The sequence below is a fragment of the Notolepis coatsorum genome (genome assembly GCF_963971535.1).
Source record: "Notolepis coatsorum genome assembly, chromosome: 11".
Classification (NCBI taxonomy): domain Eukaryota; kingdom Metazoa; phylum Chordata; class Actinopteri; order Aulopiformes; family Paralepididae; genus Notolepis; species Notolepis coatsorum.
This window is the reverse complement of record NC_140175.1, coordinates 98,194,362-98,257,136: the sequence shown is the minus strand read 5'-3', so window position 1 is coordinate 98,257,136 and position 62,775 is coordinate 98,194,362. Positions and strand designations below refer to the sequence as shown.

General features: G+C 44.1%; 2 protein-coding genes across 3 annotated transcripts; both read right to left on the bottom strand.

The window, feature by feature from the left end:
* Nucleotides 1–11,619: 11,619 nt before the first annotated feature.
* LOC311236870 (cytoplasmic dynein 1 heavy chain 1-like) lies at nucleotides 11,620–42,394 on the bottom strand. Of its 2 annotated transcripts, none has more exons than XM_084324659.1 (5): nucleotides 42,272–42,394; nucleotides 39,375–39,548; nucleotides 31,082–31,294; nucleotides 12,539–12,694; nucleotides 11,620–11,743 (listed from the first exon to the last, which is right to left on the bottom strand). In XM_084324659.1, the coding sequence occupies exons 3-5, from the start codon at nucleotides 31,277–31,279 to the stop codon at nucleotides 11,696–11,698; spliced, it is 402 nt and encodes a 133-aa protein (XP_084180785.1). In that variant the 5' UTR covers nucleotides 31,280–31,294; nucleotides 39,375–39,548; nucleotides 42,272–42,394; the 3' UTR covers nucleotides 11,620–11,695. The 2 variants fall into 2 exon arrangements, with proteins under 2 accessions (XP_084180785.1, XP_084180786.1); XM_084324660.1 differs by lacking the exon at nucleotides 42,272–42,394 and adding an exon at nucleotides 41,103–41,209.
* A 12,255-nt stretch (nucleotides 42,395–54,649) lies between these two features.
* Nucleotides 54,650–56,243, bottom strand: LOC311237567 (growth arrest and DNA damage-inducible protein GADD45 beta-like; the record flags this gene model as incomplete). The annotated part of the gene is made up of 4 exons (XM_084325518.1): nucleotides 54,650–54,763; nucleotides 55,108–55,342; nucleotides 55,886–55,987; nucleotides 56,200–56,243. The coding sequence occupies 4 exons, from the start codon at nucleotides 56,241–56,243 to the stop codon at nucleotides 54,650–54,652; spliced, it is 495 nt and encodes a 164-aa protein (XP_084181644.1).
* Between the last annotated feature and the right edge of the window lie 6,532 nt (nucleotides 56,244–62,775).

The following is a 62,775-nucleotide window of genomic DNA, read 5'->3' as shown; positions in this document are numbered from 1 at the left end:
GGATCTAGGGGTAACAGTACTGTATATTTGAATACCGCCTATGTCACAAATGTATCAGTACTAAATACCTATATGTCCCTATGCCATAAATGTCATGTATGTTATGTATGTCATAAATGTCTATATGAATTGAAAATGGGGGACCCTGATGGAAACAAGACAAACGTCTTTCTCAGGTCTGCATCCCCTTAACAATTGTATGTATTGAGCCGTACTGTATTGTACCCATTCTGCAATCTGCTCGTGGCTGCTGCGCCGTAGCTGCGTTGGTAACGGTTAGAAGATGTCAACTGAACTGATGACGTTAACTTTGTTTGCAAACGTTAACGGCCGTTAGCATAGTGACGTTAGCTCTTAGGCTAGCTCGTTATTAGCTATCTATAACATTAAACATTATCCAACATGTTTAAAATACCGCGACAGCCCTAAATTATAACGTATATTGTATTTAGCTCCCAAATGTAAAATAAATGTAACTCACTTTTCCACAGATAAACGACATCTTGCTTCAGAAATAATCCAATCTGTTCAGTTCTGTTGCCAAAAGCTGGTGTAATTCAGTTCCGTTAAGTTCTGAATACTAGATGAGTTAACGTTGACACTTTTATATGAGACACTTCGCAAAGCCACGCCCCTAAATCCCCGTCATATTCGATCACGTGACGTCATCCCTTACGTAAAGCATTTCATAGGAGGGCATCCGAACAGCCAATCACGACACGGCGTTCATGAAAATCCCCCTAACCTCGTTCACAGCTTTATCTCATCCGCGACGTCATCCCTTACGTAAAGCATTTTAAATTGGCATCCGAACAGCCAATCACGACACGGCGTTCATGAAAATTCCCCCAGAAACAATCTCGTTATCGTCGCCTCGCGATACAATTGCTGCAAGAAATCTGCTATTTCTGAATTAATAAAGCATCCTATATGACAAGCATGTTCTTGAATAATTTGTGTTTTTTAAACTCAATGCCTCTTAACACCTCTCTGTGGGGGGTGAGTGGGCTAATCAATTATATTGTGGTACAGGTATTATGCTAGCTAAACAAAACAGCGATAATGACACGTTTGAATGGTGTGAATTGAGTCATTGTTAGTATAAATAAGAAAATAATACATTTTGTAATGTTGGGCAATAAGGCATAACGATAGAGCCTCTTGAGAGATATTTAGCTAAATAGCTCTAGAGAAATAATATAGATTGGGGGGGGGGAAGTAAGTTAATTCTACTTAAACTTAATGCAACATCTATAAAGAGTTCTATTCTATTCCCTTTATTACCCTGCCCATACCTGTAGCTCCCCTCCCCCATGCTGCTATGACGCCTGCATTTCTCCAAGGGGATCAATAAAGGAATATCTTAGCATGTCCATCAGAATATGCAGGTAAACTGGGGAAGTAAAAGTGTCAGTCAGCAGTGAAGTCAGACGAGGGAGACTTCTGCCCCCAGTTCTTTGAAAGCCTGTAATACTGGGTCTAGTGAACCATAGAATGTAGCAGATGATCTTGTGCTCTTTAGTCCAAGTAGCCACAGTGGCTCAGGAGGTAGAGCAGTCGTCTGGTAGTCGGAAGGGTTACCGGTTTGATTCCCGCTCCTCCCAGGCAGCATGTCGAAGTGTCCCTGAGCAAGACACTTAACTCCTAACGGCTCCTGATGAGCAGGTTGGCACCTTGCGTGGTCGCCTCCGCCATCGGTGTGTAAATGTGTGATTGAATGGGTGAATGTGAGGAACAGAAATTGTAAAGCGCTTTGGAGAAGAGATATATAAAATTTACCAGCAGCTCCTTACTATAATGTTCTGTGTCTGGTGTAGAACATGACATCAAATACAGTGTTCTGTGTCTGGTGTAGAACATGACATCAAATACAGTGTTCTGTGTCTGGTGTAGAACATGACATCAAATACAGTGTTCTGTGTCTGGTGTAGAACATGACATCAAATACAATGTTCTGTGTCTGGTGTAGAACATGACATCAAATAGTGTTCTGTGTAGAACATGACATCAAATACAGTGTTCTGTGTAGAACATGACATCAAATACAGTGTTCTGTGTCTGGTGTAGAACATGACATCAAATTAGGGCTGACCCCTATTAGTCGACTAATCGGTCGAAAGGAGCCGTAGTCGACTGCCAACCTCTTAGTTGAATAAAAAAAAAAATTATAATATATATATTTTTAAATCATTCTTTCCAAAAGAAAAGAGGCCTGAAAAGTGGCTAACACTAATGGCACGCATACCAGAGGCTAACTGCCTAAGAGAACATTCACAGAGGCACTGAAAGCGGATTTCACCCATCTACATTTACATTTAGTCATTTAGCTGACGCTTTTATCCAAAGCGACTTACAAGTTCTGTACGCCAAGACAGCAAGAAGGGTACAACTCTATCAGCTGAGCAACAATGTTCATCAAAGTGTTGAGTGCTACAGTGTAGGTTAGTTTATTAGGACAAGTGCACGACAGTACGGTTAGTTAGGGTTCGATTTTTTTTTTTTTTTTTTAATTCAGATAATGGTTGAAGAAGTGCATCTTTAGTCGACGGCGAAAGATTGGACGGGTTTCGGCTGTCCTAACTGGGGTGGGTAGTTCATTCCACCATTGTGGGGCAAGGACTGAGAATAGGCGACTTCTCTTTGATGACCCTCCCGGAGCTTGGATAGGAGTAGGTCTGAGGCGGCCAGAAGATGCAGAGCGTAGGGGTCTTGAGGGTGTGTAGTTAGAGACCATTGACCGGAGGTAGGCGGGAGCGGTTCCCTTTGCGGTATGCCAGGTCAAGGGCCTTGAAGCGGATTCGTGCAGCAATGGGGAGCCAGTGTAATGAACACACTAGACTAGACAAATATCAAGATGTATCCATCAGTGGACCAATTGCATGCTTTTGCAGAGGACAAGAAGCCTTCAGTCGACTCCTTCAGACATTAAGCACCCCCCATAGCCCAAATGGAATGATTAAAAAAACAACAAAAAAAACAACATTATATATATATATATATACATTTTTTTTGGGTCGACTAACAGCAAATTTTGGCCAATCATAGTCGATCATCCAAATCCTTAGTCGGGGACAGCCCTACATCAAATACAGTGTTCTGTGTCTGGTGTAGAACATGACATCAAATACAGTGTTCTGTGTCTGGTGTAGAACATGACATCAAATACAGTGTTCTGTGTCTGGTGTAGAACATGACATCAAATACAGTGTTCTGTGTCTGGTGTAGAACATGACATCAAATACAGTGTTCTGTGTCTGGTGTAGAACATGACATCAAATACAGTGTTCTGTGTCTGGTGTAGAACATGACATCAAATACAGTGTTCTGTGTCTGGTGTAGAACATGACATCAAATACAGTGTTCTGTGTCTGGTGTAGAACATGACATCAAATACAGTGTTCTGTGTCTGGTGTAGAACATGACATCAAATACAGTGTTCTGTGTCTGGTGTAGAACATGACATCAAATACAGTGTTCTGTGTCTGGTGTAGAACATGACATCAAATACAGTGTTCTGTGTCTGGTGTAGAACATGACATCAAATACAATGTTCTGCAAGTGTCGGCATGACCTGTAGAACCAAAGAGGACAAATGTCTGCTTGGAAAGACGGCTGAGAGGAGGGAATAGACCCCATCGGGGATGGCATGGTTAGCGCCCCATTACAGTGGTGGGTTAGCACCTCATTACAGCGTGCAGACGGTAAACACTTTCGCTGCACCCAAAAAGAGCTACGACAAATACAGGAACAATTCCCCTAGAGTCTGCGAGAGCAGGGGTGGAAGAGGACTCGAGTCCCAGACAAATCAGAAGATTTATTTCACCACCTATTTGTCTTATATTGTTTTCATGTCTTGGATATAAAACTGAAAATACAATATAAATCAGAAGATTTATTTCACCACCTATTTGTCTTATATTGTTTTCATGTCTTGGATATAAAACTGAAAATACAATATATTAAAAAAAAAACATGGAATCATACAGAGTAGCCTCCTCCTTCAATACATTTTAAATGATAAATCAGATCTATGAATCCAGCAGGGGAAATTATTAAATGTCTTGTGTTTTGGAGTGCGGAGTCTAAACTCTAAACTCATATTTCTATTAACAAAAGAAACCATGAGGGCGGTCAGGTGGCGTAACGGAGATTGCGTTCGTCACCAACCCCTACAAAACCTTCCGTTTAATCATCTTCCATTTATTAATTTGCTTAGATTTTTCAGGTCTGGTCAATTTGAGCATGGTGTTATTCACAGTCAAAGATAAAAAAAAAATATTGATATTCTCATTTGGTTCATTACAATTTACTCAAGCCTAGTAACAGACACAGTATTTCTGACACTGGGAACATGCAAATAGACCATATAAAAAAAAAAAAAAACTGTAAATGTGTATTCTACGTTCTTATGGAATGAATGAGATAAAAAATTAAAATAAAATAAAAATTAAATGTTTTTCTTTTAAAATAAATGTTGAGTTAATTTTTCATAACGCGATCATTTGCTGTGTAATTAATTAATCTAATTAACGCGATAAACTGACAGCCCTATTCTTTTGATTAGCAACTCAGGGGGAAATGTTGCCCCATCACCACCCAATGTCCACGGAGTTGCCCCGTGTGTAATAACTCTGAGGCAGGTCAGCAGCCGCTGACCGGATCCCATCAGGCAGCTTGGTGTCCTTGTGTCCGTCCACCTCGAGGGCCAGCTTGGTGTCCTTGTATCCGTCCACCTCGAGGGCCAGCTTGGTGTCCTTGTGTCCGTCCACCTTGAGGGCCAGCTTGGTGTCCTCGTGTCCGTCCACCTCGAGGGCCAGCTTGGTGTCCTTGTGTCCGTCCACCTCGAGGGCCAGCTTGGTGTCCTTGTGTCCGTCCACCTCGAGGGCCAGCTTGGTGTCCTTGTGTCCGTCCACCTTGAGGGCCAGCTTGGTGTCCTCGTGTCCGTCCACCTCGAGGGCCAGCTTGGTGTCCTCGTGTCCGTCCACCTCGAGGGCCAGCTTGGTGTCCTCGTGTCCGTCCACCTCGAGGGCCAGCTTGGTGTCCTCGTGTCCGTCCACCTCGAGGGCCAGCTTGGTGTCCTTGTGTCCGTCCACCTCGAGGGCCAGCTTGGTGTCCTTGTGTCCGTCCACCTCGAGGGCCAGCTTGGTGTCCTTGTGTCCGTCCACCTCGAGGGCCAGCTTGGTGTCCTTGTGTCCGTCCACCTCGAGGGCCAGCTTGGTGTCCTTGTGTCCGTCCACCTCAAGGGCCAGTTTGAACTCGCTGTGGAAGCTGCCGCGGGGGAACAGGCGCTCCAGGAAGGTGACGAGCAGCCGGTGGTCGAACTCGTTGTCGAAGCTGCCGCCGTAGATGGACTGAGCCATCAGGGTCTTCAGGGCCCCGCCCGGGGGATCTTGTCTGGGGAGGTGTTCTGACGGCCCTGCGAGGGAGAAGGTGTGAAGAAGGTCAGTACCACACTGGGGCAGGTAGTAGGGCTGGGCGATATGGCCAAAAATGATATCACGATATGGATAACGATATCATATCACTCGATATCTATAATTATCGATATTGTTAAAAAAAGTATTATTATATATATATTTTTTTAAACAACAGATGTATGTTTGTTTTGGAGCAATTCTTTGTCGTTGCCGTCATCTTTAGTGTTACATCCTCTCACACTCCAGTTCTCAGGCTGCAGCTGGTTTGAAAGCGAAAGTAAACCGGCTTCTCTGCTGGCTGTGGCTCCAGGGGAGTTGAACAGTTCTGGCTCTGCTCGTTTCTTTTCTATCTTTTGGCACTTTTTTGGTGGACAAACCACCGCACATGTGCACCGTGACTCACGACTGGAGACTAGCTCTGCTAGCTCACATAGCCTACTGTGTACAGACAGTTTCAAACTGTATTTTAAATTAGAAAGCAAACAAAATAAATGGACAAGAGAAAAATAAATCTCAATTTGGTCAGTATTGTCATTTTGGACAAGCAAGACAAGTCTGTCCACCGTCTCTTGGTTTTAAAACTGTCCTGTTGCAGGTCACACAAAAAGAAAAAAAAATTGTATTGATATTTTTTTTTATTATCAATCGATGTCGATTATTAAAATATATCGCGATAATTATCGTTATCGTTTTATCGCCCAGCCCTAGCAGGTAGGGTCAGTACCACACTTCGGTTGTAGGGAGGATAGAAGCCCCTCACATGTCCCCTCCGATACACAAGGAGGCAGCCTGTTACATCTTTTCACCTGCCAGCTCGGACTCTCATTGGCGAGGAGTAACGTGCGGGAGGCTCACACTGCCCTCGCCATTTCCTGTCTTTTGCTGTGCAGGCGTCCCCAACCGAAATGTAGGAGTCGCTGTCCACAACACCAGATTACCACCCATCGACTTCCCTCCCCGCTGACTCTGCCAATCGAGTTAGTATGATGGCCGGACCAAGCCGGAGGCAACGCTGACACCCGGATTCGAGACCGGAGTCTCTTGTGTTGGTGACGAGCACTATGTCCGCTGCGCCACCCAGCCGCCCTGTAGTGTACATGTTCTTAAGTGGTGAGGCATGATGTCATTAATCTGGACATCTACCCTGATTACAACTACACTGCAAAAACATGTGATCTTATCAAGTGAAAATATCTTGTATTTGGTACAATATTGAGTAGAATTATCTTGAATTCTCTTATCCCACTGGCAGATCATTTTGATAATTCCCCCCCCCCCCCCCCCCGCCCCAATGTAATCTTGTTTTAAGAAAACAAGATTAACCTTTTCTTAAAACAAGATTAAATTGACCAAAAATCAAGAAAAAAATAAGCAAAATGATCCGCCAGCAGTTTGCATATCAGCAGAACATCGGTGTGGAGGATGCCATAATCTACATGGTCCACAAGGCCCATCTACATCTGGAGAAGACGGGCAGCTCAGTGAGGGTAACATTCTTTGACTTTTCTAGTGCCGTCAACACTATTCAGCCTCCACTACTAGCTGAGAAGCTGTCAGTGATGGGGGTGGAGGACGACTTGGTGGCCTGGATCTTCAACTACCTCACTGGCAGACCACAGTCTGTCAAACTGCAGGGGTGCCACTCCGACGTGCTGATCTGCAACACTGGAGCCCCCCAGGGAACTGTATTGGCACCAATGTTCCCCCTAAGGTGCGCCCGTACACAAACATGGCAAAACGCTCCCGCGCACATCTGAAATCTGTCGCGCACAGAAACGTTTGTGTAAAATATGCATGTAGTTAAATTGACTGGCGCGTTGCACCGAATACTACGGTAACCTGTTGCGTGTGACGTTACCAAGAGAAGCCTCGCTTTCAGTGCTTTGTGGGCGGCGCTACTGCGCGCTCACACAGACACACACAACAGAGCAGGAAGCACAGATCCGACCAGCATCGCTGGCTCCTCACAATGCCAATGCGAAAATGTACATTACAGATTAACTGCAGAGAAAATTCCCAATTTATCGTCCCGGTTGAGACTAATTGGAAGCGGAGTGCAACGCATGCAAAGCTTGACCATATGTTTCTGTGTCTAATAAAAGTGGTGGCGATCTCAAAGCTCGCATGGACACAGAAAGACATTACAAGGCGAGGCGAGAGTTTGATGGCAAAGTTGACCGAATTGATTAAAGTATGCAGCTATACAGAGAGAGAAAGAAAATAATTGAAAACTATTTTGATGCCTCAAAATGATGTTTTGGTTTGATAAGATGCTTGTTATGATACAATCATTCTAAGGATTATGTGTGTAATAAATTAGTTTAGTACACTAATTGCAACAAATCTGAAACTGCATAGTGCACTTTTAAATTAGTATCTTTGTGAGGTTACTGTTTTATAATTTACATTACATTGAAAAGATAAAGATATATTTTTTAAGCTGGATTTTCTAATACAGAAGAGGTATTATTTAGAACATTACTTCATATTTTTCTTGTTATTTATTTTGTCCAGTAAGACTTGAAAATATATATTATTTTGTCATAGGTTGATTTAGTTATTTTCTTGAGATTTGTCAGATAGATTACTTTAGGCATAATACAGCATGTTGAGTAACTTTGGTTATAGAGAGATATTATTTTGTTATATAAAATAATATAAACAATTGTATATCCATACAGAGGAGGCATACTTTAAATATATTATAATGATAAGGCATCTTTGAGTAAACTTTGAGTATCATTAAGTATCTTGAGGCTGAAGGCAGTACTGTCCTTTTAAAAAAAAATCACAATATGGTCACCCTTGAAGTCGCATTATAATTCACTTAATAAAATAATGACGAGTCAGCCTCCTAAAAAGACAAAAGTTAGTTACACGACTCACACTGCCGCCGCCAAAGTAAGGACTTTGCTCTGTATCGTCAATCAATGGTTAAATAAATATTTGATTAAGGAATATAATATGCCTTTTTGTATTATTTCTCGGTGTATCAGCAAAATGTATATATTTTTATGTTAGACATTGAGGGAAATTAAGATCCTCAGATTTTTTACAAACCGCCGCTTATCAACTAACCGGTTAATCGGCAGGTGACGTATGTTGCTCAGTAGTTGCTGATGTCTGCTCAGGAGGTTTGAGTGTTTGCTCAGACAGAAAAAAAATTAGAAGGAACATTGATTGGCACCCTTTTTATTCACCCTGTACACTAGAGGATGACATCTTTTCGGGATTCCCACGGGATGGGAGTCAATTTCACTTTGAATCCCGTGATTGGGCAGGACCGGGAGTAAAAGTCAACGGGAGCAGAAGGGAGTGGGAACTATGACAACAAAATCAACAGGATTTGGACGGGAGTGATACATCGGTGCATCACTAATGTAAATGTTTGGTGGTTTTATATTTAACTAAGGCAGACATCAGGGCTGTACAGCGTGCTATGAAAAAATCGGTCTGTGCGATGAATGAATTTACTGCACTAGCACCGGTGCGATAGGCATTCGGTTCATATCGATACTCTTATTTTGAAAATCCTGTGGCAAGTCTCATTTCCGCCCAAGCGCAGCTCCAGCCATAATATCTATGGCTCCGGCAGCTAGCAACGTTCGGTTCATATCGATACTCTTATTTTGAAAATCCTGTGGCATTTCCTCCCAAGCGCAGCTCCGCCAGCCCAACAACAACAGCGTGCTATGTTATGTTAGAGTGCACATTTTGCGACCAGGAAATAAGTCCCTGCCTGTTTTTCCCTGCAACGCTTCCAATGCATCTTACATGCTTTGCATCCTCACCAAAACTAACTAGTTAGCTGCTACTGGTAACTAAACTAAGCTAACCCGGGTCAGAGGCAGGGAAGACAGTGAGGAAAGGGAGGGGGCGGGGGAGCCTCAGCCTCTCTCTGTCCCTCTCTCTACATCAATGATTTTAAGTAGGTGAGGTCAAAGGAGTTGGATAGTATTTACTGAGGATGGCCAGATAATGTTGATATTTAAACATAACAAATACAATACATAATAAATGTATACATGATCATGCAACATAAAAAGAAATTAGGAACTGTTTGGGAGAGGGAGGTAGGAAGGGGTTTTAGGTTGTGTGTTGTGAGTTCCAAAAAGTTATTTCAAGTTTAAAAGCTCAATATATCAAAACGTGGCACTTTACAGTAAACAGGTCTATTTGTATTAAAACAATAGATTGTTTTTGTTTTTCATTGTTTTTTGTTTTTCATTTAAATGTCTGAAAGAGCTAAATTTATTTATTTCAAATTATATTTTCGTTACCTTTTTTGAGTTGATCTAAATGTTACTGATTGTGTTGAATGGGCTTATGATATCGTCTCATATCGATTGCAGGCACCTACATCGTATCGTGGCAGACTGTGATATTAGCAAATATCGTATCGTTGTCCAAAGAATCGATATCGTATTGTATCGTGATGAAACTGGTGATTCCCACCCCTAGTAGAGTCCATACATCCAACACCAAATCCCATAATTCCTTACACGTAACGTGTCTGGCTGTGTGACGTCAACTTGTCAGCATGAAAATGACAGCCAAACATGGCACTGCAACTAAATAACACAAAACAATAGGCACATTTGTGACTGTTACAAATATAACACGTTTTATACTTGTGCTACAAGATTTTGGCCTGTGCTACAAAACTATCAACCTCTGTAGCACCAGTGCTATGTGCAAAAAAAGTTAACATACAGCCCTACAGACATGATGTGACCCATGTACTGCATATTTTATACTGAGGAAGAAAAACGGAGCAGGATTGGTAAACGGGAGTGGGATTCTATAAAAGTTTGACTCGGGATTGGGATCAGTCCTCTGTGGGAGTGGGAGGGAGTGGGATTTTTTCGAAACTCACTTTCTGTGGGAGTGAGAAGGAGCGGGAGTCAAAATCCACTCACATGTCAGCCTCTACTGTACACCTCAGACTTCCGCTTCAGCTCCGGGAACTGCCATCTCCAAAAGTTTTCTGATGACTCCTCCATCGTTGGATACATCACCAACGACAACGAGGAGGAGTACAGAGCTGTGGTGGAGAGCTTCACAGAGTGGAGCAAGGAAAACCACCTACAGCTCAACATCAGCAAGACGAAGGAGATGGTGGTGGACCATCGGCGGAGCAAGAGGAAGCCCCCAACTCCCATCATCATCCAGGGGGTGGAGGTGGAAAGGGTGGAGAACTACAAATTCCTGGGTGTTCTCATGAACAACAAACTGGACTGGACGGACAACACGAGGCCCTCTACAGGAAGGGACAGAGCAGACTGTTCTTCCTGAGAGGGCTCACGTCTTTTAATGTCTGCAGCAAACTGCTGCAGATGTTCTACCAGTCTGTGGAGGTGGGTGCCCTCTTTTTCGCTGTGGTATGCTGGGGGGGCAACACCAACACAGACAAAATAAACAAACTGGTAAAAAAAAGCAAGCTCTGTGGTGGGAGCGGACCTGGACAGTCTGGAGGTGGTGGCAGAGGGGAGGACGAGGAGGAAGCTGCATGCTATCCTTGAGAACCCCTGCCACCCCCTCTATGATGAGCTGACCGCAATGCGGTCCACGTTTAGCCACAGACTCATCCCCCCCCGACATACCACAAAGAGCTTTGGGCAGTCCTTTGTGCCGGTGGCAATCAGGCTCCACAACCAGGCAGTGCCAGGACGGGCCAACTGCTGTGAACTGGAGGAGCTGGGTTGTGGACTGTAACAAATTAATTTAATTATTTAACAACACATTCATGATTGGACTTGTTTCTTTTTCACCACTTTTTTTAGCTCTTTCTAGTCCTATTTTTGCTATTTGTATCCCTGTGTACTTGTCCATCTTGTTTTTAACACATATAAGTAGGTATATAGAGGGTTAGATACAGGTGTATAAGTAGGTATATAGAGGGTTAGATGCAGGTGTATAAGTAGGTATATAGAGGGTTAGATGCAGGTGTATAAGTAGGTATATAGAGGGTTATATGCAGGTGTATAAGTAGGTATATAGAGGGTTAGATGCAGGTGTATAAGTAGGTATATAGAGGGTTATATGCAGGTGTATAAGTAGGTATATAGAGGGTTATATGCAGGTGTATAAGTAGGTATATAGAGGGTTATATGCAGGTGTATAAGTAGGTATATAGAGGGTTATATGCAGGTGTATTTATAAGGGTATCCTTATGATCAGATGGCAGCCATACTGACCTGTTGCATCTGTTCAGCATGATGGCGTTCTCAGTACAGAGGTCGTCAGCTGGGAGGCAGTTGGCCTGCCAGCGCAGCCTCTCATCCGCGTTGGAGAGGTACTCGGTCCTGGCAATATCTGTTTCGGAACTGCGGGAGAAATTCAGGCAGAAGGGTGTAAGATGCCAGCATCACATTTAATTTTTTTTATCCACTTTTTCTCCCATTTTCTATATTTTCTCCCATCCCAATTTCGTATCATCCAATTCAACCCTCCCCTGTCACGGACGCTGTTTCTTGCCTCCCACAAGCCGGCTGCAATGTGGACTAAGTCATACATAGCACAAGTCCCCTCCGGTACTTGAGGTAACAGCAGTCGCATCTTTTCACCTGCGCAGCTCGATCTCTCAGTGGCGAGGAGTAACGCGTGGGAGGCTCACGCTGCCCCCGACACTTCCTGATTCTACTGCGCAGGCGCACCAACCGACCTGTAGGAGTCGCTGTCCACAACGCCCGATCCCCACCCATCAGTTTCCCACCCCCTAATACGGCCAATGTGTATTAGTACGGACGACCAGCTAAACTGAAAGCAAATGTTGAGCGCTGGGCTCGAACTGACGAGCCCAGCGTCTCCAGCATTTCGTGGCGAGTGCCTTGCCCACTACGCCACGTAGCCGCCCCCCAGCATCACATTTTAAAAGAGGAACCTTTAGGTTATGATTCTGCAAAAGTACACGTAAATAATTTGTGCAAGTTTTGAGTTATGAGATTTTGCAGCAAGGATGCAATGCGATGACATGGAACACTGACCCAATATCAGCACCAACTAATCAGGTTTAAACGAATACAAGACTGATTGTGAAGAGTCTTATCGACATAATGACGGACCTGAATGTTGGCCTGTTGTAGGTGATGGGACCAGGTGGTGAACAGGTTCCGTCTCACCTGCTGGTCAAAGTAACCGGCGTAGGCGATGAAGGCTGCCGCCAGCAGACAGTCTCCGGCGATGGTGGCCATCTGGTTCTTGAAGGTCTCGCTGGTCTGCCCCCAGCGCTCCCCCTCAGCCGACAGGCTCTTCAGCAGAGCATGGCTGCGGTTCACCTAGGACAAGAGAGAAGGGGATGAAAGTTTATATATATCTTTTACAGTTTATCATTATTAGTGATTCTTTTTTTCTTTATTTAAACTCTGGAGTCATTGAGGGAGACCCTCATTTTCAATGGTGCAGAGAGTACAAAGCATAACATAACAGGACACAATCAATTTAAAACAATAGATCAATCATAAATACATAGGTCAGACAATTAATAATAATAACAACAACACAGTTCATAAGCAAGAACAATTAGCAGAAACAACTACATGTTGATGGTGGGCGGTTATTGATTACAAATCTAAAAACTTCCAAAAGAAAGAGTGCTTAGTTCTAGGTCACGTTGTAATAGATTCCATGATTCCTCTGCAGTGAAAAACAGAAAAGCAGTCTTGCCAAGATTAGTTGTAGATTAGTTGTAGATTAGTTGTAGCTCGGGGAACCTGGAGAACTAGACGATCACTGGAGCGTGTTGGGCGTGGACCAGTGTTCCAGAGCAGCAGAGATGAGATGAGTGCCACGTTACAAAGTAGGGCTTTATAAATAAACAAATACTAATCCTTATCTCGTCTGTCAGATAAAGAGGACCAGCCAACCTGAGTATCAAGAGAGCAGCAGTCTGGCTGGGGGGGGGGGGGGGGGGGGGGGTCCAGAGGGGGAGAGAATGTGTATTAGAGCAGGGGTTCCCAAACTTTTCAGGCCGCGACCCAAAAATAACAGTGTCAGAGAGCCGCGACCCCCACTATTATAGGCGGTAATTATTTTTTTTATAAATAAATAAACATTTTTATTAATTAATAAATTTTTTAATAAATGGAAATGTATGGTTGAAACATGCACACGTTCAAACGCACACACACTAATAAGCATTGGAGGCTTTTAACCAGGGCCGGACTGGGGAAATCATTCAGGCCAGGAAATATAGTGCAAAATATAGCCGCAGTCAGCGTCTATGCCTTCTACAACGCCGTTCGGTTTCTGGGTTCCTCTGATTGGCCACTAAGCCCACGTGACCGCGCGCTAGCACGCCCCCCTTATCGGCCACTCGCGCTGTGAAGCGAAGCGGGGCGAGGCATAGGGATGGGTACCGAATTCGGTACTTTTGAGGCACCGAACCGAAACATGTCAGTACTACCGAGTATCGAATCAAGTGAGAAACCGAAAAAAAATAAAAAAAAAAATAAAGTTTTTTTTTATTATAATTTTTTTTATTTTTTTTTTTCACTTTTTTATTTTCATGTCAACGTTCACACGCACAATATATGCTTACCTAGGATTTGACTTGATTCAACAACAAAGCAGTCGGAGCAATGACAAGCCGAAAACTGTCGAAATTGTAGTTATTTGAAGTTTGGATTTTTTTTTTCTCGACTGAGGTAGGTAAATAACATTTCTTGAGACTAAAGTACCGAAAAAAGGTACCGTTGGGTACCGGTATAGATTCACAGGTACCGGTATCGGTTCAAATGTGAAAGGTACCCATCCCTAGCGAGGCGGTGGTTTCTCCCCGGCTCCGTGCGCCGCTGACTCGGTCCAGCTCCAGCAGCAGCGGCCGTCTTCTCTCCGAGGCGGCTCGTTCTTATTAATCCCCCATTGTTCAGGTCCACATGGTCACACAAACACCCGTTGGAGGAGTAGTGGGGGAGAAATGAATGAATGAATTAATGAAAACTTTATTTAACAGATTGCAGAATGGGCAGTACGGCACAATACACATAATTGTTAAGGGGATGCAGACCAGAGAAAGACGTTTGTCTTGTTTACATCAGGGTCCCCCATTTTCAATTCATAGACATTTATGACATACACAACATACATGACATTAACATGTCTGACGAGCACAGAGTTGCCAGTCGATAATTCTTTCCATTTAAAAATATTCCTCTTCTTCTCCCCCACTACTCCTCCAACGGGTGTTTGTGCGACCATGTCGACCTGAACAATGGGGGATTAATAAGAACGAGCCGCCTCGGAGAGAAGACGGCCGCTGCTGCTGGAGCTGGACCGAGTCAGCGGCACACGGAGCCGGGGAGAAACCACCGCCTCGCCCCGCTTCGCTTCACAGCGCGAGAGTGGGCGATAAGGGGGGGGCGTGCTAGCGCACGGTCACGTGGGCTTAGTGGCCAATCAGAGGAACCCGGAAACTGAACAACTTTGTAGAAGGCATAGACGCCCCCAGCCAGGCCACTTTTTAAGCAGGGGGTCTGGGGGTCCCCCACCAGGACATTTCTTGTTACAAAGACTTCATTTCCTGCATTCTGGTGCAGGAATTTTTTTATTTGTACCCTATAAATGCCAGTGTTTGTGATGGCATCACAAATTATTGTTAAAAAACAGGCTAGCATATGTATGATTAGCAACAACACAGATTTGTATGGATTTTCAGTTTTTTTGTAATTGATAAATACAATATTTTATTCAACTTCAGCCCTGATCATAACACCACATATTCATTTTATAATTCTAACCCTTTAAATGCCAGTGTGTGTGATGGCATATATTTGCAATATATCAAATGCAAAGTAGATTTTTCTGGGGGGGGATTATTACAGGCTAGCATGTGTCAATGATTAGCAGTCCCGCCTCCACCAATCACATGCGGCTCCCTTTGTGTGTGTGTGAGAGCAAGAGAGAGAGAGAGAGAGAGATTTCTCCAACTTGTGTGAATTGCAGTGATCTCCTGGTTGTTCCCCACCTAGGTTATCCAACTATTGCGCTGGTGCAACTAGAAACACTGGCCTGGCATGCTTCTAAGTTCAGTGGCCTGACTGCAAAAAAATAAAAAAAATGTAAATGTAAAATAATTTTTTTAAATCATCTGGCGACCCCCCCCCCCCCCCGCGGCGGCTCTTTGGGAACCCCTGACTTAGGACACTCAGAGCAGCGTCGATTATGTGTTTTGGACTATAACGTTTGATCAATAAACGCGATCGATATTTGGAATGGCGATCAGGAATTGGATTAATCTTTTTGCAGAACATCTGATGTGAGGTAAGGAATTTGTTACGAATCTTGGGTTAATCAGATGTCCCTATCGCGTGTTGCTTTTTAACAGCGGAGCAGTGCAAGAATGTGACAATTTGACCATGTGACCGCGGCAACGCGGGAGAGCGGCAGTGCGGAAATAGGCTGTCTCTAAGACAAACTCTAACCTTAACCAGCTCCTTAACAGCGCCTAAACTTAACCGTTCTAACCTTAAAGGGGAACTCCACTATTTTGGGAAATTAGCTTATTTAACATCTTCCCTGGAGTTAGACAAGAAGATACATACCTTTTTTGTCTCTGTGCGTGCATTTTAGCTTTGGGAATAGACGCTCCGTTAGCATAGCTTAGCTTCATCACTGGAAGTGAGGCAGGACAGTAGCCTTACAGTGCCTTACAGTGTATTGCAAGGTCTGACATTGACCAAATTTGATATGCATGACCTTGGTGGGCTCTAGGTCAACTCCTGAAAAGGGGGTCAATGTCAGACCTTGCAATCAAAAGTTAGGGGGCGCACTGAAATTATGGCAAGGGTTATTAGCCTCCTAACTTTTGATTGCAAAGTCTGACATATACTCTCGATAATCTAGCGTTTATTTGAAAACTATTCATAAATCAGCCGAAAAATTACGTGTTTTGTGTATTCCACTAAAGGGCGATTATCGCGGATTTCTCTGGAATTACTAGAAATCTCCAAAACTATACTCTCCAGGGCTCTACAGTGCGACCATATTGCTCGCATATGCCCCTAAAAATATGTGCGTGCGAACATGCAAAATCAAGTACTTGCCCGGCGTGCGAGTGGGGCCAGCGAGTGCAGAGTACAGCCTCTCATTCGTCCTTTTTTTTCTCCGCTGCGAGAATCGTTAAAAAACTACAAGTCCCACTTCCGGTTTGACCGCGGAAGAACATGGCTGCTTAACTCGTGAGCACCCCGACAGCAAAATGATTTAGCCCCGGGAAACATTTATTAACAACACCAGGGTATATATTTAATAGGGATGACAGAAGGGGCTATCACGAGACGTAGGGCGACCACGATTACAACTGAAAAGGACGACGGAATGGCAGAGAATGACGAAGTAACGGGAGGAAAAGATGGCGACGATGACTGTGAACAAGAAGCCACGCTGTTGAACATGTCAACGAGCTCAAAGACTTCAGAAAAGACAATGAGCGTCAGTTTCGGGAGATAAGGAATGACATGAACAAAATGAACGACAGGCTCGGTGAAACGGAGGGGAGAATCGGAGAAAATGAAAATGTGCTTGATGCGGCGACGGTTTTAATAAAAAAAACTGATACAGAGGCAGGCCGACATGGAGGCTAAACTGCTCGACCAAGAGGGCAGAACGAGGAGAGAGAACCTGCGGGTGTATGGTATCCCGGAGGAGAAAGAGGGAAAAGACATGCATGGATTTCTAGACGGCTTGTTTAAGGACGCACTCGGACTGCCTCATGACATGGACCTTCGTATCGAACGAGCACACCGGGCACTGGCCCCAAGGCCTAACAACCCACAGCTGAAGCCACGGTCAATCGTGGTTAAGTTTGGGAGTTACAAAATGAAGGAAGAGATAATACGCCGAACATGGCAGAAGAAGAACGTCTCATGTGGCAACGATCGCTTCTATGTCGACCATGACTTCCCCACTGAAATACTGAAGCGAGGAGAATATGCCGAGGCCAAGAGAATAATGAAGGAGAAGAATCTCAAGTTCCAGACACCGTATCCAGCGAAGATGAGGGTATTCTACGAGGATGGCACCCGCCTGTACCAGAGCGCGGCGGAGGCGACGGCGGATATGGCAAAACGTGGATTCAAGATCACCGTGGTGAACCCGACTACCGACCCGGACCGAGAGGAGATAATGCGTCCGTCTACCTGGCAGACAGTGGGAAGAAAACGGGGACCGGGGGACGACATGCAGGCGACGGGGACTGAACGCCCCACACAGCAGGGCAATGGTCATCACGGATACCGGGAGAAACTACAGGGATTCAGACGGGGACAGTCGGAGGCGGACAATTGAGATAAAGTTCATGAAGCGCATGGATACAGATAAGTCACGGGGGCATCGTCATAGAATAAATAACATCACAAAATGCCAATATGTATATAAAAGAAAAGACAAAAAAAAAGGGATTGAAAAAAATAAAAAAAAAATATAAAAAAAAAAATATGTGTAATGAGAATAGAGGGCAATAGATAGGAGAATATGATAAAACTGTGGGAGGGGAAATATCCCGGATGGATACAGGAAAAATATAACGAAATGAACCACAGGCCATTATGGCTATGTCATAGAAGTTACAATATACCAATATATATCTGAGAGATATACAAATGTTAATTGTTGGAAACGTTACCGTTTTGTCAAGTTCAGTTGAATTGATCGCACTGTATATAGATTACAGTGTGAGCCATACGTTACATCAGGGTATACAAGATAGTAGGGGCACAGTTTTGGGCAACCTGCCTTGTGCCATATGCACTCCTCTGTTAGTCGAGGGGGACCAAGGTGCATGGGTGAGTATCGATCTCACCCTCGGTACAATTGTTCTATCTGGGGTCCTATCGAACGTAGCTTGGGTAAATGTGGGGGGGGGAAATGTATTTATGTTTTTTTTATATGTTCTTTTTTATTTCATTGTATGCTATACTATTGTATATATATCTTCACAGTCTCAGGCACTAGAATACGTCCTGGATTGCACAGGGGAGATGCATTACGAGGAATATGGGGCTGATTAAAATAATATCGTGGAATATAGACGGATGTCATCATCCCATTAAGAGAAAAAAGATATTGACGTTCTTGAAACAAAAAAAGACAGATATTGCACTAATTCAGGAATCACACCTGGATGAGGAGGAGTCGGCCAAGCTTAAAAGGGATTGGGTGGGACAAATATACTATAGTACGTTCTCTTCTAGGAAGAGGGGGGTGGCAATATTGGTGAGAAAAAACTTAGACCTAAAGGTGCACAATAGTTTCTCACATGATGAGGGAAGATGGGTTATACTGGATGCTGATTTAGAGGGACAGAGGACTACTTTAGCTAATATATATGCGCCCAACGGGTCATCCTCAGACTTTTTCCATGAGGTATGTGAGGTGATCAGGAAAATAGGGAATAGCAACATAATCATAGGGGGGGGGACTTCAACTTGGTTGGAAACACCTTAATGGACAGATCGTATCAACCCAGGACCGCTGACAACACAGGGAGACTGGCGGTTGGTGTTCTGATAGAGGAATTGGGTCTAGTGGATATTTGGAGGGTTATGAACCCACAAGAAAGAGACTACACGTTTTACTCTCACCCGCATTCCTCATACTCTAGAATAGATTATTTCCTGATCTCTAGCGCACTGGTAGAACAGGTGGCAAGTACTGGGATAGGGAACATTGTAATATCTGACCATGCTCCGGTTGATTTAGTGATCACATCCATGGAAGAAGGGCAACGATCTCGGAGATGGCGATTCAATAACCTGATGTTAAATGATGAAGGATCGTGTGCGTACATTAGAACTATATTTAAGGAATTTTGGGAACTTAATGAAGGGTCAATAGATGATAGTGGCATAATGTGGGACACATGTAAAGCTTACATGAGAGGACGACTCGTACTACAATACGGTGCGATACTAAAAAGGGCAGAGAAACAAAAAATGACAGCGTTAGATGAGGAAATTAAAATACTCTCGAAACAGCACAGTCAGAGACCAGACCCAGAAACGTGGAGAAACCTAAGCAAATCCAAATACGAATTGAACAACATATCAAAAGAAGGCTGAATATGCGTTATTTAGGACCAACCAAAAATACTATGAACAAGGGGAGAGAGCGGGTAAAATACTAGCGAATCGGGTTAAACAAATGCATAATCAAAATATTATATCCTCGATTCGTAATAAAGATGACAAGATCATTACAGACAAAAAGGAAATTAATAATGTTTTCAGGTGCTTCTACCAGGACTTGTATACCCCACAGAAGGCGGTGGATCAGCTAAAAATGGACGCGTTCTTCGACAGAATCAAATTACCGTCATTATCGAAACAACAGGTAAAATCAATGGAGGGGGGGGTCTCGATAGAAGAAATACACGCGGCAATCAACAGCCTTAAATTGGGTAAAGCACCAGGAGACGACGGGTTTACTCCCGATTTCTACAAACAATTCAGTGATATAATTGCTCCGAGACTATTAAAAGTATATGAGGATTCATTGTTAAAGGGGGGCTTGCCCACTAGCTTGAGATCTGCCACTATTACATTACTACAGAAAAAGGGCAAAGACCCTCAATGCTGTGGAAGCTATAGACCTATATCCCTGAGCAATTTGGAAGAAAAAGTATTGGCAAAGATACTTGCGAATAGAATAGAAGATGTATTACCAACTCTGGTGCATTCAGATCAAGTGGGCTTTGTGAAGGGGAGAAACTCAGCTGATAATATCCGCAGACTCCTACACATAATGTGGAAGGTCAGGAATGATGTAGAACCTACAGTGGCCTTCTCATTGGATGCCGAAAAGGCCTTTGATAAGGTGGAATTTGCATTCTTATTTCACACACTAGAGCGCTTCGGGTTCGGACCATCGTTTACCGGGTGGGTAAAACTGTTATACACAAATCCGATGGCATCAGTATTGACCAACGGGATCGTATCCTCGCCCTTTAACCTAGGGCGGGGGACGAGACAAGGTTCTCCGCTTTCTCCCCAAATGTTTGCGCTCTTCCTCGAACCACTTGCTATCGCACTAAGGACTAATCAGGACATCAAAGGGATAATATCGGGACAGGTAGAACATAAATTATTTTTGTATGCGGACGATATCTTATTGGTATCCAGCAATCCCTGAACAGCAGCTGGGGTCATTGGAACTATTATCGAGTCCTTCTCCGAAATATCTGGGTACACAATCAACTGGAGCAAGTCAGAAGCAATGCCTCTCTCTAAATGTTGTCCCCCTGATATCAGAAGGGGGTGGCAATACAGATGGATGCCGTCAGGGTTGATATACCTAGGAATAAAGCTGATCCCAGGTCTGAAAGAGTTGATGCAAACCAATATTGCCCCTATAATCGAACACATTAGTGCTCTGACACAGAATTGGGCCAAAATGAATATGTCCCTCCTGGGAAAGATAAACCTAGTAAAAATGATATTGGCTCCCAAATTAAATTATATCCTATATATGTTGCCGCTGACTCTCCCGACCCAATTACTCAAACAGTATGACAAAGTCATTAATGTTTATCTGTGGGGGGGCAAAAGGCCGCTATTTGGACGGGCCAAAATGTATGCAGCAAAGGAAAATGGCGGCTTATCCCTGCCTAAACTAGACTGGTATCACTATGCATTCTCGCTCTCCCAGCTCTCCAAACTGAATCACTCGTCTGAGGAGGCACCTGCTTGGGTCAAGATGGAGGAGGAAATGATATATCCCTCATCTCTGGAATCCTTCCTGACACAATCAGACAGACCTATACCTTTTAAAAACCCTTTAATGGCATTTATCAGGGAAACTTGGAATCAATCGCACAAAATGACTGGTGATAGCCCATATTTAACTACGAGAGCCTCTATATGGTATAATAAGAAACTAAAGATTGGTAAGAAATCAGTCATATGGGACGATTGGATTAAAAGGGGGATACATGTACTAGGGGATATAGCCGGGGAGGATGGGGTCTTGCCTTTTGAGGATATTAAAGAGGATTTTGATATAGATAATAAAAACTTTTATAAATTCCTACAGATTAGACATTGTATATCGTCATCAATAGGAGGACCAAAGTGTGGCCCGATTACTGCAATTCAAGAAATATTCTATAAAGGATGGCGTAGGAAAGGCGGTGCGTCAAGATTTTATGATGTTATAAGAGAATACAATGCACCCAAATTGGCGGGTCTGAGATTGAGCTGGGAGAACGATGTACGTGAGGATATTACTGAGGAAATGTGGGAGAAACTGGTGTCCAAATGGAGTAAATTCTCTAGGGAGGCGCAATCACAACTTATTTTTTACAAAGTGTTGAACAGAAGCTATTGGACGCCTAGTAAACTGGCCAGACTGAAATTAAGGGACAGTGACATCTGCTGGAGATGTGAGAAGGAGACAGGCACTTTACTGCACATGTTGTACGAATGTGAGAAGGTCCGGAAAATGTGGGATCAAATTGTGATATTCCTAAGTAAGGTCTTGAATGTGAAGATAAATAACGCCCCAATGGCATGTGTTTTGGGTATAGTACCGAAAGGGATTAAACTGCCTAAATACCGGGGAATGTGGTATAGAATGGCCATGATATCAGGATGTAGAATTGCATTACGACATTGGAAATCACCGGTTGATATTACTTTTAAAGAATGGATGGAACTAATGTTCCGGACAGCATCATATGAAAGGGTGACGTATAGAGTCGCAGGGAGAGAGGATATTTTCGCTGAGGTATGGGACAGTTTTCTACACCTGACTGAACGGTCTGGGGACAAATGATTAAGATGGGATTACAATATTATCAAGGATGAATATGAAAAAGGGGATTTGATCTGATGGTACTTGTGCTTTATAATGTATTGTGTATATATGTACATATATTTTATGTCCGGATGGTGTGTCTATGGAACGGTCACTGTCTCTATCACACTCACATGTGCGCAGGTATAGCCGCATACAAGTATCTAGGATACACATATTCATATGTGTACATAATAGGTTTACACACACTCATATACACAAGGATAAGGTATACACGTCAGGGGCACACATACATGCACACTCATTTATAGGAAATAGGCATACACATACCTACATATACACATAGTTGAAATATAAGCTTTCACTGACACATAAGGGGGATACACATGTATATAGGAGACACACATACGTAGCTGAGACGCACATATATATACACATCTGAGATATACACTCACATGGATACGAAACACACACAAGAAATAGGAGTACAGTCACATACCAGGAAGATGCACACACACACATATGAGGCATGTACACATGCTTACGTGATACACGTACCCACATACATGTGTCGGAGACATGCGTGCATGCATGTTATCATGCACAACTGCATATGTCTGGGGCGCTTTCTCTCACATGCAATATGGAGAAGGGTGGCATCCCGATAGAGGATGCAGCACATACCTGCTCGAAGGTAGTTCGGTCTACATGCAAGGTATATATATCAGGAATGTATACGCATAATGTATAGTATAGTATGTTTCTTTTTTCGTAAGTCTTTTTTTATTTTCCATGTCAGTTATTAATGTATTTGTATGAGTCCTTTACATGTTTTGAATGTTCTTACAAAAAAGAAAAAGGCAAATCCTGGAAATTGAATATAATGATGTGGAAAGAGATGTTTGGAATGTTGGAGAGATTTGTGCAAAAAATAAAAATATATATAAAAAAAAAAACTACAAGTCCCACAGTTCACAGCCGCATAAACGTTCCAATCACAGTAGTTTCCTGTGGTCACGCGACTGGAAACCGAAAGTAATGATCAGCGGCTGCGTCACTGTGTGAGTCAAACAATAATACAGCCATGTCGAAGCCCATTCATTTTTATTTTGCGCGAAAGATACCGGAGAATGAGAAGTCAGGCGAGGCAGCTCATGTTACAGAGGTGATGGTTAACGTTAACGTTAACCAAGATACTGACGCTAGCCAGCATGCTACGAATTCCAATCTGGCTTCAGAACATCCCACTCCACTGACACATGCCTTCTCTATTTGAATGACCACATCAAACAAGAGGTGGACGCAGGCAAATACTGCGGCATGGTCATGCTGGACCTACAAAAGGCCTTTGACACGGTCAATCACTCCATTCTGATTGACAAGCTAAAAGCAATTGGTTTTGATAGTCTATCAGTGAGCTGGATGCAATCCTACCTTGAGGGGAGGGAACAGATGGTGGAGGTAAACGGTACCCTATCCCCCCCCCTCACAGTGAGCTGTGGTGTTCCACAAGGAAGCATACTAGGACCGCTACTGTTCCTAATTTATGCAAATGACATGTCGTCAGCTTGTGACTGCAACTTGTTCCTGTTTGCGGACGACTCAGCCCTGCTGGTCTCTGACAAGAACAAGTTACAGGTTGAAAAAACCCTCAGCTCGGAACTAGGCAGAATCTGCATATGGCTCGCTGATAACAAACTATCATTACACATGGGCAAAACAGAGTCCATTCTCTTCGGTTCAAATAACAAACTCAGCAAGACCGACGGCTTCTCAGTTACAGTGGGTGACAATATTGTCACAAGGAAAGATGAAATTACCTACCTGGGGTCCATCCTAGAGGCTAATCTCTCCTGTGACAAAATGGCATCCAATGTAATAAAAAAAGTCAACCAACGAACTCGATTCTTGTACCGGATCTCCTCTCTGGTAAACAAGAACACCCTGAAGACTCTGGCAGGAGCACTCATTCAGGGGTACTACGACTATGCTTGCACCTCATGGTACCAAAGCACCTCAAAGGCGCTAAAAACAAAATTACAAACATCTCAAAACAAACTGGTCAGACTACTGCTTGACCTTACTCCTAGAACCCACCTCACCCCTGCCCACTTCGACAACCTAGGATGGCTTAGAGTAGACGACAGAGTACAACAACTTGCAATGGGCCTGGTCTACAAGATACACTACACGACCAAGGTACCCATGTACATGTCAAAATACTTCCCAAAGGTCAGTGAATACCACGATCACAACACCAGAGGGAGCTCCACAAATCATGTCAAACCCAGATTCGGCTCAAATAAGGGACTAAACACGTTTCGCAATTATGCCACATCAATGTGGAACGCCCTACCCAAAGCTGTAAAGGAATGTGGATCACTACCCACTTTCAAAACCTCTCTCAAGGGACACCTACGGGAGACTGCAATTCAACACTGGCCCCTGTAAATATCCTAACCCAATCATTCCAACCCCCTCCAATGTACAGTCATTTACCTAGTATGGTTTTGTCAATAGTTCAATGTACAATTGTGTTTGTTTGTACAGTGTCTCCTCCCCCCCCCCCCTCAATGTACAGTGTTACTTGTTTATACAGTGTGCCCCCCCCCCCCCCCCCCAACCACCTCCAATGTAAATTACCCAGTATGGTTGTCAATATCCCAATGTACCCAACCCCCCCCACCCAACCTCCAATGTACAGTTTCTACGTCAAATGTATATACTCCCTTTTCTTGACTCCTTCTGTATCACAAACAGTACTGTATTTGCAAATCTGGTATGTCATAAATGTATAGATGTAGCAGTACTGACTATCTGTATGTCATGTATGTCATATATGTCTATATGAATTGAAAATGGGGGACCCTGATGGAAACAAGACAAACGTCTTTCTCAGGTCTGCATCCCCTTAACAATTGTATGTATTGAGCCGTACTGTATTGTACCCATTCTGCAATCTGTTAAATAAAGTTTTCATTCATTCATTCATGCTAGCGAAGTTGGCCAAGCTAGCGAGGCTACACCCACTGTAGCACCCAATGTAGCCACTGTAGCTAGCGAAGCTACACCCACTGGAGCCGGAGGGAAGACATACAAATTTAACGTGAATTGGCTAAACATTTCCCCATGGCTAGAGTTCGAAAACAATGTCATGTTTTGTAAATATTGCAAAGTAGGATCGATGCATTGCGATGCATTGTTACACCCCTACAACTGGCCCACTGTGTATGTGTGTACAGCTAACTTGGCTAGCGTTATCAACCGCAGAGGTGGGCAATGGGTCCAGCTGTAGCGCCGGACGGCCAGAGTGCAAGCGGTGTGGCAATAGGGTCCAGCTGCAGCGCCGGACGGCCAGAGTGCAACGGTGTGACGTCGTAATTGGCAGAATTGACTGTCAATCAATGGTTAACCTGACACGCAAACTACTGTACTGGAGGTGTACAGTATTTCAATAGGCAACCCTGAAAGGATTATTTTTCTAAAAGAGCAACACTAGCTCCCCCCTCTACTGATGGCCCTGGTTGTAAAGCCAGTGTCTCCTTTTTGTTCAATATCACTGCCTTTCTTATTAGGCCTAGTTGTTGGCTACAACTTTGCCATAGTAGGCATTAATCACTTAATTAATAGTTCAAATGTCTGTCCCATTCCCGTTTGCACACGCAGATGATACACACACACGCACACAGTGGGCCAGTGACTTTGGTGGTATGTGCTATTGCACAGATGTGTCCCGTTTGCACATGCACGCACAGTACAAATATACATTTATTTTTGAAAAAAAAAAAAAAACTCTGTTACTTGACATATTTTCACTGTGCTCCTAAATATTTTTGGGTGCTCCTAAATTTTCTCATTTAGGAGCACCTGTGCCCCTAGTGAAAAAGGTTAGCGTAGAGCCCTGCTCTTATACAAAACGGTATCAAACGTAAAAATGTACCAATGAAAAAACTATCCGTTTCGTACATGTTGACTGCAAGCAAGTCATTGATAAGTGACGGGTGCATTAGACCCATAGCCATGGCCGTAGCCAGCTATGAGGTCACCGAGGTCCGGACCTCGGTAACTATTTGTAACTATTAAAAAAAAAAAAAAAAAGTATACATTTTTTTTTATAAATCTTTTTTTTTTTTTTGGTCAACGACCGGCCCACTACTAGGCTGAGACATCGGCCCATTGGTACTGACTGACACTGGGCTGGCCCAATCACATCTCTTACTAAGCACCCCCCCCGCCAGTCGTGCAGGTATATGACTGAGAGGGGGGCTGGTACATGACTGAGATGGGGCTGGTACATGACTGAGAGGGGGCTGTGGTACATGACTGAGAGGGGGCTGGTACATGACTGAGAGGGGCTGGTACATGACTGAGAGGGGGCTGTGGTACATGACTGAGAGGGGGCTGTGGTATATGACTGAGAGGGGGCTGTGGTATATGACTGAGAGGGGGCTGTGGTACATGACTGAGAGGGGGCTGGCTGGTACATGACTGAGAGGGGGCTGGTACATGACTGAGAGAGGGCTGGTACATGACTGAGAGGGAGCTGGTATACATGACTGAGAGGGGGGCTGGTATACATGACTGAGAGGGGGCTGTGGTACATGACTGAGATGGGGCTATGGTACATGACTGAGATGGGGCTGTGGTACATGACTGAGAGGAGGCTGGTACATGACTGAGAGGGGGCTGGTACATGACTGAGAGGGGGCTGGTACATGACTGAGAGGGGGCTGGTACATGACTGAGAGGGGGCTGGTACATGACTGAGAGGGGGCTGGTAGATGACAGAGGGGGCTGGTACATGACTGAGAGGGGGCTGGTACATGACTGAGAGGGGGCTGGTACATGACTGAGAGGGGCTGGTACATGACTGAGAGGGGGCTGGTACATGACTCAGATGGGGCTGTGGTACATGACTGAGAGGGGGCTGGTAGATGACAGAGGGGGCTGGTATACATGACTGAGAGAGGGCTGGTACATGACTGAGGGTGTTTTCACACCTGTAGTTCGTTTGCTTTGTTCCGATTCAGGGACTATTATGATACAATTGTTGCACTTGATTCTTAGTTCGTTTGTGTTCACACGGCTGTGTTCACACGGACCAAAACAAACGCACGCGCGAGCAAACTATCACTCATTGGTCAGATTTTGGAGTGTGCCCCCCCCCCCCCAACCCTGAATATCCGCGTTACATTGAAATCGGGGAGGAGAGAGCGGGGGAGCAAATTAATGAATGTGGATGAGAGCCGTGATGTAAGTGGTTGCAGATACGGCTGTGGGGGTGCTAGAGACATGATCGAATAGTCTTTTATGCGCCTCAATCTCCTGAACACGGCGCAAGCCATTCCTAATCGATCAGAACTAAATCGGCAGCGAAAAAGCCCATTTTAAAGCACCTATTATTACCCATGCACATGCGCAGATTGCCACAGAGTCTGGAGACGCGAGATGACGCACGAATGAATGTGGACTGTTCCATCAGAGGGGGGAGCTTCGGTGGCCAGTGTCCTTTCAGCCGACCAGGATAATGAAACAATGATCCCACTAAATGGCCAGAAGCGTCTTATGGCGACATCTACAATTACCTCATTGAGTCTCCAGGTAGACTAATGTTTATATTTAAGTGCAGCGGTCTGTAGCCACTCACATTACCACCGAAGCTCCCCCCTCTGATGGAACAGTCCACATTCATTCTCTCTGTGCGAGAGAGAGGGAGAGAGAGAGTCAGTGAGAGGGAGAGAGAGAGAGGAGGTGTTGTCTCGCACGGTGCTGCTGTTGCAGCGTCACTACAGTCACTAAACTTTCTGTACACTTGCGTGTTCTCCAGCATCTGACGAATGCCCAAATATCAACGAGGCAGTGTACCGAGTCATCGCTGCTCCACGTTGACCCACGGCTCACTATTATTATTATTGTGTCGGTTTGCTAAATCGATTGCATTCTCACAGCATACAAGTCCGCTTCGGGGTCGGTTGTAACTGCGCCGGTGGTCTCGGTCCGCTTGTTTTGTTCCGCAACAGAATGTGATTGCTGTGTTCATATATGCCCAACTGAACCGAAATAGCGGGTAAACGCTCCAGGTTTCGGATCAACAGCTCCAAACGAGCCAGGTGTGAAAACGCCCTGAGAGGGGGCTGGTACCATGTATTGGGCATCATTGTAGGTCAAACCATTAAAAAGTTAATTTCCACGGCAGCCATTTTGGATTTTGGTCTCTCACAAATTTCCCCCGCCTTTTTAAAAAATCCATTGAGAAACGAAGTGCCACAGATGACCCAACTACTAGGTCCATATCGTATCATCATAATATTATTTTTTTAAATCATTAGGATAAGGGTTCCCTTGATAAAGATGCATGAAAAGGCTGTATAATATACAACACCAGTAGCTCAACTGCAAAAACTGCTTTTTTATTTGATTAGATTTATTTGGAAATTAAAAACACATCATAAAAACAAATGATCTTGACCAATTTGTATTCCTGAGGATATCACCTAAAAGCATTCATTAACAAGCATTAACACTTATTTCCAAGGTGGTCCTCGATGGAAGACATAAAAACACAGCACATTATAGCCTACTCAACTGCAAATTTTTCCTCAACTGCAAAAATGTATGCCTACTTATGTATTAGCCTACAAGGAAAAACACATTCACAACAGGCAGCAAAGTTTGTTTTCAGCCAAGTATGGTAATAAGGTAACTATTAGGATATATATGGTATGGATTACTTACTCTTAATAACTTATTACTATCTGTGGTAGCTCTAGTCTCCACCTACACAAATTGTTTTTGTGCTGTCCATTGATCATGCACCTTCACGTGGTAGGCACATAGGTCAAACTCCCCAAACAAACACACCATTGATTTAATTGCCATATAAGATGAATATAAAACAAGAAGGTGATCTATTAACTGTGTAAACCTTATGCAATATTCATCATTGATATTTGAATACTTGAAATCTGTATGAACTGAGTAGTTAGTATCAAATGAAATAAGATGGAACTGCTCCATGCATTCATTGAATAAACAACTATTTTCTCATTACCAGTATGGTATTGTTTAAATTGTACAGCTTTTTGCACATCTTTGTCAGGGGATTCCAACAATTCTGGACCTGAATGTACCAGTTAATTGTAATCATCTCTCTCCTTATGTCTAGTCAAGCCAGGTTGTGGAGGAGAGAGACAGGGATGAACAGGCTATAGACTACGTTGCCCATCCTGAGCCTGCTATGATGCAGGTGTTTTTACATCACCACCCAAAACAAGATTCAGCCAAGAGCGAGTGAGTACACTGGTCCACTTGTCCATGGCACTTACTACCCAGCTTTGTAATGGGTTGGGGGGGGGAATAGTACAGTAGGTACGCATATTTAAGGGGACCGTAAGGATGGTGTACTGGTGGGTGGTGTCCGACCGATTATAGTGGGCCGGTCTGGGCCAAAAAAATAAATGGACCTCCCTAATTTCTAAACCCTGGCTACGGCCCTGCCCATAGCCATAATTTAAGATAGAATTTAAGCGTTCGCAAAGTGCTGACATAGAAGCCATAATTCGGGCATATGGGTGTGGCTCTGTGTGAGTTAAGAGTTGTGAACAAAATTATGTACTGGAGGAAGGATATTTTACGGTTGAACAAACCCATCTTCATTCAGATATCTTAAGGTGAGAAGTCAAGGGACCCTTGTTAGCCCACAGCATCAAATTTAAACTATCTTAAAACAGCTTAAATGTGTTACAGAATCTACCCCCTCTACCAGTGAGCTAGCATGACATGGTCACTCACTACTAGGGCTGACCCCTATTAGTCGATTAGTCGACTAATCGGTCGAAAGGAGCCGTTGTCGACTGGCCAACCTCTTAGTCGAATATATATATATAAAAAAAAAAAAAAAAAAAAAAAGGTATCATTCTTTCCAAAAGAAAAGAGGCCTAGAAGCGTGGCTAACGCTAATGGCACGCATACCAGAGGCTAACTGCCTACGAAAACAGGCACAGAGGCACTGAAAGAGGATTTCACCCATCTAATGAACACACTAGACTAGACAAATATCAAGATGTATCCATCAGTGGAACAATTGCATGCTTTTGCAGAGGACAAGAAGCCTTCAGTAGACTCCTTCAGACATTAAGCACCCCCACAGCCCAAATGGAATGATAAAAAACAAAAAAAAAAAAATTATTTCTTTCAAAATATTATACCTAAAAAAAATAGAAATAGAAATTAGTCGACCAAGTCGACTAACGGCAAATTTTGGCCAATCATAGTCGACCATCCAAATCCTTAGTCGGGGACAGCCCTAGTCACTACCTTTGGATATTTCTTGCCGCTATGATCCATTTCATAAACATTAAGGGGCAGCTGGGTGGCGCGGCGGACATTGCGCTCGTCACCAACGCAAGAGACACCGGGTTCTAATCTGGCTGTCTGCGTTGCCTCCGGCTTGGGCCAGCCGTCATGGGTGGGAAGTCGATGGGTGGTAATCTGGTCGTTGTGAACAGCGACTCCTACAGGTCAGTTGGGGTGCCTGCACAGCAAAGTCAGGAAAATGGCGGGGGCAGTGTGAGCCTCCCACACGTTACTCCTCGCCAAATGAGAGTCCGCGCTGGAAGGTGAAAAGATGCGACAGGCTGCCTCCTTGTGTACCGGAGGGGACATATGATGCAAGGCTTCTATCCTTCCTACAACCAGCCAGTCGGGGGCATATGCGAGCAACGATCAGGACAGGGGAGGGAGAATTGGCACGAGAGGTAAATTGGGATGGGGAGAAAAATCACAGAAAAAAGGAGGAGAAAAAGTAGATCAAAAAGAAATAAACATTTAAGGGGATTTGGAAGCCAAGTCACATGGACGACCGTAAGAGAGCGGGTGATGTCGACTAGCAGCTAGATGTGGCCAACAGATGCTACCTTGGCCTGCAGCGCAGCCAGGTCAGGCTTGATGGCCTGGGCCTCCGACATGATGGCGTACTCCTCCTTGTAGCGGCCGATGCTGGACTCTAGGTCTCGGATCATCTGCTCCACCTCCTCCGCCTTCGACTGGTCGTCTGTGGCGTCGTCCTCCAGCTTCTGCAGCTCGTTACGCAGAGGCTCCACACGCTTCAGCATGTCTGCATAGTTCAGCTGGAGGAGAGAGAGGAGAGGAGAGGAGAGAGGAGGAGAGGAGAGGAGAGGAGAAAGGGAGAAGAGGGGAGAGGAAAGGAGAGGAGAGAGGAGAGGAGAGAGAAGAGAGAAGAGGAGAGAGAAGAGAGGAGAGGAGGAGAGGAGAGAGGAGAAGAGAGGAGAGGAGAGGAGAGAGAAGAGAGGAGAGGAGAAGAGAGAGGAGAGAGAAGAGAGGAGAGAGAAGAGGAGGAGAGAGAAGAGAGGAGAGGAGAGAGAAGAGGAGACAGGCTGTTAAACACTAGACTGTAAAAATTATTAGAGATCAATCACAAAATAAACTATTTATTAGACTTGAATGTACTAGGTAGAAAACATTACAACTGTGCTGCATAGGCACTCACAGGAGTCTACAGATTTGTTTGCAACATCAGTAGTCTTTGCATGAAGGTACCAATGGTCCTGAATTGTTAACCCCTTAAGCCCCCATCTTATATATATATATATATTCATTTCACGTAATAAATAGATCAATTAATCCATATTAATTAATGTTGCGTTTCTTTTTCAAATGTAGCCATAGTAAAGACCCTAACCCTGTCAAAACAGCAGTCAACGTGTATATTTTCAGCACTACGTTTGTTTATGATTTTAAGTGTTATTAGCGAAATATGAGTTTATACATTTCTCTGCGCATTGCATCGGAAACGGGAGGAAATGACGCCGTCATGAAATCATTGTAGTCCTAAGAAAGAGGAGACCCAGGGCTTTCGATGGACGTCGCTCACACCAGCCTGTCAAAGCTGCTAAAATATTCTATGCAAAAGATGCTGATGTTATTTTTGTGATTATATCTCACGGGTCGAACAAACCTGAATGTTATTGTCATAAAATACAACGTATATGGTTTCTTTACCCTTCTGTGAACGTCTACAAAAAAAACATGTTGAAATCTGGTGAAAATGGCAGAGATATGGACATTATACGAAAGTAACTGTACTTACAGTAGATTTCATTCACAGTCTTTGCTGCCCTGTAACAGGCACCTAGTGGTATTAAATCCAGATTTAACTCTGCCATTGGAAAGAGCCTAGAGGAGATTTGGCCCAACCCATAGATGTATGACTTGGCCATAATAAGGTCATTTATAGGCCCGATATTCTATATTCATATTTCAAATTGCATGTGTCCGGCTGGAAAGATTCAGTACTGTATCTACAAAGAAAAACTGTAAATCATCTGCCCTTTATTCACTTGCTTAGATTTTTAGTACACTTGATCTCAAGAAGGTGCAGAATGAGCTTTCACGTCTGGTCAATGGTGTTATTCACAGTCAAATAAAAGAAATGTATATTATCTGTTGCTTCATTAAAATTTATCGTCTCAAGCATAGTAACGGAGAGATGGGGGTGCCCTCGTGGCACATACCATCAGGGGCGTAGCTGGGGGGGGGTAGCTTAGGATGATTCCAAGGGCCCAGCACTGGGGGGGGCCCCCCAAATATTTTTTTTTACTAGACATCACAGGTGTATTATTGATGCTCTCATTGATACTATGTTTGTTTCTGAAGTGTGTGTGTGTGTGTGTGAGATATATAGAGAGAGAGGGGGGGCTTTGGTAGACTATTGCATTGGTCCATTCATTGAAGATGAACGCAATGCGACATCCTTTACTAGGCTCACCCACCAACAGTGCAGGTGCTGAACTGCTGATCCGAATGTATAGGTAAAAACCATATTATGCGTTTTCATCAATAAAAAAATGGCAAATAAAAATTCCGCTTGCGCGCTCGTCTGCCGGCTCCATTTGCACTACAACTCAGACCTCATTGCACCGTACCCTAGGTTGTACCTCGTCCCATTTCTGCATTGTACTTTATATTGTATTATAACTCAGTTACTAATTTGTTTCTACCGCCGCGGACTGTCGATCATGAAATAAGACATTTAGACTTTTACACAGAGTAGCTCCTCTCTGTTGGGCGGTGCAAGGAGGAGGGGCTGCCCGGGGGGGCAAAGAGGCCAAGATGGCGTCTTGAATCTCACCTCAGACAGAGAGTCGCCTGTTCCGAATCCCGCCTCAGACGTGACATGGAAACGAATCCCCATTACATACTGTACACTGATCGAGTTGTGGAATACCCATGTAGAGGTGCTATGTTAATCTAGGGCCCCAAACTAGTCTTTGTATGGATTTGCCATTAATATACATCTCTATCACAAAAGCGACTGGATGCGGCTAGGTGGTGCAGTGGGCAAGGCACTCACCACCAATGCTGGAGACGCTGGGTTCGAGCCCAGCTCTCCACATTGTTTTCAGTTTGGCCGTTCATACTAATACAATTGGCAGTATTAGGGGGAGGGAAAACTGATGGGTGCGGATCGGACGTTGTGGACAGCGACTCCTACAGGTCGGTTGGTGTGCCTGCGCAGTAGAATCAGGACGCGATGGGGGCGGCGTCCCTCCACAGCGCAGACCCCTGACGCTGAAAGATCACGCCGTGCAGGTGAAAAGATGCGACGGCTGCTACATCGAGTACCGGAGGGGACTCGTGTAATGTATGGCTTCGTCCACATTGCAGCCGGCTTGTGGGAGGCAAGAAACAGCGTTCGAGACAGGGGAGGGTAGAATTGGATGATACGAAATTGGGATGGGAGAAAAAGTGGATAAAAAATAATAAAAAAAAAGCGAGTGAAAATCTATTTATTGTGGTCCCTCGACTAGCAGCTTCCAATAATAAATGCAATAAATTTAGCATAGAATAAAATAAGATTACTAAAACAAGATTACTATACAGTTCGAAAAAGTGTGCAGTGCAATACAATAAATTTAGCATAGACACGCAAATTCGTGAAGCATTCCTTATTGTTACTGTATTTTATGAAATATTAGTATGAAATCATATTTACTGACTCTCCCATATTATTTGGCCTTATGCTACTTACTACCCTCTAGTGGCGAGCTGTGGTAACTGCAGAGTCTCTGCTCTGGCTTCAGTGTTGATTATCTATTCGACACTACCCTCTAGTGGCGAGCTGTGGTAACTGCAGACTCTCTGCTCTGGCTTCAGTGTTGAATATCTATTCGACACTGCTTTTTTTCTTTTCTTTTTTTAGACCCCAGTGAATTATAAATGTAATCTTTACATAGACCGACTTGTTTCTGTTTAAAACTGTAGGACCAGTGAATTATAAATGTAATCTTTAGGTAGACTGACTTGTTTCTGTTTAAAACTGTAGGACCAGTGAATTATAAATGTAATCTTTAGGCAGACTGACTTGTGTTTCTGTTTAAAACTATTCTCCACTTGCACAAACGTGCGGGCGGCATATCCGGTTACTTCTACCATGTGTAGACTTGTTCCGGTCCCGTCACAATACATAGACTTTAGCAACTTTCCTCCCGTCAATTAAACAACTTTATCGTCACTTTTCTTATTACGTTTAGAAATTATATTTGTTTGCATTGTTAATCTGTTCACCATTAGTTTTTATCGTTAGTATTGTCAATGTGTTGACGTTTTACAAAAGGAAATGCGTGTGGACTGTGGAGTTGTGGACAGACTTCAGACAGAGGTACTGAAACTTTTGTATTATTATATTATAGAATGCAACAATCTATTTAATAAGCAAACGTGTGTTGTGCCGGTGGAGATACAGATACCGGTGGAGATACAGATACCGGTGGTGATATCGGTGGAGATACAGATACCGGTGGCGATATCGGTGGAGATACAGATACCGGTGGAAATATCGGTGGAGATACAGATTCCGGTGGCGATATCGGTGGACATACAGATACCGGTGGAGATATCGGTGGAGATACAGATACCGGTGGAGATATCGGTGGAGATACAGATACCGGTGGAGATATCGGTGGTGATACAGATACCGGTGGCAATATCGGTGGTGATATAGATACCGGTGGCGATATAGATATCGGTGGTGATATAGATACCGGTGGCGATATCGGTGGAGATATAGATATCGGTGGCGATATAGATACCGGTGGAGATACCGGTGGCGATATCGGTGGAGATATAGATACCAGTGGCGATATAGATATCGGTGGTGATATAGATACCGGTGGCGATATCGGTGGAGATATAGATATCGGTGGCGATATCGGTACCAGCGGCGGCTCTCGAACTGGTTCCAAGGATGATTCTGAAGCAGATTGTGGCTCCGGGTTGTAGACGTAGGGTTCTGGAAGGAGTCTGGGTTCTTCTGGTTGTAGACGTAGGGTTCTGGAAGGAGTCTGGGTTCTTCTGGTTTCTGGTTCTTCAGGTTGTAGACGTAGGGTTCTGGAAGGAGTCTGGGTTCTTCTGGTTGTAGTTCTGATTCTTCAGGTTGTAGACGTAGGGTTCTGGAAAGAGTCTGGGTTCTTCTGGTTGTAGTTCAGGTAGAGCTGCCGCGATTACCGCGGTATCGCCGTTACATCACGGCCACCGCAAGAGTAGGCTGAATACCGCATCACCGCTGTTTTTTTATAATAATAATTGTTGTGAAGGATCAGATTAAACCAAATATATATATTTATTTATGGATATATATTTAATAGTATTTGTATATCGTTTGATATCCCCTGTATATTCCTTGTACAATATGCACTGAATATCCCTTTAGTCTACTAAACAGCCCATAATAGTTTCATTCTACCATTGGACGAGAACCTGGCGCCAGCAGCCATGCCCCTTGGTTCAAGTTCAATCGTGCCGCCCAACATGTCGTGGCAAGCCCGGTTCCGCGTAGGAATACGTCTGGCGAAATACGAATGGTACTATTTGTTCACAGCGCATATATATATGGCGCAAGTAAAGTAGAACTTTCTTTTAGTCCATTAGTTCTTTACCCTCCAACTAAGTAACAGACGCAAAGCCTCACCCACGACGCACGTGTGGTGCAGTAAGGCCTACTTGGCCTCAGAATAGGCATTGAGATATCGTGTGGATTAATAGTTGAATTGTCATAGTTTGGCACTATACCGTCGAGTTGGACGTATTTCTATTAAGCTAATAATAGTCTATTATGTATGGTGCATCGTTCGGTTAGAGTTATAAAGTGAGCAGTACCCCCATCGTTCCTGACGTTATCTGGAGTCTTAACCAGGCTGGGCAGACCACGTGTGGTGCTTGCATCCGAGGAGCTCCGGGCCAGGACGAGTGGACCTGTACATTGGATTACTTTACCCGGACGACGGCGAGCCTTCCACGGCTTGGATTATCTACATGCTTTGGGTGCTTTGATTATTCCATGGATAACGGCCAACACTGCTGAGTGTTGGAACTACCCCCCGGAGAGGAGTCCAGGTGAGACGGCGCTCTACTCCAGTGAGGTCGCCTCACGTCTCTTCATCTGTGGACCGGCAGCTACCGTCCACCAGAGGGTCCAGCTGTATTCATCTGCGGACCGAGGTTCTGTGGGCATCGTGTTCAGGACTCTGAATTCTCCCAAGAAATCGTCGGCCAGATGGGATACCGCCAGCGGCTCTTCTAACCCCCCCTCCTACTGTCTTACAACCAGCGGGACCCCCCCCCCCCCCCTTAGGGTATCCAGCTATAATCATTTAAGTACCATCGCTATAGTTCCCTAAAGAACCGGGTTGTATACTTACTCCCTGCGTAACCAGAGATTGGACATTCAATGTTGATTTACCTACGAATACTCATTCGCCATACAAGTGCATTTCAAATCATAAATGTCATTAAGTGAACGTTGTATATACCCTTTGCTATATAAAATATTCGATTTATACATTTGTGTGGACTTCGTTTCATCAGGTGGGAAAGTGTTCATCATATCTATATCATGTACTGGATGGCCAGAAGTTAAAGTACAAGAGGTAGTGGTTTAATAATACCATACTTATCAATACAGTCAGGGAATTGTACCCCTCAGTTACAATAATAAAGTACCCTCCTCTCGTTGGGCTTGCGGCTCTGCAGATATACCCTACTCCTCTATCAAGGTTCCAAGCGACCCTATTGGGTACCAGAAAAGTCACGTGAAACATTGCAGACCACTGATGGTCAGAAGAGAGACGCGTCACACGTTGGAGCGTCATGCAGTGTGTTACCACCAATCGGCAAGCGCGTATTAGTTTTTTACGTCCTAAATGTCAGCCATTGATCAGAGCTCATCACAACACGGCTAATAACGTTAGCTTTAGCTCCCCGCCGGAGTGGACTACCATCGCTCCTCACGAGTACTAAACGAGACAATGATTTTTGTTGTGAAGGGCCAGATTAAAACTGATAATCTACCTTTATTGTTTGATATACTTTGTATATTATTTATATATACACGGAATATCCCTTTACCTGCGTTCAAACCAGAGTAATATTCGCTCTCCTTATTGGACAGCGCCCTAGGCGCTAGCTCGCAAGCCCCCAACGTCAGGTTCAAAGACAAGTTCAGGCATGTCAGAACATGCCCGGAGACAGCGTATTGATACCAGACAACGACTGCGGTTTGGGACTAGATAATCACTTAAGTATATATACAGCGCAAGGTGCGCACAGCAGTACGTTCAGTACCCTTACCCACCTTACCCCGAGCACCTGCTTGTCCATCTAAACAAGCCAACGTAGTTCATCGTGGTGAAGTGAGCAACTCGTGCGTTGAGAACATGTGCGAATAGAATAGTAAAGTGTCAGAGTTTAATGCAGTAACGTCAAGTTCGACCTAATCTAATGTGAAGTAAATAGTCGTTCATTTATTGTATATCGTGCGGCCACAGTTCGTTCGTGTGTAGCATTACCCAGCGGTTCGTCGTGTTTTAGCTAGTGTACCTTAGCCAGGGTGTGTGGCCTAAATACGTCGCCCACACCCGAGGAGGCCTAGTCAGAGAACCATTGCACATGTGCACAGGAGAACCAGCGTCGGCGATTGCAGAACCATTACTGGTTGGATTATATTGATTTGGAACGTGTTACCCGGAGAAGAGCCTCGTTGATTTCCACTATCGTTTGGGATTCAACCTCGTGAGGATTACCACTCGGGCTGGCCTCATGGACAGAGGCTGGCTAGCTGTCATCAGTGCTATCGAGCATTTGGATTACAACTATTGCTTTGCTGCTGATCGTGGGATTTACAAGGACCGACTCCTGTACGTGGAGTCTCTTTATTCTTCATTGAATCAGACTGAGTATCCGAACATTCCTCTACCCTCAAGGCCTTACACCCCGGAGGGAACCCATTGTCTCCAGGCGGTACCAGCGTTGCCTTCTATAGTTGCTATTATACGACAGTTGGTGTCAACTTAGACCCATCGTAGGATTCCTGCTATTCTTAGTGACTCATGCTATTGACTGACTTTACGCATATTCTTCGCCATACAAGCGCGACCCTAATTCTCATTCTGTAACCTAATGTTGCATAATAATAAAATACCCTCAAATACTATTTCTTTGTCAATGCCGTGTTCTTGTGAGTGTTCACCATCTATATTTGATGTACTGTCTGGCCAGTAATTAAAGTACATAACTAGCAGTGGTTTAATCTATCACAATCTTTAATACAGTCAGGGTTTTGTAACCCCTCAGTTACAATTTTACTGTCTGCAACGAATGTTATAATAAAAGCCCTTCGTTCTATACACTTGTCTGATTGAAAACTTTATTAACAGACCGCAGAATGGGACAACTCAGCACGCTCTGAGCAAAGAAAGGAACTGAGATATGAATTGAGTATTGCTTGCCTTGCTATGGTCCGGTAAATATGCTGATGTTATTGAACGTGTAACTATATAACGTTAATGCCACAAAACGAATGCTTTTATTATAAAGTAGTAACTTTATAATAATAATAATAATAATAATAAGAAGAAAGGGTCGGGGGGGGTAACCACCCCTGCCCGCGACACCGAGTGAACGGCGCACAAATCCGTGTTTCACTTTCAATAACGAATGTGTGCTTGCCGAATCCCAAACAATATTCATGCTGCAAAGTCATCCTCTAAAGATAGACATTTAGACTATAAAGAGTAGACTACTACTAAAAAAAAATGCATTCAAACTTTTTTTTTTATTTGTGTGTGCGTGCGGTAATAACCGTGGCGGTAGGAAATATTTCGCAAATTTGTGCGGTAAGGAAAACATCAATACCGCGGCAGCTCTAAGTTCAGGTTCTTCAGGTTGTAGACGTAGGGTTCTGGAAGGAGTCTGGGTTCTTCTGGTTGTAGTTCTGGTTCTGGTTCTTCAGGTTGTAGACGTAGGGTTCTGGAAGGAGTCGGGGTTCTTCTGGTTGTAGTTCTGGTTCTTCAGGAGTCTCCTCCTCAACTGAAAGGAACAGCAGATTACAGATGAATGTGTGTTTGAGTCAAAAGGTAACGGAGGGACAAAGCAACATTTCATCTAACATTTTCATCAGAACGCCGTTCTTTAGTTGTTCTTGTTTCATTGAATCAGGATACATTAAGATGGGAGCCTCGTCGTTCCATTGTTACTGCACTGTGCAAACCTATCGCACAGAGCATCCACAACAGTCACATCAACAGAGAGGCAGGAGAATAAGGTCAAATCAACGCGAATAAAAACTGACCAATCAATGGACTAGTGAAAATTCACTAGAATGCAGGATTTGAAAAAAAATTCATTTTTCTTTTTTAAATCCTGCATTCTAGTGAACGTTCATAGTAACACTGCACTTCAGACAACCTACAGCTGGTGATGGTGTCTACTAGGTCTTCACGTGTTAAACAGCTGAGAGCAGTCACTGCTGTTTTTTGTAGTCTTCTTTTCATACACAGTACACACATCTTACCAAGTGTTAGCACCTAGGGCTGCATTTTACATTTCGTTGACAATAAATATCATTCATTCATTCATCTGTACTATTGATACATTTATGGCGTGATTATGAATCTCGGCCAATAATGTACCGGGCCGTCGGGCTTAAAGGAATCACACACACTCACATACCGTGATTTGTTATTATGGTGACATTTATTGTGACAGAGTTAGGGGGGGGGGCACCGTCCCTGGAGGTCCTGAAGACCAGGTCGATGCGTGGAGTGGACGGAGCCCCTTCTCCATCTCCCTGCTCCAAACATCTATTTAATATATGTGTCAGATATTAAACTGATAACTCCTAGAACCCACCTCACCCCTGCCCACTTTGACAACCTAGGATGGCTTAGAGTAGACGACAGAGTACAGCAACTTGCAATGGGCCTGGTCTACAAGATACACTATACGACCAAGGTACCCATGTACATGTAAAAATACTTCCCAAAGGTCAGTGAATACCACGACCACAACACCAGAGGGAGCTCCACAAATCATGTTAAACCCAGATTCGGCTCAAACAAGGGACTAAACACGTTTAGCAATTATGCCACATCAATGTGGAACGCCCTACCCACAGCTGTAAAGGAATGTGAACACTACCCACTTTAAAAAAACACTCAAAGAACACCTACGGGAGACTGCAATTCGAAACTGGCCCCTGTAAATGTCCTAACCCAACCCCCTCCAATGTACAGTAAATGACCAAGTATGGTTGTCAATATTCCAATGTACAGTTTTGCTTGTACAGTTATACAGTGTGTGTCCCCCACCCCACCTACCCAACCTCCTCCAATGTACAGTTTCTACGTCAAATGTACTCTCTTTTCTGGACTCTTTTTGTATCACAAACAGTACTGTATTTGCAAATCTGGTATGTCATTAGCCCCTTTCGTGACTTTCGGTTTGCAAGCCTGTGGCTTTTGTGACCGGAGTCACTTGCCCACCCGCCCCGATCACCCAGTAGCGAAACGACCAAGCGTCGTCAAGGGGCTCGCGGTGTGTCAAGAATACATCAGATCTGAATTTCAAAGATACCCAGCGTACAATATGGGTCTAACACAGCTTCACGATGGGGTCTGGAAGCTCGGAGTTGCTAATAAACAGTTTAAAACATTGTTACTCGACGAGTGGTATTTACAGACCGAACGTCCATCTCCGCCGTTGGTGTCACAGCGCATGCGCACCATGCCGCGTTCACGTTACTGGGAAGAAGCGGAAGAACCAGAGGACATCTCGTTGCTACAACTAGGAAGCCTTCACGCTTTGACTCTATATATATCTATGGATGAAACGCCCACATCCATACTTCCGCAATTCGTGACGCGAAGTGGGAGATATGGGGTCTATAAAATAATCCCATATGTCCTAGTAGGAATTACCACTAGGAGGCTGACGTGAATGGTTTTTCCCAGTCGGAAACTGGTTCTTCCGCTTCTTCCCAGTAACGTGAACGCGGCATGGTGCGCATGCGCTGTGACACCAACGGCGGAGATTCGGTAACCCTGATGTAAACAAGACGAAAGTCTTTCTCTGGTCTGCATCCCCTTAACAGCTGTACTGTATTGTACCCATTCTGGAATCTGTTAATACATTTTTCAAATCAATCAACAACAGATCGTCGTTGTTTTATTTTTAGCCAAACAACTGCAACGTTATTCGCGTTATTTACACGAATTCGCCATCGAAACACGAGACTTAACGAAAACTTGGATCCTTCGGTTGGAAATTGGATATTCCAGTGGAAACATTTGTCATTTTACATTATGTTAGATGCGTTATGAAATCCACGTGTTTGTCAAAATAACAGATAGAAGCAACAATTCACTTAAAGGAACACTCCAACATTTTGGGAGATTAGCTTATTTGCCATCTACCCTGGAGTTAGACAAGAAGATACAAACCTGTTTCTTCTCTGTGCATGCAGTAGGAGTAGGAAGACGCGCACCGTTAGCCTAGCTTAGCGTCAGTCACTGGAAGTAGGTTCCTCCATTAGCCTTGTTCCCAACGTCTTCCTACGCCTACTGCATGCACAGAGAAGAAAAAGGTATGTATCTTCTTGTGTAACTCCAGGGTAGATGGCAAATAAGCTAATTTCCCAAAATGTTGGAGTGTTCCTTTAAGGTTAAAACAAATCCCATAATTAACTCTGAACTGGTCCTCCGCGAAACGCTCGTTGTACAAGTATGAGGGAATTTTTATGGAATTTAACTTACCAACACGGTGTCTTCGTGTTATCTAGCTAACCAAAACGCTTCTTCTTCGGGTTGTTCATCGTAAAAGTTATGATATTCCATCATTCCAATGATTACAGCAAAGGGAAAGCAGCGTGCGACTTGAAAACACATGATGATGCCGCTGAACTGTGCCAGTGGGTTCGAGTCCAGGTGAAGTGACGAGAGGAGGCGCCACAATTAACTATGCAGATTGTAGTGATCAGATGAACCAGTCAGAGGAGAGGAGGCAGTTGTTTATCTCACCCAGGAGTGTGCAGATGAACCAGTCAGAGGAGAGGAGGCAGTTTTTTATCTCACCGAGGAGAGGTGTAGTGCAGGGTGAGCCAGTCAGACAATAGAGTGAGAGGAGAGGTGTTAAGCTGTTGTTTATCTCACCGAGGAGATACAAGTGGGAACGAGGTTAACCCTTTCACTGCCGCACTACCAAACGGTTAATGTTCCAGGGGCGGAGCTAGGGGGTGGCTACCTGGGCTCAAGCCCCGGATGTATTCTGAAAAGCCCCGAATCTATTTAAAAAAAAATAAAAAAAAATAAAAAAAAATGATGATTTTTTTTTTTTTTTTTTTTCAATTCATCCTTGTTACATGAAAATATGTTTGCACCAGATTTAGCAGAAGCTAATTTCCATCTGTGGTCTATCCAGCTGCTAAGTGTATTTGAGTGAGTTAAGTCTTGGTGTTATGGTAGACTCAGACCTAAGCTTTAAATCACAATCAACAAGTTGACAAAAACTTAATTCTTCCACCTTAGAAACATAGCTAAAGTACGGCCATTTATAAATCAAAAGGACGCTGAAAACCAGATCCATGCCTTTATCTCAAGCCAACTCGACTACTGTAATGCACTCCTTACCGGCCTCCCGAAAAAATACGATGATAACTATTTTATTGCAATGCACTATTGCATTATTTTATTCTATTTTACTAACTATTTTATTGCACTGCACTATTTTACTTTGTATCAGTGAATCATAGACGCCTGGCCATAAGAGCATTCGGAGCATCTCTGCTCTCCCACTATTGAACTTGGGGGAGCAAAGGTATGATCTTGCTCCACCACTTTTTGATTATATGAAAAATATGATATATCCCCCCCCAATATATAAATCTAACCATAACTACGTTATGGTTAACTGAGTTTTATAGTGAAAAGAGCAGCTTTATTGGTCAAGATTGAAGGCTCTATATTGCAGGAAATTGCACGTACAGGTTAATTAAATTCAAAAAAAATCTGTCGTGGAGGGGGTCGTGCCTGACCCCCTACAAACCACCCCTTGCCTGCCCAAAAAAAATAAAAAAAAATAATAAAAAATAATAAAAAAATAATAATAAAAAAAAAATTAAAAAAAAAAAAAAAAAGGGGGGGGGGGCCATCTGGGCTAAGCCCCGGATCTCCTACAATCCTAAATCCGCCCCTGGTTTGTACCACTAGGATACTCCGTGTTGGGGAAACTTTGACCAAACTACTAACGTTAGCTACTTCATAATGAAAAGTAGAACTCAAATCTATCTCAAATAATAATACAATAAAATAAATAAATGTGATTGATTGATTGATTGATTGAAAACTTTATGAATAGAATGCAGAATGGGTACAATACAGTACAGCTCAATACACACAATTGCTAAGGGGATGCAGACCAGAGAAAGACTTTCATCTTGTTTACATCAAGGTCCCCCATTTTCAATTCATCATAACATATATGACATACATGACATACAGATAGACAGTATACTGCTACATCTATACATTTATGACATACCAGATTTACAAATACAGTACTGTTTGTGATACAAAAAAAGTTTAAAAAAGAGAGTATATACATTTGACGAAGAAACTGTACATTGGATCAGGTGGGGTGGGGGGGGTTGGGTAGGTGGGGTGGGGGGGCTGTACATAGGAGGTGGTTGGGTGGGTGGGGTGGTGGTGGGGGGGGGGGTAACTGTACATAGGAGGTGGTTGGGGGGGGGGGGGGGGGGGGTGGGTAGGCGGGGGGGGGTAACTGTACATTGGATTATCGATGAAACTTTACTTGGTCCCAAGAAGAGGGTCTCGTGTATTATTGGGTTAGGACATTTACTGTACATTGGAGGGGGTTGGGTTAGGACATTTACAGGTACCAGTTTCGAATTGCAGTCTCCCGTAGGTGCTCATTGAGAGTGGTTTTAAAAGTGGGTAGTGATTCACATTCCTTTACAGCTGTGGGTATCGCGTTCCACATTGATGTGGCATAATTGCGAAACGTGTTTAGTCCCTTGTTTGAGCCGAATCTGGGTTGAACATGATTTGTGGAGCTCCCTCTGGTGTTGTGGTCGTGGTATTCACTGACCTTTGGGAAGTATTTTGACATGTACATGGGTACCTTAGTCGTGTAGTGTATCTTGTAGACCAGGCCCATTGCAAGTTACTGTACTCTGTCGTCTACTCTAAGCCATCCTAGGTTGTCAAAGTGGGCAGGGGTGAGGTGGGTTCTAGCAGTAGTCTGACCAGTTTGTTTTGTGATGTTTGTAATTTTGTTTTTAGCGCCTTTGAGGTGCTTTGGTACCATGAGGTGCAAGCATAGTCGTAGTACCCTTGAATGAGTGCTCCTGCCAGAGTCTTCAGGGTATTCTTGTTTACCAGAGAGGAGATCCGGTACAAGAATCTAGTTCGTTGGTTGACTTTTTTTATTACATTGGATGCCATTTTGTCACAGAAAAGATTAGCCTCTAGGATGGAACCTAGGTATGTAATTTCATCTTTCCTTGTGACAATATTGTCACCCACTGTAACTGAGAAGCCATCGGCCTTGCTGAGTTTGTTATTTGATCCGAAGAGAATGGACTCAGTTTACCCAGGTGTAATTGTTGTGAAGGGCCAGATTAAAGCTGAGAATCTACGTTTATTGTTTTATATACCTTGTATATTATTTATATATATAAGTTATCTCCCTTTAAGCCTGCGTTTGAATCCTAGTAATATTCACTTTCCTCATTGGATAACGCCCTTGACGTTCTCGGCGCCAGACAACGCGCCCCTGAAGTCAGGTTCAAAGGCGAGTCTGGGCATGTTGGAACATGCCTGGTGCCGGCGCATTGATTCGAGACGAGAGCTGAGGCTTGGCACTAGAAAGCCACTTAAGTATATATATCGTGGAAGGCGCAGCAGCAGTAGTGTGATGTGTGATTCTAATGTAGTGTGAAGCAGTTCGTCTAAACAGAGTGTTGTGAACCTAACGTGCGAAGTGAATAGTAAAAGTGTCAGAGTTAATGCAGTAACGTCAAGTTCGACTTAGCTTAATGTGAAGTAAAGAGTCGTCATTTTAGTGTGAATCGTGTTACAGCAGTTCGTTCGTGTGCGGCATTACCCAGCAGTTCGTTCGTTTAGTAACTAGTGCAACCTTAGCAAGTGTGCATGGACTTAGTAGTGTAGTGTTCCAGCACGGCGCGGGACCCGACCCCCCCCTCCCCCCTTCCCACCCACAACAACAAAGCCCCCCAGCCCCACACAGAGGAACAGATCACAAACGAACAATACTTCGAACCTGCCAACATCAATGAAATAACCAACGCCAATGGACTGAACATTTTTCACATTAACATTAACAGCTTAAAAAACAAATTGGATGAAATCAAACAATTATTCATAAATGGTAAGGCAAACATACTGTGCTTCTCAGAAACTAAGCTTGACGATTCTGTAAAAGATCCAGAGATAGAGATTGAGAACTACTCAATAATCAGGAATGATAGGAACAAACATGGAGGTGGTGTCTGTGTGTACATACACAAGGACACCAAATTCATCAACAGAAATGACCTGAATCATAAATCAATTGAAACTGTATGGGTGGAAATCCTATTCGAAAGGGCGAAATCCCTACTGGTTGGCACAGTCTACAGGCCGCCAGATCATAGTGGCTTTTATGATACACTGGATGGGTGTTTAGCTGGAGTTGAGGATGTAGACAAAATTCTTATTGGAGACTGGAACACGGATATGCAACGAAAAGATGCACCTGTCTTCAAGTCATTCAGTAGGTTTTGTGATCTGCACGGCCTCAGCCAGCTAATCACCCAACCCACACATGTATGTGAATCAACTCAGACTACCATTGACCTCATTCTGACCTCCGACAAGTCCAAAATCTCCAATAAAGGGGTTATAGCATGCAGGTTAAGTGATCATTATATGATATTCTGTACCCGCAAAAAACTAAAACAAAAGGCTGGCTGTCACAAAACAGTCACATCTAGAGACCTCAAAACCTACTCTAGCGAGGCCTTCAACCTTGAACTGGAGAGTCTGGACTGGTCAGATGAACTCAATGGTACACTGGTTGAAGAAACATGGCTTGGTTTCAAAAGCACGAGCAGTGAACTCCAAGCCCACGTGACTGAACTCAAACTAGAAAGAAACAGACTAAGAAACGACGTAAACTCCATGATCAAAACTGCAAAAAAGAATTTCATCAATGACAAAACTGAGGAAAACAAAAACAAACCACGTGAACTTTGGAAATTACTCAATAATCAACTAGGATGCAGTAAAAAACTTAAAACCAGATTCTCAAACATAAACATAAAAACGGACAACACGCTCATCACAGACAAGCTGGATGTAGCCAATTACTTAAACATTTTCTTCACAAACATAGCCACAACACTGGTAAACAAACTACCCTCCCACTCAGGGCTTTATGGGGTAGAACACATAGTAGCTTACTACAAAAACCTAGGGGTCCGCAAGGACGACTTCAAGCTGGAAATGGTAACAACAGATGAGGTACTCAATAAACTGAGCGCCCTCCAACCTAACAAGGCCACTGGCCATGACAACATCCCCTCCAAATTCCTCAGAGACTCAGCAGCCGCCATCACCCCAATCATCACACACATAATAAACCTCTCCATAAAACAGGGACACGTCCCCAAGGACTTCAAAATTGCGAGGGTGACCCCTCTGCACAAAAAGGGCAGCAAATTAGACCCAGGCAACTACCGCCCTGTTTCTATTCTCACCTCCATCTCGAAAGTCATGGAAAAAATAGTCTACGAACAGGTCGAAAAGTACCTAGCGGAAAAAAATCTAATCTACGAATTCCAATCTGGCTTCAGAACATCCCACTCCACTGACACATGCCTTCTCTATTTGAATGACCACATCAAACAAGAGGTGGACGCAGGCAAATACTGCGGCATGGTCATGCTGGACCTACAAAAGGCCTTTGACACGGTCAATCACTCCATTCTGATTGACAAGCTAAAAGCAATTGGTTTTGATAGTCTATCAGTGAGCTGGATGCAATCCTACCTTGAGGGGAGGGAACAGATGGTGGAGGAAAACGGTACCCTATCCCCCCCCCTCACAGTGAGCTGTGGTGTTCCACAAGGAAGCATACTAGGACCGCTACTGTTCCTAATTTATGCAAATGACATGTCGTCAGCTTGTGACTGCAACTTGTTCCTGTTTGCGGACGACTCAGCCCTGCTGGTCTCTGACAAGAACAAGTTACAGGTTGAAAAAACCCTCAGCTCGGAACTAGGCAGAATCTGCATATGGCTCGCTGATAACAAACTATCATTACACATGGGCAAAACAGAGTCCATTCTCTTCGGTTCAAATAACAAACTCAGCAAGACCGACGGCTTCTCAGTTACAGTGGGTGACAATATTGTCACAAGGAAAGATGAAATTACCTACCTGGGTTCCATCCTAGAGGCTAATCTCTCCTGTGACAAAATGGCATCCAATGTAATAAAAAAAGTCAACCAACGAACTCGATTCTTGTACCGGATCTCCTCTCTGGTAAACAAGAATACCCTGAAGACTCTGGCAGGAGCACTCATTCAGGGGTACTACGACTATGCTTGCACCTCATGGTACCAAAGCACCTCAAAGGCGCTAAAAACAAAATTACAAACATCTCAAAACAAACTGGTCAGACTACTGCTTGACCTTACTCCTAGAACCCACCTCACCCCTGCCCACTTTGACAACCTAGGATGGCTTAGAGTAGACGACAGAGTACAGCAACTTGCAATGGGCCTGGTCTACAAGATACACTACACGACCAAGGTACCCATGTACATGTCAAAATACTTCCCAAAGGTCAGTGAATACCACGATCACAACACCAGAGGGAGCTCCACAAATCATGTTAAACCCAGATTCGGCTCAAATAAGGGACTAAACACGTTTCGCAATTATGCCACATCAATGTGGAACGCCCTACCCAAAACTGTAAAGGAATGTGGATCACTACCCACTTTCAAAACCTCTCTCAAGGGACACCTACGGGAGACTGCAATTCAACACTGGCCCCTGTAAATATCCTAACCCAACCCCCTCCAATGTACAGTCATTTACCTAGTATGGTTTTGTCAATAGTCCAATGTACAATTTTGTTTGTTTGTACAGTGTCTCCCCCCCCCCCCCTCAATGTACAGTTTTGCTTGTTTATACAGTGTGCCCCCCCCCCCCCAACCACCTCCAATGTAGATTACCCAGTATGGTTGTCAATATCCCAGTGTACCCAACCCCCCCCCACCCAACCTCCTCCAATGTACAGTTTCTACGTCAAATGTATATACTCCCTTTTCCTGACTCCTTCTGTATCACAAACAGTACTGTATTTGCAAATCTGGTATGTCATAAATGTATAGATGTAGCAGTACTGACTATCTGTATGTCATGTATGTCATATATGTCCTGATGAATTGAAAATGGGGGACCCTGATGTAAACAAGACGAAAGTCTTTCTCTGGTCTGCATCCCCTTAACAATTGTGTGTATTGAGCTGTACTGTATTGTACCCATTCTGCAATCTGTTAATAAAGTTTTCAATCAATCAATTCAATCAGTGCCAGTACACGAGGAGGGCCTAGGCTTGGACCTACTGGACATGTGCATATTGGAACCTACGGCGGCGATTGCAGAACCAGTATTGGTTGGATTATAGTGATTGTGGAACGTACTACCGTGGAGAAGAGCCACTGTCGTTTGGATTTAACCACCTTGAAGATCTTACCTCGGGCTAGCTTCGAGGACCGAAGCTGGCTGGCTATCGTCATTGCTATCGGGCAATTGGATTACAGCTATTGCTTTGCTGCTGAGCATTTGGATTACAAGGACTGGATTCCGTACGAGAACCCCCTTTCTTCAATTGAACAGACTGAGTATCCGAACATTCTTCCTTCCTCCAGAGCTTACATCTCTGGGAGGACACCCCCTGTCTCCAGCGGTACCATCGTTTGCCCCCCTATATTGCCATCCTACGCCAGGCGGCGTTTAGTCTAGTATCCCATCGTAGGAATTATTCATTCCAACTGACTTTGCTACTGACTGACTTTATTCATATTCTTCGCCATACAAGCGCAACCTTAATTCCCATTCTGTACAATTGCTGCATAATAATAAATATTCTAAATGATATTTCTTTGTCACCGTGCCGTATTATTCTGAGTGTCTGCCATATTATAACTGTACTTTCTGGCAAGTAATAATAATAATAATTAGCAGTGGTTTAATCTATCACAATCTTTAATACAGTCAGGGTTTTGTAACCCCTCAGTTACAGTAATGATAGTTTGTTGTCAGCGAGCCAGGTGCAGATTTTGCCTAGTTCCGAGCTGAGGGTCTTTTCAACCTGTAACTTGTTCTTGTCAGAGACAAGCACTGAGTCGTCCGCGAACAGGAACAAGTTGCAGTCACAAGCTGATGACATGTCATTTGCATAAATTAGGAACAGTAGCGGTCCTAGTATGCTTCCTTGTGGAACACCACAGCTCACTGTGAGGGGGGGGGGGAATAGGGCACCATTTACCTCCACCATCTGTTCTCTCCCCTCCAGGTAGGATTGCATCCAGTGCAATACAATAAATTTAGCATAGAATAAAATAAGATGACTAAAATAAAGATTACTATATACAGTTCGAAAAAGTGTGCATTGCAGAACAGGATGTAGATATTTTACTATGAAATTTAATAACAAAATGGCTATGTACAGTTCCAAAGAAAAACTCATTCTGACCAGTATTCTTGACCAGGAATGTGGGAGAATAGTAATATGTGTAATAACAATATGTACATTGAAAATATTTTTTTAAATAAACAAGGCAGATGGCATAACTTCAGTTTGGAAATATTTATTTAGTAAGTAGATGTGTAATACATGGCACAATCAATCAATTTGCATGCATGTTGAGAAAAATACATGGGGCATTTAAGCATCTGGAGTGGAATTCATGATTATGTACAAAAACGTCCAAGGCCACCCAGCTAGGGGCTCACATGTCCTCAGGCCGAGCCTCCTTCATCACCCAGCTAGGGGCTCACGTGTCCTCAGGCCGAGCCTCCTTCATCACCCAGCTAGGGGCTCTCGTGTCCTCAGGCCGAGCCTCCTTCATCACCCAGCTAGGGGCTCACGTGTCCTCAGGCCGAGCCTCCTTCATCACCCAGCTAGGGGCTCACGTGTCCTCAGGCCGAGCCTCCTTCATCACCCAGCTAGGGGCTCACGTGTCCTCAGGCCGAGCCTCCTTCATCACCCAGCTAGGGGCTCACGTGTCCTCAGGCCGAGCCTCCTTCATCACCCAGCTAGGGGCTCACGTGTCCTCAGGCCGAGCCTCCTTCATCACCCAGCTAGGGGCTCACGTGTCCTCAGGCCGAGCCTCCTTCATCACCCAGCTAGGGGCTCACATGTCCTCAGGCCGAGCCTCCTTCATCACCCAGCTAGGGGCTCACGTGTCCTCAGGCCGAGCCTCCTTCATCACCCAGCTAGGGGCTCACGTGTCCTCAGGCCGAGCCTCCTTCATCACCCAGCTAGGGGCTCACGTGTCCTCAGGCCGAGCCTCCTTCATCACCCAGCTAGGGGCTCACGTGTCCTCAGGCAGAGCCTCCTTCATCATTGCCCGCCACTCATCGTCACTCCTCCCACCAACAAGAGCGCAGTAGGCCAGTTAAAAGACACGTAGGACAGTCCTTCCCCCGTGCATCCAGGACATGGAGAAGACATGTTACATTAAAAAAGATACATAAGACAAGAGCGAGGTCACAACAGAGAGCGATGGGTGTGTGGATGTTTCAGATGCTAGAAGACGTACCGGTAGATGTTTTGCTCATATCGGTCAGAAACAGAATAGCGTTCATAAAGTTACCCTTGTGTTTTGCATGGTTTTACATTTCAGCGTTGTTGCAATGTTGCAACCAACCACTGATACCATGTTTTATATTGTATAGGGGCAGGGAACAAAATTAACACCCGCCGAGCGCCAATGGCGTCTATATTTCGTCTTTGGCTGGTAAATTACGGAGGCTACTTAGCCACTCTGGCGTGTAAAGAAATTGGCAGCCAACTTTCTGAATTTTCATAAAAGAAATAGCTTCTCTTGTCATTCTACATGATCTAATCCTTTCTGCAACTATGTATGTATTTATTTATGCACATATGTATTTATGCATGTATGTATGTATTAGGGCTGACCTCGACTAGTCGACTAATCGATCGAAAGGAGCCGTAGTCGAGTGCCAATCTCTCAGTCGAATGCAAAAAAAGAAGGAATTAATTAAATAGATGTACGCTCTACGCTGTTGAAGCCTCGTAGTGTCTGGGCTGTAGCACTCAGATAAAAGCAGACACTCGTCCCCGTTCCACCTACGCCATCGACGCAATCCTTCAGTCGAATGCAAAAAAAATAAGGAATTAATTAAATATATGTATGTATTATATATATGTATGTATTGTATTGTATTGTATGTATGTATGTATGTATGTATGTATGTATGTATTGAAGGTGTCTAGAGTTATTTCACCCTCTAGGAGTAACACGGTTGGTGTAATGTCATAACACTGAGCATGGAGCAGCATATCATTGTTATACCGTGGTAGACTGGCTGTGGCCCCCACTGTGTCAGGGACCAGTTCATTTGAACCAGTGGCTGTGTGGTTACTGCTGTATAGAACATGCTAAACTAATTACCTTGTTGAGCAAGTTTCTCAGGCATCAAACCATGTGCAGGTCGGATTCCAAGAATGGACATGGAAACCGAAATGCAATGCAAAAAAATCCCTCTCACGAGTTGCCTATACCACACTCTCACACACACACATTTTAGTATGAAATACTCAAGAGAAGAAAATATTCAGTTCAATCATTTATTAAAATAATACACCGTATTCAGCAATGCATTTCACTGTCATATATTAACTCTTCAAATTAAATAACAATTCATGTATCCATATTTCCATTGCATCAAAGATGAAAATATATATATATATTAAATAAAACATTGTGTCCCATGTTGAACCTCTTGAATAGGCGTCTACAGCTACTATGTAGCTGTATCCAAATTGATGCATCATCTTCAATATCAATCCATAGGTATTTGTTGCTCTGATCATCACACTGATAATGAATGATCACTAATAGCATCTAGTTGCTGTGCAGTTCAGTTCATTCACATTGCATTTCATAAATGGGGCATTCTACCGAATTAGTTCAAAGTGCAGTCCCACAACAAGAAAAACTATTTAACAAAACAATTAAGTATTCAGACATAGATATTTACTAAGAATATGTTATGATCTATTTAAACCCACGACATTAAATTATATTGTGATGAGCTAAATATATACAAAATCATCATTTATAGGGTACTTTCTATTGGGAAGTAGCTGTCCCAAACCCTGACATGTAAATTTCAATGTATGTAAATAACACTTAAAACATTTTTTAGATTTAGTTCAATAGTGTAATTTCAAAGATCTTCATGATAAAGTTTAAACAGAAGTTGAACGAGGGGCGGCTAGGTGGTGTAGTGGGCAAGGCACTCGCCACCAGTGTGGAGACGCTAGGATTCGCGTGTTCGAATCCAGCTCTCCACATTGTTTTCAGTTTAGCTGGTCGTCCGCAGTAATACACATTGGCCGTATTACGGGGAGGGAAACTGAAGGGTGGGGATCGAACGTTGTGAACAAGCGACTCCTACAAGTCGGTTGGTGCGCCTGCGCAGTAGAATCAGGAAGTGTCGGGGGCAGCGTGAGCCTCCCACGCGTTACTCCTCGACACTGAGAGATCGAGCTGCGCAGGTGAAAAGATGCGACTGCTGTTACCTCAAGTACCGGAGGGGACTTGTGCTATGTATGACTTAGTCCACATTGCAGCCGGCTTGTGGGAGGCAAGAAACAGCGTTCGTGACAGGGGAGGGTTGAATTGGATGATACGAAATTGGGATGGGAGAAAATATAGAAAAATGGGAGAAAAAGTGGATCAAAAAACAAAAAAAAAACAGAAGTTGAACGATTTAGACTTATTGTGGGTTTAATTTTTTAATTAAAAAACTATACTAAAAAAACATTGTCCCTAGTTTTCATGTCACTACCGAAACACAGGAGTTTTAGTCCATTGGCTGAGCCTGGTTTTTAGCCACACCCCTGCATTTTTGACCAGGCATTGACACTGCCTCCCTGTCCCTCATGGCTGCATGGTAAGTAGCTAAGTCGCGTTATTTCTAAACCTAGCCGCATTTCTGGCAACTGACGCTCTCTGATTGGCCGACGCCTGTTTCTACACTGGTTAAGCTTAGGCACTCTTTCGAAGTTGGTTAAGGTTAGAGTTTGTCTTAGAGCGTGACGGCAAGTTCTTTCGACGGTTAAGCTTAGGCACTCTTTCAAAGTTGGTTAAGGTTAGAGTTTGTCTTAGAGCATGGCGATAGAACGCCAGGCTGTTCGACGCGGAAATGGGCAAAGACACAGCTCGTCACGCGATTGGGCGTCAGTGGCCAATCAGAGAGCGTCAGTTAGTGCCAATCAGAGAGCGTCTGCCAGAAATGCAGCTAGGTTTAGAAATAACGCAGCTAAGTCACATACTTTTGAAATAAATGTGTTCCAAAGTCTGAAAAGCAGTGTGTAACTTTAAGCTAGCTAGAATTGTCACTACCTAAACATATGGTAAAGTTTCGTAGTGATCATTTCGGTAGCACGGGGCTTGTGCCCCGGATTCGAGTCTGTATACCGAGTGATACAGTGTCCTTTCAGTTCGTCGCCCTCCGTCTCTCCAGTCCAGGCTATGCAACATCCGAACTGCAAGTCTGTTGTTCCCACGCTGCTGTCACCCTCCTCACGCCCCAATACTGGGCCCCGCAGCAGCGTTACTCCTCACAGTTGGTTCCACACCTCTCTCCTTTCTGCGGAGGAAGACAACAGGGGCTGGCCCGGTCGGTGCGTCATGGCGGAACCTTTCCGCTCCCAGCAGCAGCAGCAGCAGTACCGTGACCGTCGGCTGTGGATTCCCCCTTCTTCTAAACGCCTTTCACCTCCCCTGAAGAAGGACAGCTTTTTATTAACTTCTCATCGCTTTCACGCCATTTTCACCGTGAGGTTCAGCGCTCCTGCAGTTCCAGATAAGGGACCCACTGGTTCTTGCAGCGACTCTCTTCACAGTAGCTGCTCACGTCTTGCAGCGCCTGGCATGTCAGAGCTTGACACTGTGTGTTCTGCAAAATAATAAATACAAAGATAACACTGTTAGGCATATGTCTCACTCACAATGGAAGAAGAATAAGCTGCACAAACCAATGCAAACTATACAAAAAAGATGCACGCTTGGAGTGGAATGTAGTAGTAGTAGTAGTTTATTCAGTCATCATCTCACACAATACAATATACACAATCATTTAACAATATTTGATTTTACAGTGACTGAAAAGGTACAGACTGAAGCATAATGCTTATATATGCCTGTCCTATATTCTTAAAAAAAATTAAGACTCAAACAGTATTCTAAAAGAAAATAGCAATAAAAACAGTATTATTCTCTGCTAGAAAGTCTGCTACTTACAGTGACAAGGATGCAGTGCAGGTCTTTGGGCTCGTTGTTGCCGTTGTTGATGTCCGCGGCGCTGCAGGGCTCGTCCAGGACCTGTGCCAGGCGCCTGATGCCGGAGACGCGCAGGATGTTGACGTTGTTGTCGCAGCAGAAAGCCTGGATGAGGGTGAAGTGGATCTGCAGTGCGATGTCGTCCTCGTCCTCCTCGTCTGTAGCCAGCAAGCACAGAACCACACTGTCCGGGTCGCTGCAGAGGGGAAAGAGAGAGGGGGGGGGGGGGAGAACGCAATAAATAACATATTCGTTTCCTTGTTGTGGAGCGTTGCAACTTCAGTCAGTATCCTATGTTTTTTTTTTATCTACTTTTTTTCTCCCATTTTTCTATTTTCTCCCATCCCAATTTCGTCTCGTCCAATTTCAACCCTCCCCTGTCTCGAACGCTGTTTCTTGCCTCCCACAAGCCGGCTGCAATGTGGACTAAGTCATACATAGCATGAGTCCCCTCCGATACTCGAGGTAACAGCAGTCGCATCTTTTCACCTGCGCAGCGCGATCTTTCAGCGTCAGGGGTCTGCGCTTTGGAGGGGCGCCGCCCCCATCGCTTCTTGATTCTACTGCGCAGGCGCACCAACCGACCTGTAGGAGTCGCTGTCCACAACGTCCGATCCCCACCCATCAGTTTCCCACCCCCTAATACTGCCAATGTGTATTAGTACGGACGACCAGCTAAACTGAAAGCAATGTGGAGAGCTGGGTTCGAACACGTTTTTTTTTTTTTTTTAATACTTACACATTCATGAGTTTAGCAGACTCGTAGACGCCCACGGTCAGGCAGTCTTGTTGCTGCGCTGCGACCAGCAACTCTTCCAAAGCTTGACTCACGGTCTCCATCCTTCAAGAGAGAGAGAGAGAGAGAGAGAGAGTAATTGGGTTAGAACACTAGTAGTAGTAGTCAGAATGAACGACTACGAGAAATTAACATTACTATATAGTGCTACTTTGGATGATGGTGCACGTCCATGATGTCAATGCAATCGCATTGAAACACCGTGCAAGCGCGATAATAATGACCATGAATACGATGACTCGTAAATAATAACTTACTTTGTCTCGGTAATATTGCATCCAACGACTTCTTCCAGAGTCATATTGAAGTGGGTTATGTATTCCACAAGGTCCAGGGGAGACGTATCCAAATGATATATTCCAGACGCCAGTTTTGTAGAATGCCCGATACCATCGTCCTCCTCCTTCTTCTCCTTCTCCTCCTCCTCCTTCTTCTCCTCGTACTCCTTCTTCTTCTTCTCGTACTCCTCCTTCTTCTTCTCGTACTTCTTCTTCTTCTTCTCGTACTTCTTCTCGTACTTCTTCTTCTCCTCCTCCTTTTTCTCCTCCTTCTTCTCCTCCTCCTTCTTCTTCTCCTTCTTCTTCTTCTCCTCCTTCTTCTTCTCCTCCCCCTTCTTCTTCTTCTTCTTCTCCTCCTTCTTCTTCTCCTCCTCCTTCTTCTTCTCGTACTCCTTCTTCTCCTCCTCCTCCTCCTTCTTCTCGTACTCCTTCTTCTCCTCCTTCTTCTCCTCCTCCTCCTCCTTCTTATTCTCGTACTCCTTCTTCTCTTCCTTCTCCTTCTTCTCCTCCTTATCCTCCTCCTTCTTCTCCTCCTCCTCCTTCTTCTCCTCCTTCTTCTCCTCCTCCTTATTCTCGTACTCCTTCTTCTCTTCCTTCTTCTCCTCCTTCTTCTTCTCCTTCTTCTCCTCCAGAATCCACTGCAGGGCCTTCTCCTCCTTCTTCTCATCCTTCTTCTCCTTCTCCTCCTTCTTCTCTTTCTTCTCATCCTTCTTCTCCTTCTCCTCCTTCTTCTTCTCCTCCTTCTTCTTCTCCTTCTTCTCCTCCTCCTTATTCTTCTCCTTCTTCTCATCCTTCTTCTCCTCCTCCTCCTTGTACTCCTTCTTCTTCTTCTCCTTCTCCTCCTTCTCCTTCTTCTCCTTCTTCTCCTCCTTGTACTCCTTCTTCTTCTTCTTCTCCTCCTCCTTCTTCTCCTCCTTCTTCTTCTCCGTCTTCTTTTTCTCCTCCTCCTTCTTCTCCTTCTCCTCCTCCTTCTTCTTCTCCTTCTTCTCCTCCTTCTTCTTCTTCTCCTCCTTCTTCTCCTCCTTCTCCTTCTCCTCCTTCTTCTCCTCCTCCTTCTCCAGGATCCACTGCAGGGTCTCCTCCTCCTCCTCCTTCTTCTCCTTCTCCTCCTCCTTCTTCTCCTCCTTCTCCTCCTCCTTCTTCTCCTCCTTCTCCTCCTTGTTCTCCTTCTTCTTCTCCTCCTCCTTCTCCTCCTCCTTCTTCTCCTCCTCCTTCTTCTTCTCCTTCTTCTTCTTCTCCTCCTCCTCCTTCTTCTCCTTCTCCTCCTTCTTCTTCTTCTTCTTCTTCTTCTTCTTCTCATCCTCCTTCTTCTCCTCCTTCTTCTTCTCCTTCTCCTCCTTCTCCTCCTCCTTCTTCTCCTCCTCCTTCTTCTTCTTCTTCTCCTCCTTCTTCTTCTCATCCTTCTTCTTCTCCTCCTTCTTCTTCCCCTTCTTCTCCTCCAGAATCCACTGCAGGGCCTTCTCCTCCTCCTTCTCCTTCTTCTCCCTTTCCTCCATCTTCTTCTCCTCCTCCTTATTCTCGTACTCCTTCTTCTCTTCCTTCTTCTCCTCCTTCTCCTTCTTCTCCTCCTCCTTCTTCTCCTCCTCCTTCTCCTTCTTCTCATCCTTCTTCTTCTCCTCCTCCTTCTTCTTCTCCTTCTTCTTCTCCTTCTTCTCCTCCAGAATCCACTGCAGGGCCTTCTCCTCCTTCTTCTTCTTCTTCTCCTCCTTCTTCTTCTCCTTCTTCTCCTCCTCCTCATTATTCTTCTCCTTCTTCTCATCCTTCTTCTCCTCCTCCTCCTTCTTCTCCTCCTTGTACTCCTTCTTCTTCTTCTCCTTCTCCTCCTCCTTCTTCTCCTCCTTCTTCTTCTCCGTCTTCTTTTTCTCCTCCTTCTTCTCCTTCTTCTCCTCTTTCTTCTCCTTCTTCTCCTCCTTCTTCTCCTCCTTCTTCTTCTCCTCCTTCTCCTCCTCCAGGATCCACTGCAGGGTCTTCTCCTCCTCCTCCTTCTTCTCCTTCTTCTTCACGTTCTTCTCCTTCTCCCCCTCCTTCTCCCCCTCCTTCTTCTCCTCCTCCTTGTTCTCCTTCTTCTTCTCCTCCTTCTTCTTCTTCTCCTCCTTCTCCTTCTTCTCCTTCTTCTTCTCCTTCTTCTCCTCCTTCTCATCCTTCTTCTTCTCCTCCTCCTCCTTCTTCTCCTCCTTCTTCTTCTCCTCCTTCTTCTCCTTCTTCTCCCTTTCCTCCTTCTTCTTCTTCTCCTTCTCCTCCTTCTCATCCTTCTTCTTCTCCTCCTCCTTCTTCTCCTTCTTGTACTCCTTCTTCTTCTCCTCATTCTTCTTCTCCTTCTCCTCATCCTTCTTCTCCTCCTTCTCCTCCTCCTTCTTCTTCTCCTCCTCCTTCTCCTTCTTCTCCTATATGAACACACATTAGAACAGGTTAGTGTAGTTAGATTCATACATTACAACAGGTTAGTGTAGTTAGATTAATACATTAGAACAGGTTAGAGTAGTTAGATTCATACATTACAACAGGTTAGAGTAGTTAGATTCATACATTACAACAGGTTAGTGTAGTTATTCATACATTAGAACAGGTTAGTGTAGTTAGACTCATACATTAGAACAGGTTAGTGTAGTTAGATTCATACATTAGAACAGGTTAGTGTAGTTAGATTCATACATTACAACAGGTTAGTGTAGTTAGATTCATACATTACAACAGGTTAGTGTAGTTAGATTCATACATTACAACAGGTTAGTGTAGTTAGATTCATACATTAGAACAGGTTAGTGTAGTTAGATTCATACATTACAACAGGTTAGTGTAGTTAGACTCATACATTACAACAGGTTAGTGTAGTTAGATTCATACATTAGAACAGGTTAGTGTAGTTAGATTCATACATTACAACAGGTTAGTGTAGTTAGATTCATACATTAGAACAGGTTAGTGTAGTTAGATTCATACATTACAACAGGTTAGTGTAGTTAGACTCATACATTACAACAGGTTAGTGTAGTTAGATTCCTTGGTGTGTTATTTGATGAAAAATTGACCTGGAAACAGCATATTGATAAAGTAAAAAATAAATGTAAAAAGGTTAATAATCTGTTAAAATGTCTGTCAGGGAGAGATTGGGGAGCAAACAGAGCATCATTGTTTAATGTGTATCAGGCATTGATGAGGGCCTCTTTAGATGATGGATGTTTAGTGTGTCAGCAGCAGTAAGTCACCTGAACAAGTTGGATGTGCAGCAAACACAAGGACTTATCTATTTATTTAACTGTATTAAACTATATAAAACGAATTGGCCATAATTGACTGAGCAAACTAATGCTTACTGCTGTAACCTACTAATAACACTTAAGTAAATCTGAAGATTATTATATAGCAGACAGATGCCTTGGAGGATACTTCGTGGACAACTGTAGCGTGTGCTTGTTTATACATAACCCCTTTCATGACTGTGATGCTTGAATACAGGGGCAGGGCTTGCATCACAGTCATGAAAGGAGCTAGTTTATAGAGCTGGTGGTATGACTTGCTGGCTGAAATACGGACAGGGAACTAGGTAGCGAAGCTATATTACTTTTAACATGTGCTTAAACCCAGTGTTCTCGACAACGGAGTATGGTCGCAGATCTGCTGCTATAAAAACACCTATGGCGTTTGTTATTGCGTTGGCACCTGTTTGCATTAATAGCGAGATGCTTCTTGAATGCAACAGGGAATCATTCGGGTGATGCCGTTTCAAATGCGTGATCGCAATAAAGTTGAACAATGACATGGCTCTGGCTTGTCAGTTAGTATTGACTCGCCATACTAAAGCTAATATGCTATGCTGAATTACAGCTCTCGTTCAGTGTAGCTGCGCGCTGTAGTCAAAGGTTTTGTCAGAATAAGATCAAGTGGGGGTGTTCTGTTAAACTGTCGTGAACGATTCATCTCTTAGCTGGTACTACTAAAGGGTTATCGCTGGCTCGCGTGGGCTTCAGTCAGTGTCACGTGAACTACAATGCAGGTGTGTGGCGTCTTTGCTGCTCTTGGCTGCTGCGCCACCCACGTGACCACCGTAGCTGCGTTGGTAACGGTTAGAACTTAAGATGTCAACTGAACTGATGACGCTTAACTTTGTTTGCAAACGTTAACGGCCGTTAGCATAGTGACGTTAGCTCTTAGGCTAGCTCGTTATTAGCTATCTATAACATTAAACATTATCCAACATGTTTAAAATACCGCGACAGCCCTAAATTAAAACGTATATTGTATTTAGCTCCCAAATGTAAAATAAATGTAACTCACTTTTCCACAGATAGACGACATCTTGCTTGAGAAATAATCCAATCTGCTGTTCAGTTCTGTTGCCAAAAGCTGGTGTATTCAGTTCCGTTAAGTTCTGAATACTAGATGAGTTAACGTTGACACTCTTTTATATCTGACACTTCGCAAAGCCACGCCCCTAAATCCCCGTCATATTCGATCACGTGACGTCATGCCTTACGTAAAGTATTTTAAATTCATAGGAGGGCATCCGAACAGCCAATCACGACACGGCGTTCATGAAAATCCCCCTAACCTCGTTCACAGCTCTATCTCATCCGCGACGTCATCCCTTACGTAAAGCATTTTAAATTGGCATCCGAACAGCCAATCACGACACGGCGTTCATGAAAATCCCCCCAGAAACAAGCTCGTTATCGCCGCGTCGTCCAGCCTCGCGATACAATTGCTGCAAGAAATCTGCTATTTCTGGATTAATAAAGCATCCTATATGACAAGCATGTTCTTGAATAATTTGTTTTTTAAACTCAATGCCTCTTAACACCTCTTTGTGGGGGGTGAGTGGGCTAATCAATTATATTGTGGTACAGCCTACAGGTATTATGCTAGCTAAACAAAACAGCGATAATGACACGTTTGAATGGTGTGAATTGAGTCATTGTTAGTATAAATAAGAATAATACATTTTGTAATGTTGGGCAATAAGGCATAACAATAGAGCCTCTTGAGAGATATTTAGAGAAATAATATAGATTTGGGGGGGGGGTTAAGTTAATTCTACTTAAACTTAATGCAACATCTATAATATAGTAAATATAGAGTTCTATTCTATTCCTTTTATTACCCTGCCCATACCTGTACCTCCCCTCCCCCATGCTGCTATGACGCCTGCATTTCTCCAAGGGGATCAATAAAGGAATATCTTAGCATGTCCATCAGAATATGCAGGTAAACTGGGGAAGTAAAAGTGTCAGTCAGCAGTGAAGTCAGACGAGGGAGACTTTTGCCCCCAGTTCTTTGAAAGCCTGTAATACTGGGTGCATGACTGGTGATACTAGTGAACCATAGAATGTAGCAGATGATCTTGTGCTCTTTAGTCCAAGTAGCCACAGTGGCTCAGGAGGTAGAGCAGTCGTCTGGTAGTCGGAAGGGTTACCGGTTTGATTCCTTTGATTCCCGCTCCTCCCAGGCAGCATGTCGAAGTGTCCCTGAGCAAGACACTTAACCCCTAACGGCTCCTGATGAGCAGGTTGGCACCTTGCGTGGTCGCCTCCGCCGTCGGTGTGTAAATGTGTGATTGAATGGGTGAATGTGAGGAACAGAAATTGTAAAGCGCTTTGGAGAAGAGATATATAAAATGTACCAGCAGCTCCTTACTATAATGTTCTGTGTCTGGCGTAGAACATGACATCAAATACAGTGTTCTGTGTCTGGCGTAGAACATGACATCAAATTAGGGTTTGTGGTGGATTTTTGACGTCTCTAGGGATGGTTAAATGAAATACAGAGACAAGAGATTGGCCTTAAATCAGAGTGCAAACCACCAGGTTCTCCACGGACATCCAGCAGCCTAAAACAGTGTCACACTGCGAATTAGATATTCTGAAATAATAAAACAGGAGCAGAAAGAGACTCACGTTAAATGAATACAATACAGGTTTATTGGAAAAGAAAATATATACAGTACGCCCATACGGACGGACTTTCAGTCTGTCAGAGTGCATATTCACAGGTCTGTCAGAGTGAAAGTGAAGACAAAGCAATATTGTAATGGCTTAACACAGTGATTGGGTTGGCTTTATATGGTCATTTGGGGAGTCGGATGGGATGGGCCCTTGCGGAGGGCTTGCTGCGGCCTTGGATGCAAGCGTTATCTGGCCTGCTCTGAATACAATGAATGGATAGTGTTTTAACAGTTTTTGAGAGAAGGATAACATGACTTCACGATCAACCCTGTTGTGGGGCCCTAGAGGGTTAAGAATGTGAAATTACCCTTCACATTTAAACAGAAATCCTGACCTCACAAATAGAGGAGGGGGGGGGGGGGAGGAGGAGGAGGGAAGGAGGAGAAGGTGGAGGAGGAGGAGGTGGGAGAGGAGGAGGGAAGGAGGAGGAGGTGGGAGATGAGGGAAGGAGGAGGAGGATAAGGTGGAGGAGGGAAGGAGGAGGAGGAGGGAAGGAGGTGGATGAGGAGGAGGGAAGGAGGAGAAGGTGGAGGTGGAGGAGGAGGGAAGGTGGAGGAGGAGGGGATGTGAAATTACCCTTCACAGGTTTGACCCCTATTAGTCGATTAGTCGACTA

Excerpts from the sequence above, each read along its gene's own strand:
- LOC311236870 (XM_084324659.1), bottom strand. The coding sequence starts at position 31,279 with ATGCTGAAGCGTGTGGAGCCTCTGCGTAACGAGCTGCAGAAGCTGGAG. Across the intron at positions 12,695-31,081 it reads TGGCTGCGCTGCAGGCCAAG|GTGAACCGCAGCCATGCTCT; the intron begins GTAGCATCTGTT and ends CTCTTGTCCTAG. Across the intron at positions 11,744-12,538 it reads CCGGTTACTTTGACCAGCAG|TTCCGAAACAGATATTGCCA; the intron begins GTGAGACGGAAC and ends TTTCTCCCGCAG.